The sequence below is a fragment of the Diospyros lotus genome, chromosome 3 (assembly GCF_014633365.1).
Source record: "Diospyros lotus cultivar Yz01 chromosome 3, ASM1463336v1, whole genome shotgun sequence".
NCBI classification, from domain to species: Eukaryota; Viridiplantae; Streptophyta; class Magnoliopsida; order Ericales; family Ebenaceae; genus Diospyros; species Diospyros lotus.
The window spans coordinates 10261990-10334078 of NC_068340.1; the positions used below are offsets into that span (position 1 = coordinate 10261990).

Consider the following 72089-nt stretch of genomic DNA (forward strand, 5'->3'; position numbering starts at 1 on the left):
GTAGCCCTGGTAGGCAAATTGGGAGATGTATAGCTTAGTGATATTAGGAAACTATGGAAATAAGGAGCCTGTTGATATAGGCATTTGTGGTTAATGAAAAAATCATAAGAAAAAATTAGAAAATAGCAGGATATATTCTTGAAAGATTTATTAGGACTATTTCTTAAATGATGAGTCTGAATTTGCCAATAATGGCTTGAGATTATTGGATGATGCACTATGTGTGGACTAAGAGGCTAGAATAGTATGAATAAAGTTGATAGCACTATTAGCAACGCGATTAGACATTAGAGTCAGGGAGCAAGTTTAGAGATTGTGAGTTGGCAAGTGAACTTGTGCTACGGTTGACTAAGAGTCAAAAGAGTCGATGGTCAAATACGAGGAAAGTAATTAGATGATATATTTATGGTAAAATATGATTATAGTCCATTGGCATGAGATGGTGCCTTAAGGATCGAGCATGATTAAAGTTAGTTGGCATGAAACGTTATTACTTGAGGATTAATTTGAGGATCACTTTGAAAAATACGAGAACTTATTTGAGTTATGGGTATGGATGAATAGATATTGGTATTGTTAGATTGGAAGATAACGTTAGGTTTCAATGGATATTAAAAGTTAGATTACGAAATGAAGATTTGGAGACATATATGATCTATTAATTGTAAAGATTACTTGATAAGATAGTTATACGACATGATTAGAAGATGATTATGGTCAATTGTCAAAAACTTGAGGTTATATCGGGTGATGAATACCTACAAGAATGAGGAAACAATAATTTATAAGAAACCTCGAATAGATTAGCACAAGTAAGGATCGAGCAATGATTAAGTAAGATGACTTAAGGTGAGGCATAGCGAGTTTCGAGTAGGATCTTCTCTAGTTATTTAATTAGTTAGGTGTTAATTTCGAGGATGAAAATTTGAGATTTAGGACATGTGGCAAATTTTGAGGACGAAATTTTTGTAAGGAGGGGAGAATGTAAGACCCCGTTTCGACATAAGGTTGCCACGTAATTTAATCAATGTTTGAATATTGAAAAATGGGCTTGACGGTAGTTATAAGTACCGAATCAACTGCAGGGAATGTCTCAGAGTAAAATTATCAAAGAAAAATGATATGGTCTCGATGAGTGTTTCGAGATAAGATTTATGGTATCGAAAGAAATTGGATCAGGAACGATTTTCAGTACAACTAAAATGCAGCTATCATTTAGGCTGCAAAATTGAATTGTCATAGGAGACGTTTGGGAAGTCAACGGAAGCTTGAGGGGGCTCCGATTTTTCGTAATGAGCAACCCTTCAGTGGTTTCAGGATGAAATAATAGCCCGGTGAGGACACTAGGGCAAAATCATCATTATCGAGTAACTTTGAAGTTATTAATTTTGCATTTTTGGTATTATAATGTAAATTAATTCGATGTTTGAGGGTATAATTGTAATTAAGAAATTGCTCAAGTGAAATAAAGATAAAATTTGAGATTAAATGTGTAAATGTCTTTATATTAGAATGTAATATATAGTTATATACATAACATATATGTGTCTATATTCCTGGGCGTGAAGTAGTGGCTGCAAATTGAGTAAATTGGAGGCCAAGCAGTGAGCCAAATTGAAATTAAAAAATGAAATTGGAGAATGAGCGGTAGAATCAGAGCACTAAATCTGGGATAGCTAAGGAAGCAATATTTGGTATTAAATGTGATGTGTATGCGTGTGCGTGGAGGCCATGCCTCTGCAAATCCATGGTAGCAAATGGAGTATTTTGCACGCCAAGAGGGATGGGCAATGCAATGGGGGCGGTGGAGGTTGCCTATAAATAGGTTGGGAGTTTGGCAAATTGAGAAGCAGCAAGGGAGATCGAGAAAGAGTGAGAGCTTGGGCCAAAGTCGGCCATGGCAGCGCGGCTGAACGGTGGCAACAACCAGCAAGCTGACGCGAAGCAAAGCTTCCAACAAGCTCAGGCGGCCAGCAAAGGGAGTAATAGCGCTTGGTGGCTCGCGATCGTGCTTGGAGGCGACAGGGGCCGAAAGCAGTGGCTGGTTGGATCGGCCATGACAACCGGTGCGCGTTGTAGGAAACAGGGAGGAGGCGAGCAGATGCGGCCATGGCGGGTGCAGCACCTGGGAGTCGCGGCAACAGTCGGCGGCATCGTGCGTAGAGGCGCGAGACGACCAATCGACAATGACTGCAAGCAGCTGATGGCGGCGCAAATGAGCAGGTGGCGTGCGGCGGAGTTGCAAGTGTTATGCACGGGTGCAGGGGAGAAAGGTTGAAGATGAAGTGAAAAAAAAAAAAAGAAAAAAAAAGAAAAGGGAAAAAGGAAAAACAAAATGGGAAAAATATCAAAAAATTCTAGAAAAATCCTAAAAAATGGGATTTTGAAATTTATTAATATTCTAGAGATTTTGGGCAAGAAAATGGCTCAGGCACGCGTTTCGAGGATGTGGCACGCATACTGAGGAAAGAAAAAAAAAGAAAAGGGAAAAAGGAAAAATAAAATGGGAAAAATATCGAAAAATTCTAGAAAAATCCTGAAAAATGGGATTTTGAGATTTATTAATATTCCAGAGATTTTGGGTGATAAAATGGTTCAAGTACGAATCTTGAAGATGTGGCACGCGTACCGATGAAGCCGAAGAAGCTAAGTTAAGGTAAGTAAAATTCTCTAAAAAATTTCAGAAATTCAGGAATATTATTTTATGAATTTCCATAGTGAAATATTCGAGGAAATAATTGAGAAATATTTAATTTGGATTTATTGAGGAAAAATAGGAAGAAATAGAGAGAAAAATAAAGAAAATGCAAGAAGTTATGGAAAAATAGGTTTTAATACTTATTTAATCAAATATGGTAATTAGGATGCTTTGAGGCTTAAATTGAAGTGACTTGTGCAAATTTTTAGGTTGGCATGCAAATCGAGGCGGTGCATGTATTTTGAGACAATGTGAGGATATCGAGGTAGCCTGATAAGCTTAAGAATGTAAATGGTACTTCTCAACTGGATTTAGTTTTATAAAAAATGGTTGGTTGTAGGTAATTTATGTTTCAAACCCCGATCCTCGGGGATGTTTTCATTATATTGACATGCTCTGATATGTATCCATCACGTAGACTACATACATGGCATGTTATGAAATGCATATGTACACGTTGATATCATTGATCACGCACATTATGATCGTAGGGAGTACGAACTGGCACCGCTGCTTTACCAAAGGTGCCCCCATACACCCCGACTTCGAAAAAGGTGGCCGTAAAAATGGTGAATAGCATAAAGGGTGCAATTGACCCCTACGATGAGTAAGACATTGCATACACACATGATAAAATATTTTGTACCCTTACTTAGATGGTTCATCATCTAATTTGAGTTTTTTCCTTATAATATTCAAACGTTTCAGATGGAGATTGTAGCAGATACGAGGATGAATGAGGCATGAAATGGTACTTAGTAGAGTGCATGATGAATGGAATGTATGTTATGTAACCCATGTATTTAACTTCTGCTACTTTGAATTTTGGACTTTTTGAAAGCATGAGGATGTATAACCTTAAGGTTAGTGTTAGTTGAGAACTTATGTTTTGTATTAAGTTATGTTGAGGAACGATGATGTAAGATCTGAATTTCGATTAATGTTAAGGTATCATGTTCGATCCTTGCTTCCGCATTTGATGTGTATAATGATTCTCTTTCGAGAAAAATGAATGAGAATTCTGGAACGGATTCGAGGAATAATGTGGTTTAGAATTAGTTTGAAAGAAAAAAAAATTATTATCCTAGAATTGTCCCAAGTTTTAACACGCTCGAGAAAATGGGGCGTTTCAATATATAAATATATATATACATATATGTATATATAATATATTTAATATAAATATATTACATATATATAATATGTTTGTATAGAGTTATAAAAGGGTAAGGGGTGTTTTAGTTTTTTTATTTGTTAAAAATAATCCCAAGTCCATGGGAAACTTGGATTTCCAATCCTTTCGTGGAAATCTTTTTGTAGGAAAGTTGCTTAAAAATCATTTCTATGAATCCTATTTCCCAATATTCTTTTTATAAAAAAATTATACCAAATATAGGAATACAAATTTCCAACCTAACATTCTCAGGAATCTCAAAATTTCTCTTATACCAAATGCCCCTTAAGGGTTTAGTAAATATATGAACCAGTTGATCATTTGTGTTCACATACACTAAATCAATATCTTTCTTTTTTACATGTTTTCTAATAAAATGATTAACACATCTGATAGGGATATGGTTGAAGTTAATAATGTAAAGTATCAATGTAAAGTCAGAATTAAAATTAACTGAAATTTAAAGTTATTGAAATTAAGAGAAAATAGTAATTCAATACAGAAATTAATACAGAAAATAAAAAAACAGAAATTAAATAAACAGAAATTGAAAGAAGAAACGGTGCGTTTGCCTTCCTTGCGTCTCCAGCGCCCGAGTGTATATACATACATCACGCCGCCAGCGCTGCTCACTGTGTTGCTGTGCGAAAAATCTCTAGCGCTCTGTTCCGTCCTCCTTCCAGCTTCTGTTTCCGCGTATTGCCTTGTTGCTGGCCGAAAATTCTAACCCTTATTATGGTTGCTATGCGGCTGGGACTCTCCAGTACACTGTGTTCCAGCGCACATATTACAGCCCAAAGGGACCGCATTTTGGAGGCTGTCGTGCGGTTGCTCCTTGCTTCTGTGGGCTGTGTCTTTAATTCCAAAAATCAGTGGGCCTTCATTGATCAGTGGCTGGGCTTCCAAGCCCCTGCTTCACGCATGCATTCATGTTATATATTATATATATGTTTATATGTTATATTATATGAAATACCCAGTTTAAAAGAAAAGAAAGAATTTTCAAGTATTCCAACCAAAAATAATTAGAAACCCTAGGATAGATTTCAAAGTCACTAAAATCCAATATATGAAAGTAAAATTCATTTGTGTGCCTACACCAAAATAAAATGATGCGCCATAAATATAAATTTAGTTTAATGAGTTTGACATGCTTGATACACTTAAAATCATCAAAATAAAACTATATATATGTTTCTAGTGCATCACATAAAAACATATATAACACCTACAAACATGACATGTCTCACAAATAATGAAGTTTTCAAAACCTATGTTTCAAGGATTTTTTTTTTCTTTGAGCTGCTTCTCTCCTAGAACGATTGAATATTCCAAAGGATGAATCCAAATTAAAACATGAATCTTCTAAATGAGGAACCTCCAAAAATAAAACATGTATATAAAGTGTATGCATAAAAGAGAATGCAAATTTCTACTCCACGACTACAACAATCAAACCACTGTCACATAACAATTACAACAAGCAAGATATCTCTTTTATATAAACATAAATGGAAATCTTCTAACGAGTCTCCAAGCTCGCAATCTCCCCATGAGCATTTGAAAATAATGAAAATGCAATCATGAGCTCTGAAAGCTCAATAAATCCCAATATACAAATTAGGAAATGCAACCCACAATTACATTCTCCACATTTTTAGAGTATCTGTGACCAATAATGTCAAAACTTCCAAAGACAGAAACCCCTAAGCTCGAGTATTCTCCTTTTGAAGTCTTATATATTGATCTCCTATTGATTGTGGGTCCTAACCTTGGACATTCCTGACTCAAAGATCTCACACCAATATTTATTGATGGTGGAACCTAACCTTGGGCATTCTCATCTCAAGATTTCACACACATAGCTCAAAGTGTCTCCCATGACATTTATTCAAAATAAAGAGGCAATAATGCACCCAACAATCAAACCAACAATATGCTATGACAATGAATGCTCCATGCATTATGAAACGGGGGTAGAGGACTTACCCAGGTAAGCTTAGGAGCTAGTTAACCTCAAATCAGTGAGTTTTCCATCTTTAAAACAACATTAGGAACCCAATAATAATAGATTTAGATTTTTCTATTAGCTAAATATCTTGATAGCAAATAAATCATAATGGAGTTTAGTCTCATTACTTCGGTGAGGGATGATCTAATTCCAAATGAAGAACGTACTCTTAAAGAGTATATACCCTCAAGGTTATCGTCTCCAAACTCACTCTTCCTTGCACTGACACTTAACAAAATGAGAGAAAGGGAAGTGGTTCTCTCCTATTTATATTGTACCCTTTTTTTTTTTTTTGGCATTTTCTTAAAAATTTTTAAAAAGCAAGAAAATGGTACACTTGGGAGGGAAGGGACTAAAGTGGTCCCTTCTCTATTTGGCCAGTCGCATGCTTGGCTCTTGTGCCACTCAATTCATTAAAGCACTTAACAAGCTACTTGTTTTCATCATAAGCCTGATTTCAAGATCCTCTACTTTCAAACCACATTTCTTATCTATTATGTATTTATTTCTTTTTAGAAAATAGATAAAAATTACAAGTCGTTACAGGATTTCGCATGGTCCCAAACAATGAAAAGGTGAGATGGGTTCATTGTGTCATTGGTTGATTTCATTGTTTGATAATATTGGTCTTGAAGACTATCATTTTGAATGACTTATTTTTTGCATGTATGATTCATCTTTATTTTCTGTGGTAGTACTTGGAGAACTAGTGTACGTGGGAAGTAGTTTGTAATATTATACCTATGTTTGAGACAAGTATGTTTGGAATGTTTGATAGTGAATTGTCTATAAGTACCTTATACAATGACAATTATGTGTTTCAGATGCTTGAAGATTTGTCCTTTAATAAGTTTTATTTTGTACTTTCATTTTCAATAATTTTTGACTCCATTTTATTCCATTCTCATCTGCATTTTTTTTTTTTTTTTATTTCATTTAAAAATTATTCTGTTCAAACAAACACGACTCTAATACTTCCAATCTAAATCTTTCATACTTCAAAAGATCTTGAGATTAAAAAGTTTTGAGTTTAAATAGGAATGAAAAATCCTTTGTCTAACATAAATATTAATATTATTCTAAAATGATGATAATTAATGTTTGACCATGACCATCCAGTGAAAGATTATTTTATAACTTTTAAAATATCATCTCCATAAACAATTTAAATATTTTACATCAATGAAAGTGGCATTTCCTAGCCACAACATTATCAAATTAATTATTTTGAGCAGCAAGCAGGCAAGCAATGCAATTGCTGCAGCCCATGGTCATGGGTCAACATTGCGCTGCCGCCATTGACTGGATGTCCGCTGCCATCATCAGCACGTACATATATTTGGGATGAAAAAAAAAAATGATTTAACTCCACTTTGTTAAAATTTAGGGTTTGGATAGCGCGAGAAGAGATGACGAACTTGAAAAACCTATAACAGGAGCCGAATTTGTGTATGTTTGTTTGGTGGGGTAGTTGGAGGTGTTGATTGTTGAATTTGAATAGGGAAAGTCAATCCCAAATAATTAGATCCCTGGTTCGTTCATGCACGCTTCGGATCCCGACGTTTAAAATTATCATTAATAATTTCAAAGGGAAGAAAATAAGGAACAAAGTGAAGCAATAAACAATGATTATTAGTTAACTGATTGTTAATTCTTTCATTTTCGTAATCGTTAATGGTTTCGTATTTTACTGTGAAAATTGGTCATTCCTGTTCGATACTCAGCTGTAGCCTGTGACGTGACGTGAGGGACGAAACGAGAAAAAGCGTCTGAAACGAGGATGGTTGCGTTGAACAGACAACAATTGGGTCAATTGGCTTTCTGACTACTCTCTTGCTTCTAGGTTTGCGTTTTCTTCCTCTCAACAAGACCACCGAAGCGCGTCGCGGGAGGAGGAGGAGGAAGATGAGAAATTCTCTGAAGAAGCTGAGGGGATTCGCGCTTCCGCGCCATGGCGAGCGCGGTGCCGGGAGAGACCGTCGTCTTCAGCAATCTCTGGCTCAATTGGACGAGCTTGCCCGTGCATCTCAGGTATTTATGCGTGTATTCACTTCTTTACCACTCCTCCGTTTGGTTGGCAAGAAAATGTAGGACCGGCTAACAAGGAAAGTCGAAAATCAGGAATTCAGATTACATTAATCCTCGTCCTCCCCTGATTTGTACTGAAATGGAACTAGCTTTGGTTTAATCGAGACGCCTTTCTATATGTATGTGTTTATGTAATTGTGTTGCCCTTTTTCTTCCTTCTATTATAGCTTTTTTCATGTAACTGGAAGCTTGACTGAATTGAATTCAGTCTGGACTGAGACGCCCACAAAAAAACAAGCAAAGAAAAAAAAGGATTGAAGAATCTTACTTCGAACGTGTTTTCAGTAACGTAGGCCTCGGTTTGTGGGGTTTTGAGCTTCCTGGGTATGTTGCATTCATGCTGGATGACATGTGTTTGAAGTATTGCTGAATGATAATGGAACTGGATATGTCATCTGTCTGGGGATTGTATTCTCACTATCGGTCTTTAGCATAAAAATGGGTCTTTGTCCTTGCCTGTGATAAAATTTATTGGATTTTGCTTAGTAATTGATTAAACTCAAATAAGGGTTCCTATGGAAAGGTTTTACTACTATTACATGCAGAAGTTAGTCACATTTTCTTTAATGTCTTGGGGCCCATGGAACTTGGGACTACTTAGAGCAGATGCTAGCTCATAACTCATCGTTGATGAGGTAAAAGCAGAGTTTCCAATTGAACAATTTCATTTCTTCGTATGTCATTTTAAAGGATAATCAATGACTAACCTTATGCTTTGTTTAGGAGGGAGTTGGTATAGGAGTGGAATTTTTTTTCTCCTCAATTGAGAGCATAGGGGCAGCAAAGTAATGGAAAATGTTTCTCCTTGTTTTGGAGATCAATGAAAATAGCTGGATGGAAGAATATTAAAAGACAAACAAATTTTAATACTCTTTCAATGAAAAGATTGAGTATTACAAAATGAAAGCAAATTTGAAAGTTAATAAAACTATCAAGGTTAATGTTGTCCAAACACACAATAAATTTTCCATTTTTCTCTCCTAATTTGGTGAAGACAAATCGTAGGGGTTTCAAGGAGAAGGCATTTTCATGGCATTTCATCACTATTGTCTCACTCAAACAAGGGAAACTCTCTTCTATCCATTTCCATTCCATCCACCTCTCCCAAATGCACTGTTAGTCATTTTTCCCATATCATGAACTCATAAATGGGACTTTTGGTTTCAAAAGGACCAAAATTACTACGGTTCTTCTAGTACTTGTGAAATTTGTATGCAGCATTGTATTTCTTGAAAAGAATAAAGGAGATACAGATGAGAAAAAGGGTAAAATAAATTGTTAAAATCCACAGTAATGGATTCTTCACCATCCATAGAATCCTATTATGACCTGGCCATATGCATTTTGAATCTATAAAATTTTCTTATTATTCTATTGAGTAATTGGTTAAATTGGATAGTTAATTTGGGTTGAGGGGTAAGCTTTGATAGCAAAGTTAAGATTGTGTCTTTGTGACAAGAATGTCCTAGATTCATGTTGTGGATACAGTCTCTTTGCAAAGCAAGGGTAAGGCTGTGTACAGAATGACCCTCTCCTGATTCTCATAAAGCAGGGAGTCTTATGCACTAGAGACATTTGATGGTTAATTTGGATTGTCCAGTGAATTTATCATTATATTAACTTTGGGTTTCCCCTTGTTCAAATTATAATTTCTTCCTTGTCATTTAAAGAAGGTCAAATCGTTTGACTGCTCTATGATGTTATCCTATATCATTAGTGACACTTGGTTTTCTCAACTTGGCAATTTTGTTGACTTGTTAACCACCATTGCATTTATAAACCTAAGCTTGTGGATAGAGGGCTTACTTTTATCTTTTTACTGTTATTTTTACTCTCAACATGCCACCTCACACGTGGCCAGGTTTCACCACATAACTGAATCAAATACATGCAACTACTTAAATATTGGTTGGTTGTAAGATTAGAACTCAAAATTTTTGTTTGTTTTGATGCATGCTGAATTGTTAACCACCATTTTTATTTAAAAGTCTAAGCTTGCAGAGAGAGCCTTTTGTATTAGTATTTTTACTCTCAACAAATTAAAAGAGAGGAATTACACAATCTCTCATATAAGGGAAAGGCAAGAGTTATATCTGTTGTTTAAAAGTCCATCTGGCTTAGGACTAAACCATCATCTTTATTGGGCATAGCAAGTGAAGATTTTTCTTGAATTAGCATGCTTATCTGTGGTTAATTTAGATTAACAAAGTATGAAGGTATACGTTAAAAAAAAAAAGTGAATGTTTAACAAGGGTGCCTTGTTAACAAGGTAGGAAACTGGCCCTAGCAGTGGTAGTGAGCCTGAAGTTTCTAAAGTTGTGTTGCTTGCATTGGTGTTAGCTATAGCTTGATTTTGGAACAGCTGAATGGGTTGTTCAAGGGCTAATGATGGGGCTGCACTTGATTTGCGCTAATAACAGGGTCTCAGGGTCTTGTTACTGGTGTGTCAGCAGACATTACTTGGCTGCACAAGTGGAGTTTGCACTGGCATTGGTCAATAGAGGGGCCGAAGGTTTTCATTTTTCATATCTAGTGGGCTATTCAGGTTATCCTAGTTAATTACTACTTTAGGTGTATGGGGTTATGAGTTGCTGAGAGCAAAGTTGATGTTTATGGTGAAGGGTATGGCAGTAGTGTTGTCTCTTGAAAACTTGATTGAGTTGAACTGGAATTGGTCGCTCCTGTTGGGTTTGGTGGATCTATAGGAGGATATACTAGCATGTGTTGATAGTGGCAATGGCTTGGTGTACAGGCTCACAATGCTTCCCAGGTTTTTGACAGCAGAACTGGTGATCCTTGTGGGATGGAAATGCCATTGTGGTTCTGGAGCAAGTTTAGGGCAATTGCTTATAATAGAGGTTGCAATGATGGTACCATGGTGGCGAAAGAATATGGTGGTCCGTGGTTGCAATGAAGGGTTGTTTCAAAATGGCAACATGATGTTGGATCAAATAGTGGTGTTTTAGTTTCTTATAATATGTTATAATATAGTTTGCAACTTGCATCAATTATCATCCCATGCCTTTTGGTCTTGGAATAGGGACAGTTGTTGGTCCCTTGTGGTTAGACTCAAGAGGGAGGTGAATCGAGTCTATTAATTTTGAATTTTTTTTATTTTTTTCTTTTATCAAGTTCTTTTAATGTAACCACAACAAAGGAATGGAAATAGTTTGTATTGATTTGGTGTCTCACACTCCTATGCCCAATCTACAGGGCAATCTCAACTTGGGTTCCACTGTCATACTAAGTTTTTTTTTTTCCTCACAAGTTCACCTTAGAAACTTGGTTTTCAACTCCTAGATTGGTTAGAATTTAGGTAACCAACCAATACCATGAGTGTTTGAGTAGAGGTTACAATCTTTTGTTCACCATTGGACCAAATAAATGAATGAATACAAAAGCCAAATACAATGCAACATCACAAAAATCAAAGGTATGGAGGCTTTTGAATGAATGATCTTGTAGAAAGAACTTTGAATGCATCAATGCGTCTTTAATAGTTTTTACCTCTTTGAGGCTTGTCTTGAGGTTTATTGAACGCATAGCTTTTAGATGCACTCCATCGAATCTTGTTGTTGTGTTTATGAAGGGCATATGTATAGCCCAAGCCTTCATTGAGTCATCCCCAATGACTCAAATGGCATTAAATGCTTGAAAATGATACCTGCAGCAAAATAGAATGTACAGAAAACTAGATGTTATGATTGATGGGTCAACTCTTACAAGAAATTTGAATTTGAATCAAAGATAGAATTTCAAAGAGATCATCACCTTTGATGGTTGACTCTCAGGTTGATTTTCAAAGCTGAAATCCAAAACAAAAATTGTTTGAAGATCAGCTGGCACTATAACAGAGGACTGTAAGTCAGCTACCAATTCTAATTAGCAAAGTGACATCGACTTCCATACTGACAGTCAAGTGCTAGGTCGATTGCAAATTCCAGAATCCAACTTTGATTGGATCGTACTGTCAGACTCGGATCTGACAGTAAGGTTCCTTCCATAAATGGGAAGGAGATATTGTAGGCGGGAAAGATTGAGAGAAAGAGAGAGAGAGAAATTAAGAATGAGAACGGAAGAGAGAGAGAAAGTGAGATCGAATTTGAGAAAAAGGGAGGGAAAGGAATTTGTGGAATAATCCTCACATAATTCCCCATCCTCTACCATCTGGTATTTATAGGCGAATTACAAGTTGGCGCGGCAGTAACTAACTGCCCAGCGCGCGCCCGCTTGAAGGAATTTGAATTATTTCTTTACATAGTTATTACAATACTGCCATATACTGCTCTAATTACCCTTACACCCTTGGTGTATGACAATTCCCCCCCCCCCCCCCCCCCCCCTTAAAATATTTCTTGTCCCCAAGAAATTAAAGGAGGTTGGAACTTCTTGGAAATCGTTGTAGGAGGTCGGGAAGATACTCCCATGTCGTGTTGTTCAGATGGAGGTGTGACCATTGGACTAGGACTTGAGTCAATGGAGCAGTCTCGTTGTATATCACGTGTTTGTCCAACACTGCCAAGGGTTCACCTGTCTCTGCTATGGCTTCCAGTGGGGCTGGCAGCGTACTACTGGCGAGCTCCGTAGGGCCGATCAATTTCTTCAAGAGCGAAACGTGGAAGACGGGGTGCAGACCCACTCCTTCCAGAAGCTGTAGGTGGTAAGCCACTGGTCCCACCTTGGTTAGAATTTTGAATGGCCTGTAGAACTTGGGGCTGAGCTTAGATATTGGCCCTTTGCAAAACAGATGCTGTTGGAACCTTCTGACTTTTAGATAAACCTCCTCTCCTTCTTCAAACTGCCTTTCCGTTCTATGCTTATCCACCAGCTGCTTCATTCTTTGACTAGCTAAGATTAGTTCTTGCTTGATGGTGTGGAGAGCTTCTTGCCGGTCCTTTAAGTACAGGTCAGCAGACGTTTCGGTGGGGGAGTATTGCATTACCGCCGGAATAATGGGGGGTAAATACCCGAACAGAGCTTCAAAAGGGGTTCGGTTGCGTGCGGTATGGTAGTTGGTGTTATACCACCATTGTGCCAAGGCCACCCACCTACTCCAGCTTCTGGGTTTGGAGATACATAGGCATCTTAGATAGGTTTCGAGGCACTGATTAACTCTTTATGTCTGCCCATCCGTTTCGGGATGGTATGCTGAAGAAAGGTGCATCTTGATGCCTAACCCTTGAAATAAGGTCTTCCAGAATTGGCTGGTAAAGACCTTGTCACAATCGGATACAACCGCCTTAGGTAAGCCATGAATCTTAAAGACTGTATCCATCAACTTCCTAGCTACTTCAGTCGCTGTGAATGGATGAGCCAATGTGAGGAAATGGCTGAATTTGGTCAGTTTGTCTACCACCACCAATAGAGTGTCAGCTCCCTCAGATTTCGGTAAGCCTTCCACAAAGTCCATTGAAATCAATTCCCAAGCTTGTGAAGGTATTTCCAACGGTTGTAGGAGGCCCGGGTAGGGTATTTGCTCATGTTTGCACCTTTGACATGTACTGCATGCCAGGACAAACCGGTTCACGTCTCTTTTTAATCCCTTCCAGTAGAAGAGCTGTCTGACCCGCTGGTAAGTGACACTGAGTCCTGAATGACCCCCAATGGGAGAGTCATGCAGGCTCTGTAGAATCTTCTGTTTCAGCTGGTTGTCATCCCCAATAACTACCTTGTTTTGGAACCTTAGTAGTCCCCCTTTTAACTGATAGTTTGGGTCAGAAGTGGTACTTATTGCTATCTTGGTGATTAAATCTCGGATCCAAGGAGTCTGATCATAGCTGTGGGCTATATCCTGCACCCAATCCGGGACTAACGCTGAAATGGCAAGGCAAGATGCTAAGCCATCCCTCTTGGACAGAGCATCAGCTGCTCTGTTCTCTTTTCCTTGTCGATAGAGGATAACGAAGTCAAAGCCCATGAGCTTAGTGATTTCCTTTCTCTGTAATTGATTATGCACTCTTTGGTGGGTTAAGAATTTGAGGCTCTCGTGGTCGGTCCTAATGGTGAATTTCTTGCCCTCTAAGTAGTATCTCCATTTTTCCATCGCCATTAGAACTGCCAATAGCTCTTTGTCATAGATGCTGAGCCCCAGGTGGCGTGGAGCCAGTGATTGGCTTAGATACGCCACAGGGCGCCCTTCTTGGCTGAGCACAACCCCTATTCCAGTATCACATGCATTCGTTTCTAGGACAAACTCCTTGGAGAAATCCGGGAGGGCTAATGTTGGGGCCTGAGTCATGGCTGCCTTGAGAGATTCAAATGATTCCTCTGCTTCTGGACCCCAATTGAAACTATTTTTCTTCAATAGATTAGTCAGCGCCTTGCTTATCAGCCCATAGCCTCTTATAAACCTTCTATAGTATCCAGTTAGGCCTAGGAAACCCGGCATTTCCTTCAGTGTTTTTGGTCATGGCCAATTCTTCATCGCTTCAATTTTGTGTGGATCGGTGCTCACTCCTTGTCCGGATATAATATGGCCCAAGTACTCCACCTTTTCTTCTGCAAATGAACATTTATACCTCTTCACATATAGTTTATGGAATCTAAGGATCTGAAATGCCAGCTTGAGGTGGGTTAGATGTTGGGCTAGGATGGAGCTGTATATGAGGATATCATCAAAGAATACCAAGACAAATTTGCACAAATATGGAGCAAAAATGTGGTTCATCAATGCTTGAAATGTAGTGGGAGCATTGGTTAGGCCAAAGGGCATTACCAAGAATTTGTAATGCCCTTGATGGGTTTTGAAAGCAGTCTTTGGACAGTCAAGGGGGTTCATGCGGATTTGATGGTAACCGGAGGTTAAATCTAGTTTAGAAAAAATGGATGCTTCGGTTAATTCATCTAGCAGGTCTTCAATAATGGGAATAGGGAATTGGTTCTTGATGGTTAGTGAGTTAAGTTGCCTATAATCCACACAAAACCTCCACGATCCATCTTTTTTCTTAACTAGGAGGACTGGTGAAGCATAGGGGCTTTGGCTTGGTTGTACAAGGTTTTTGGTCAGCATTTCTGGTATAAGTTTCTCTATTTTTGCCTTTTGTATGGGAGAGTATTGATAGGCTTTCAAATTAACCGGTTCACTGTTGGGTTTAAGGTGGATGGAGTGATCAAGGATTCGGCGGGGTGGAAGGGACTAGGGAGCGGCAAACAGATCCTTAAATTCCATTAATAAATCGTGAATCGGTCTAAGAGGATGTACCTGGCCGTTCATTGTTAACGACGACTTGTCTCTGTGAGGGACATGTTGTTGATCTCCAACAAGCTTCCCCCCAACCTCCAATGCGTCAATGGAGTGTAGTTGTCCCACGATGGTACTCCCTTGATCCAACAACTTTTGAATTCTCTTGCCAGACACCACCTTACATTCTCCCACTTCTTGACTGCCATGCAGGGTTACTTGCTGGCCTTCCCAATTAAATGTGACCTCCAATGTGTTGAAATCAAACACCAATGGACTTATGGTCTTCATCCAATCTACCCCTAACACCACATGACACCCTCCCAGTTTGAGTATTCTCAGATCAGCCGAGAACTCTTGCCCACTCATTAACCACTTGAATCCCTTGCACCTTAGTTGGCTTACCATCTTAGCTCCATTGGCTATTAGTACTGAGAGGGGAGGTGTTTCTTGAAGATTGCACTGCAGGCTGTGGGCAGTTGTTTCATCAAGGAAGCTATGAGTGCTGCCACTGTCAATCAGCACCACTAAACTTCTTTTGCGGACCACCCCTTTCACCTTAATGACTCTACCAGCTGCCTGACCTTGAAAAGCATGCATGGAGATTTCACCTCCTTCATTCCCTTCAAGCTTCTCATCCTTCTCCTCTGTCCCTGCTTCCTCGTCCTCTCCTTCCTCCTGTCCTTCCATAGTTAGGAGAAGTTTTTTACACTGATGGCCTTGCCCATACTTCTCTCCACAACGAAAACATAGGCCTAATTATCTCTTTTGTTCCATCGACAGATTCTTGGGCTGTAAGATAGGCTGACTGGGCTTTCCCGTGGATCCTCCTCTCTGCCATTGAGAAGTATTACCTCTGGGATACGCCCCAAGGTTGTGCTCCTCTCGGTTGTTTTTGGATGATAGCCTATGCCTCCTAGCAAAGGTTTCCATTGATAGCTCATGCAGGCGAGCTTGTTTAGCTGCTTGGGCCACTGTGGTGGGAAACAACATCTTAACTGTAGGCCTAATTAACTCCTCCAACCCACTGATAAAACTTGAAGTAAAATACTCCTCATCTAGATATGGATGAGACAATGAAAGTAAGGCCCTTAACTCCTCAAATCTAGTTTGATATTCCTCCGTCGTGCCATTTTGTTTCAATTTGTTAAACTCCTCAATGACATCAGATCGGTTTTTCTCCCCAAATCTTCGGCACAATTGGCTAACGAACTCCGGCCAACTCAAATCTCCTCTCCCATGGCTCCAAGTTTGGAACCAAGCATTCGCCACATCATCTAAGTATGATGTAGCCAAACATACCTTATCCCCTTCAGTTACGCGATGCTGGTAGAATACCCGTACACATCTGTGTACCCACCACCTCGGCTTATCCCGATCAAAAACTAGGATCTCCATTCGCGGACCAGGATGGGGTGGATTGGTCCCTCCTTGGTTCCGATAATTCATACCTTCTCCGAATTCAGCTGGATCTCCACCATGTCTTGGATTTGGGGGTCGCGAACGGTATGTCGGTGAAGTCAGGATGGGTGCGGATGGCGGTCTTGGGGGAAAATCCGTTGGCAAACTGACGTTAGGTTGCCTTGCAAACATGCTCAAAGCTGCCGTCAATTGCTGATTGACTCCCGCGAATTCGTCCCGAATGCCATTCACCGCGCGATCCAGCGATTTCGTGTATTTTGATCTACTCCTGTGGATCTCCACCTGCGTGTGCCTCATTCCCAACTCCATCGTCTCCAATCTCTCGTCCACCTGTTCCTGATGGTGTTGCAATCCAATTTCGATTGCATCCAATCTGTTCTCCAACTGTTTACGCGCGTTCCATCAGCCATTACCAACTCCAGGTCTTGGCTCTAATACCAAATGTCAGACTCGGATCTGACAGTAGGGTTCCTTCCGTAAATGGGAAGGAGATATTGTAGGAGGGAAAGATTGAGAGAAAGAGAGAGAGAGAAATTAAGAATGAGAACGGAAGAGAGAGAGAAAGTGAGAGTGAATTTGAGAAAAAGGGAGGGAAAGGAATTTGCGGAATAATCCTCACATAATTCCCCATCCTCTACCATCTGGTATTTATAGGCGAATTACAAGTTGGCGCGGCAATAACTAACTGCCCAGCGCGCGCCCGCTTGAAGGAATTTGAATTATTCCTTTACATAGTTATTACAATACTGCCATATACTGCTCTAATTACCCCTACACCCTTGGTCTATGACACCTCCCAAGCCGACTGTATGCCAGCTAATGGCCAGACAAGGTCAACTGGCATTTGATAGTCGACTGTTGGATCAATCCTGGAACTGGTGTTCAAGTTAGGTTGGCTGCCACAGTTAGTTGGCTCTGGCTTGGTTGTGAAATCAAATAAGCAATTGAGGTTGACTGTACTACTACTGGACAATTAAGTGTGAGGTTGATTGCCAAAAGTAGAATCTAAATATATTGGACTATTACACTGACTGACAACTCTGCAGATCCTTGTTTCTAGGACTTTCAAAGGCTCTGAGATACTTAAGAACGCATTGGGAAAATATTCATTAAGCCTCATAAGTTTTGCTAATCATCAAAATACTAAATTAGGATTCCACAATCATTAATTAATGCATGTTGGCTCAACAGCGGCGACTAACAATTCAGCAGCCAATTTCTCAACATGTACATACACTTGATAATGATGCTAATATCATTGTGTAATTCTTATGTACACCCTGCATGGCATAAATTTTTTAATATCTAGGGCTTTCTGAAAGCTTGTCAATCTGATTCAAATATTCTATTTTTTCTATTTTTGGCAGGACATGCAAGACATGAGAGACTGCTATGATAGCTTACTTTCTGCTGCAGCAGCAACATTAAACAGTGCATATGGTGCTTAACTGATATAATTTTCCTCTTCATTTCCTGATATCTTTTCTCTGCTCTTCAACCCTTAGAAAACAATGTTGATGCTCTTCTATTTGCATATATCAGGAAGAGGTCTATGTTTGATTTGCTATTATATTTTATATTATCCTGATTCTTGGAACAATATACTACAGGAACTGGAAAATTTCATAAAATGGCAGTATACATCTCCTAGTGAGTTCATGCTCTGAAACATGTTTTTGGGTTTTGATAGTTTGCAATACTTCTAGGAAAATCCATGTAATGACCCTGATTGATACTGAATTGACAGGTTGACTAATTTCTACGACTGAACATTATTGTTCAGGTCATACTTACTGCAAGAGTTCCTGCTTAAAGTTTTTTTTCTTTTTTAATTTTTTTTTTCTGTTAGAGGTGGTAAGTAGTTTTAAGAGGCTGAATAATGTAACTCTGACTCATATAGCACTAGGGTGTGTGAATGGGACTTTTACTTCTTTAAGCTTATGACTCTATTTAGTATATGGGGTCTTGAAGAGCACTTTATAATTTCTCTGCTAGATGTTTCTGATCTGCTAGCACTTGCAAAACAGAGTATAATTTTAGAAGGCCACATGAGTAATCTTGCACAAGAGCAATTATTGGGGTTAGGGAGTAGACACCTGTGTGACATCAGAATATGACTTCCCATTTTTTCTCTTCTTTACCGAACGTGATGCTTTATCTATTCCATATAACCTCTTCAGACATGCTTCATGTTAGATAAACGTTGTCAGTGTATATATGTCCAAGTTTCCGATTTGTCCAATTTTCATGATCAAGAATCATTTTATATCTCCTATCTCTTAAATACATATTTATATTCTTAGGGTAAAATGGTATTTATATATAATATAAAGCAATTAGTCATAGAATAGAAGTCTTATGCTTTATAAATCATGTTGTGTGCATATCCAACTAGATCTGTTGGCATATGCCTCATAGATTACAAGGTGCCAAAGTTTCCGATTAAGCACATAACAAAATTATGAATATAACCTAAAGCACATTTTCCATTTTGGTGGCAGTTGCAAAGCTACTAGGTTTTTTAATTTTAGGAATTAACTGTTTTGGATGATTGAGACAGCCAAACTTTGGTAGTTGCACAGTGCTGACAATTCAGGCAGATTCTTGATGAATTGTGTCTCATCAGAACAATCTTATCTTAAAACAAAGTATAAGGACTTGCCCTGTAGCATACTCTGTTAACATCGAGTAATGCCTGATACAGGTCCATATTTCATGATTGTCTAATCATATGCATTGCTGCCAGTGCTGAAGTTAAAATTTTTTCTTTTTGTTTTGTTTTGTTTTTTCAGTTCTTTCAATGAGTTATTAACATTTTACACTAGTAGTTTGCCAAGATTTCTAGAAATAATTGCACAAAGCATCAACTTAGCAAGATGTCCGTACTGTTTTAATGCCTCAAACATTTCTGTCTTTTGGGTTTTTGATTATTGCTTTAGCATTATGATTTTGTAGACTTTCCTTTGGCAAAGTTTTATTAGAGGGGTTTTTTAAGCAAGAAATCTCATGAATCAGTTCCAATTTATTCTCAGAATTCTCAGAGTCATTGAGCGAAATGGGTGCTTGCCTTCTTGAGAAGACTGCTTTATACGATGATGATGAAAGTGGTAAGTGGATGGAAGCAATTTTTATGGCTTTACTCCATTGGGAAACTGATAAAATTTTTATACACTAGACTAATTGCTATGTATGACCTTCCTTGTTTTTTGATTTTTATTGTTTTTTCACCTTCTACTTAGTTCTATTGCCAGCTCCAAAAAATATTGTCTAAGTTGCATGCCATTACTTTGTCCAGCTTTGTTTTTTGTGCAAGTTCTAGTCATGTAGAACTCAAATGTATCTTTGGCTTTTATCTTAGAATAATGCTATTGGTACACCTTTGTGTACACCTTGGGCTACATAAAGGTGTACCAATGACAAAAATGTGCCTCATGAGGCGCATAGAAGCACGTGAGGCGCATGAAGACGAAGGGTATTTTGGTCATAATACTCCTGTGTGTAGCTCAAGATGTGCAAAATGGATGTACATCTAGCATGATTCTTTATTTTACTTCACAGTTTTTCTCTAGGAAAACTCAGGTTTTGGTTCTTCTAGATAATGGAAAAGAGGTCAAGAAATTTGCAATTTTCCATTTAGATTCATTTTAGGATTTTGGCTATTAGAGATTATATTGAAGTGCCGTAATTGGTATTGCTATTTCTCTTAAATGATACTAGTATGCAAATTTATATGTGACCTTAACTAGGCCTTTTTACTTGGTTATATCTAATTCCCTAGTGGTTTGTTTAATATTTGTTTTCTTCAATTGTTTGTCAGGTCCGGTGGATCTGACTAAGGGATTCTCGATCAATAGGCTGATCGAGATAGGGTTGAGAGAGGGAATCAGAGAGAAATGAGGGAGAAAGAGAGAAATGAGAGAAGATTTCAGAGAATTAAGTTGTAGTATTGCTTGGATAATTCCGAGAGAGAGAGAGAGAGAGTACCCATATATAGCTGGGATACTAGCCCCCCACATGCTGTAACCGTTTACATCATTAGGGAATGTACAAGCTGCCACAGTGGCAACAAATTCTATACCATCCCCTACAGTCGCTAACTAACTCGCACCTATATTCTTTTCTTATTACATTTAGCTCCTACATTACATTTAATTGCTATACTACCCCTTATATCGCGCGGTACATGACAATTATCCCGCCCTGCAAAACTTTTCTTGTCCTCAAGAAATGTGGAGGAGGCTGGCCACGCGAGGGAGCTGGCTAAGGATGCCCGGAAGGTACTCCCATGTGTTATTGTTCGAGTGTAGATTAGACCACTTAATTAGAACATGGGTAATTGGGGCTCCTTGTCTGTAGACCACCCTTCTGTCAAGTATAGCTATAGGCTCCCGAATAGGAGCTTCAGCCTGGGGAAGAGTTGGTAGGATGGAGCTTGCTGGTTGTGCCCCTATTGCCTTCTTGAGGAGTGAAACATGGAACACCGAATACATATTAAAACCCTCTGGCAATTTTAATTGATATTCCACTGTTCCCACCCTTGCAGTAATTGGAAAGGGACCATAGAACCTTGGATGCAGTTTGGAGCCGGGGTGAGGAAGTACAGTTCTTAGGTGTCCTGGCTTTAGCTTTAGATACACGACGTTTCCTAACTGAAATTCCCTCTCACTCCTTGTTTGCAAATTGTTTCATCTGATTTTGGGAGTTAACTAGCTCCTCTTTAATCACCTACAAAGCCTGTTGCCTCTGCTATAGATATGTATTGAGGGCTGCCGCAATTGAGTTGTCCCCCAGTGTTGGCAGTAGGGGGGTTTGTAACCGTAAAAGGCTTCAAAGGGGGACCTTTTTATAGCTAAATGGTGGCTGGAATTGTACCACCATTGAGCCATCGGAAGCCATTTGTGTGATGTCTTCGGTTAAAGGAAACAAGTACACCTGAGATACTTCTCCAAGCACTGATTAACCCTTTTGGTTTGCCCGTCTAATTCAAGGTGATAAGCACTGGACATCTTCAGTTTCACCCCCAATAATCCCATCAACTCCTTCCACAGTAGGCTAGTAAAGATCTTGTCTTTGTCAGATACTATAGCCTTCGGTGTCCCATGTAGTTTAACCACTTGGTCTAAGAACATTTTGGTCACCTCCTGGGCAGTGTATGGATGAACCAAACCTATAAAATGCCCATACTTAGTGAAGCGGTCCACTACTACCAAAATGCAGTCTCTACCTTCTAATTTGGGCAGACCCTTTATAAAGTCCATTGATATGTCCTCCCATGGATCCTTGGGAATGTTCAGGGGTTGGAGTAGCCCACGTGTTGCTACATTCTCTGACTTGCACTGCCTGCAAGTCACATTTCATCACAAATTCCATAACATCCTTTTTAAGTTCTGGCCATTTGAAGAGCTGTTGGACTCGATGGTACGTGTTTACAATACTCGAGTGTCCTCCGATGGGAGAGGCATGCAGTGCCTCTACTATCCTCTGTTTGAATGCCTCATCCTCCCCAATCACTAGCTTCCCTTGGTATTTAATCATCCCATTTGTTAGAGTATAACCTAGTTTAGATGAGGGGTCAACCACCAACTGCTGTAGGAGCTCTTGGGTCTTCTCACTTGATGTATAATTAGCAGCCACCTCTTAGCACCAATCTGGGACAATGGTTGTGATTGCAGCTACATTCCCCTCTTCACCACACCTGGATAGAGCATCCGCTGCTAGGTTTTCTTTACCCTTCCTATATTGAATCACATAGTCCAAACCCATTAATTTAGTCGTACCTTTTCGTTGTAATTGTGTATGCAACTTCTGTTGTAGTAAAAATTTAAGGCTCTCGTGGTTTGTCTTGATCGCAAACCTTCCCCCTTCAAGATAATAACGCCATTTCTCCACTGCCAATGTATTGCCAGCAACTCCTTTTCATAGATGCTCAACCCTAGGTGTCTAGGGGCAAGGGCTTGGCTAAGAAACGCTATGGGTTTGCCTTCTTGCACCAGGATTGCCCCAATTCCATTGGCACTCGCATATGTTTCTAAGATGAACTGCTTATTAAAATTCGGCAGACTTAAAGTTGGTACTTCACTCATGGCCTGTTTGGGATTGCAAAAGGCTTCCTCTGCCTTAGAATCCCACTGAAATCCATCTTTCTTCAGTAAGTTAGTAAGGGGTCAACTGATAATACCATAGCCCTTAACAAACCGACGATAGTATCTGGTTAATCCTAAAAATCCCCTCAATCCTTCCACATTGTGAGGCCTTGGCTAGGCCACCATTGCGGCCACCTTACTAGGGTCAGTGCTCACCTCTGAACTGGATATGATATTGTAACACCCGGTGTTAAGGGAATTAGAAAGGAAGTGTGAAACTTCCAAAAATACCCTTAAGGAGGTGATGAATCCTTGAGATTGAGGGTGCCCTATGAGAGGGGTATTTTGGTAATTTGGATAGTGAAGTCCAATAAAGGGTATTTTGATAAATTAAAAATAATTCCTACGTGGAATTAGGTGTGTAAGTGAATAAAATCCGAATTTGGTATTTATGTGGAAATATGGGATTAATAATTCATGAAAGGGTATTTTGGTAATTTGGAGTGATTCCATAGAGGAAATTAATTGTGGAAAATAGGGAAATTGGAGAATATAAAATTATTGGAGGAAATAATTATTTTTTCCTAAATTGGTGAATTAATGTGGTAATGCCACATGGATGACCAAGATAAAGAATTGGAAGCCAAGTTTGTGTCTTAAAATGACACTTGGCATAATCTTGGAAATTTGAGAGAGAAAAATTATATATTAGAAATGTGGGAGCATATATATATATGTGGATTTATGAGTTGGAGAAGGATTTAATTAAATGCAAAAAGAAATTATTTTAGTCTTTCAAGCATTTAATGAGAGGCATGATGGTGTTGGATTAAAAGAAAAATCCAAAAGAAAAAGAATTATTCATGCATTAATGGTGGAAAATGGTCCCATTAAATTAAATGGGAAAGAAATTATTTATGTCTCTCAAGTGTGATGGTTGTGAAAATGGTCTCATTTAAGTAAATGAGAAATAAATGGAAATTTCAAGAATCCAATGGATGAGATGTATTCTTGAGAAAAAGAATTAATCCAAGGGTGGGGATTTAAAGAGAAGTAATGGCATGGATTGTCAACATATTAAAAGTGTGCTTTCTTTTAATGGTGGAGATGAAGTCTTGTAAAGGCAAAGGTAATCCAATGGGTGAGATTTAAAGGAAGGAAATGGCATGGATTGTGTTTTTTCCAAGAGAGATGTATTTAATCCAAAGAGATGGATGGTTGGGATTTTCTCTCAAAAAGCAATTGGAAATCAAAGGCTAAGATGAAGTCTTGAAATGGAGATTTCAAGACAAGAGTAGTATTTAAAGGGAAAGTAAGCCCTTGTCTCAAGTTTTGCCATTTCAAAGAGAGAAAGAAAGTGAGAGGAAGGAAAGAGTTGTCTTCCAAGGAGAAGAAAAGAGAAGAAAAGAGAGAAGAAGATGAAGGAATCAAAATAAGTTTATTTCTTCCTTCTCTTTACTTTAATATGTTAGTATTTAAAGTAAGTGGCATGTTGGAATGTCATCCTAGATGGGAGAAGAGGATGGGGGAGCTCTCTTGAGAAGAGGATTTAAAGCTTCAAAGAGAAGAATGTTAAGGTAAGGGATGGCCCCATGTGGTGGAGGCCTTGCATTGCATTGTAAGTAGGTTGCATAAATTTTTTATGTATCTCTTTGCATGCTTTATTTGTACATGAGACCTATGGCCATGGGGGTGGGAAAGAAGTGGTAGGTTGATGCCTCAAACCATGTTGGGTTGTGAGGATGGAATAACCTAACCATGCTTGCATGCATTTGCCATTACATAGATTTGTTATGCTTGTATTTACTTTGCATATGCACCCTTACTGAGCTTTTGAGCTCATGAGGTTTTATCCTCCCCTTGTAGGTTGTTCTTATGTCAAAAGAAAAAAGGAAAGTGGCAAGCTTGTGGTGGGAAGCTCTTGGTGAATATTTCTTTGTTTGTTGTAAAGTTAGGTTTGTGGTATTTAATTTGTGGCTTGATGGCTTAGGGAAGCTTATTTATTGTAAGTGCTTCATGTGATGTAATTTAATGGTTTGCAATGGCTTGTGAAGGCCTAGAACCATGGATGTAATTTATTTGGAATAAATCATGAGATTGGAGAAAATGAATTTGTTGTGAAAAGAGGCTTGGGAGTTGAAAATGTGGAGATTTTCAATGCATTTATTGGGGGTATTATTTCTGGAAAGTATGGGTTTAAAGGCCCAAGAGAAAAAAAAAAAAAAAAAAAAAATTCGGAAGCAGCAGCAAGCAGGCAGCAGCCTGCTTGCGGGCCCCCGGGCGAGCCAGCAGGCCCCGCCGGCCAAAAGTTTTTTAAAATTCTGAAATTTGGGGATTTTTGAGGCAATTCTAAATTGATTTTGGGACCCAGAGGAATTTTCAAAATAAATGGATTTTTCGAGCATTTTTTGAGAAAATGCCGAAATTTTGGAAAATTGAAAATGATGAGTTTTTCCTCCAAAAATTGGTAATAAATCAATGAATTGATTTAAATGGCGATTTTTATGGAGTCCGGTAAAATTCTTGAATGGAAAAAGAATTAAATATATAAGAAAATTTAAATTGGGCATCTTAAAGAGATTTTCTTTATAGCCGAATGCAGTGTGGTTGAAGCCCAATTCTGTTAGTGAATCCCGGGGTTGAGGGAAGGGAAGGACGAGCCTAGTTCCCACCTAGGGCGTTTCGTCTTGAAACATGGTCCACCCTTCACTAAAGGCTGGGCAGGTGGACAATTCGGGTAATTGTTCACGAGTAACACCCGTAAGTGGGAGCGGGGCGTTACAGATATGCCCCAGATATTCAGCCTGCTGCCTGGAAAAAGTACACTTTGACTCCTTAACGTACAGTTTATTAATTCTAAGGACCTCAAAGGTAATTTTCAAGTGGTTTAGGTGCTGTACAAAGGTAGGACTGTAAATTAAGATGTCATCAAAGAATTCTAGGATGAATTTACGTAGGTATGGTTCAAAGATTTTGTTCGTTAACGCCTGAAAGGTTGCAGGGGCGTTAGTGAGGCCAAATGGCATTAGGCATTATGAGGAACTCATAATGCCCTTGGTGAGTCATAAAAGCTATTTTAGGGATATCTTTAGACTTCATTCTGATTTGATGATAGCCTAATTGGAGGTCTAATTTGGTAAAGATAAGAGGCATTTTTGAGCTCATCAAGTAGATCTTCCACAATTGGAATGGGAAACTTGTTTTTGATGGCCATGGCATTGAGTTGATGGTAGTCAAAGCAAAACCTCCATGATCCATCATTTTTCTTAACAAGTAATATTGGTGATGCAAAGGGGCTATGGCTAGGTTGAATAATGGATTTTTGCAACATATCTTTGATGAGTTTCTCTATCTCTGTTTTCTCTCTAGGAGGGTATCGGTAGGCTCTTAGGTTAATAGGCTTTGCATTAGGCTTAAGATTGATAGTATGGTTGTAAGGTCTCTTTGGTGGAACGGATCTTGGCTAGGAAAATAGGTCCTTAAATTCAATTAATAGCATGTTAAGAGAGTCAAATTCTTATACTTGCCATGGCGTATGAGAACTATTGCCCACTGCCTCTGCCAGCTGACCCTCTTCTCCTTGCTCCCTGAGGGTGGATTCCATGATATGGATAGAAAATAATTGAGCCACTTGTGATAATTTGTTCTTGAACATCCTGTGCAACCTCTTTCTCGAAATCATTTTACACATCCTTACTTCATGGCTACCTAGTAGGGTCTTCCTCCTCCCCTCCTTCTCAAACGTGACCTCCATTTTATTGAAGTCAAAACTAATAGCATTGACCTCTTTCATCCAGTCCACCCCCAACACGACGTCACAACCTCCCAATTTCAACAGTCTTAAATCAGCCACAAACTCTTCCCCATTCATCTCCCAGCAAAACCCCAAGCAAGATGACTGACTCACCACCTTGTTTCCATTTGCTACGGTCACCGATAGTGGATGTGAATTAGAGACTTCACACTGCAACTTCTTAGCCATGGTTTCATCCAAAAAATTGTGGGTACTCCCATTGTCAATGAGTACCAATATTGGGGCATCTCGAACTCTCCCTTCAACCTTAATAATCTTGCTATTTGCCAACCCTTTTAGTTCCTGCAGGGATATCTCCCCTCTATCTTCTTCCTCCTTTTCCATACTCTCGTCCCCTTCTTCTTCTCCTTCCTCTTCAGCTTCTAACAGTAATAATTGCCGTTTACATTTATGCCCCACAAAGTACTTATCCCCGCACCTATAGCAAAGCCCAGCCAAGCATCTCTATTCCATCATCCTTCCCCCATTTGTAGCTGGAGTCATTGTGGAAGGTAGGGCGAGGACATTCTTGCTATCTTGCCCTGTATCCCTACCCATAGCCCTGTTTCTGGGTTGCCACCCTCCGGCACTTAGCCCTCTCATCTGACTCCTTTGTTTCTTCTACATGGCCTCGATAGTCATCTCCTGCAACCTTGCACTATCGGCAACCTGCTTAACTGTCCGGGGTTGCGTCACCTTTACCATGGGTCTCACATCTTCTCCTAATCTACTTATGAAACTTGATACAAAGTACTCTTTAGTTAGGTGGGGTTGGTGCATTACCATTAGCGATCTCAACTGCTCAAACTTTAGTTGATAGGTCTGCACTGTCCCATCCTGCCTTAGCTTATTGAACTCCTCGATCACATCCCTCAAGTCTCTTGTCTCCAAATCTCGCACAAAGGTCCTCTGCAAATACATGCCAGGGACTCCTCTCCTTTGATGTGAGCCAACCCTGAAACCATGCATCTCCCATATCGTTCAAGTAAGCCGCAACCAAAGTTAGCTTCTGTTGTTCTTGAACTTGATACAATGAGAACACCCTCACATCTCCTTATCCACCATCTCGAATTTTCACCCTCAAATGGTGGAATCTCCAATTTCGACTTTGGAAAATTTGGTTGGATTTGATTCGCCTGTACTCCATGCCTCCTATTCTCACCTAGGGTCTCTGTATCAAACTCAAAGTTCGAAGCACCCCCTTGACGTTGCTCCGCTCCTACTCCAGGGAATATGGGCTCCGTCCTTTCCTTGGGCGGAAATTCTGGCGACATCCTTCTCGGCTGTTGTGATGCAAACATCCATATGAACATTTGCATCTGCTCCATCACCTGCTCATGCAACAGGGTACTCTGCTCCTGGTTTTCTTCATGCCACCTCCCCATTGCATGATCAATACGGGTATCCACCCTAGTACCAATCGACAACTCCAAGGATCCCAGCCTCGATTGCATCTCTGCCATGGCTGTCGTCACTTGTTGTAATTGGGACTTCATCTGCTTCATTCTCGTCCCATCAACCATTGCGTTGATATTGTAGTATCCGCCCGTCGCCCAAGAGCGAGCTCTGATACCAAATTGTAAGGTCCGGTGGATCTGACCAAGGGATTCTTGATCAGTAGACTGATTGAGATAGGGTTGAGAGAGGGAATCAGAGAGAAATGAGGGAGGAAGAGAGAAATGAGAGAAGATTTCAAAGAATTAAGTTGTAGTATTGCTTGGATAATTCCAAGAGAGAGAGAGTACCCATATATAGCTGGGATACTAGCCCCTCATATGCTGTAACCGTTTACATCATTGGGGAATGTATAAGCTGCATAGCAGAAACAAATTCTGTACCATCCCCTACAGTTGCTAACTAACCCGCACTTAGATTCCTTTCTTATTACATTTAGCTCCTCCATTACATTTAATTGCTATACTATCCCTTATATCGTGCGGTACATGACATTGTTTTACATGAAGCAAAAGAATTTCATATTTACGTTGATTTGTCATTTCGTAATATGTATCTGTATGCAATAAGATTCAAAGTGTTATGATCCAAGTAATATGGTGAAGACTTCCCTAATTGACTACTGATGTGAGATTGAATCATGACAAACTCCCTGCGATTAGGTCATTCCATGCTCACCTGTTCTAAATATTCCCCAACCATTATTCTGATTTGTGGTCAGTCTTGATCAATATTATCTTGGCTTACATCCACATGATGGTGCTACTAGGTTGATTCTGATTTCATTTGTAATCCTATCAGTTCTCACCAAAAAATTTTAGCTGAAGTTAATTTTGAGTCATATAAGATCATGAAATACACTCAAAACATCTTAGCAGACTACTAATGTTGGACCATTTGAAGATTTTTTTTTAACACTCGTCCATCATCATAAACTGGTAGATGAATTAAATTTTGGGCTTCTAAGATGAAGTAATATACCATGGCTTTCCTAATAAACTGCCAATGTTGGATTTTGTTATCGCAACTAACCATCCTTCAAGCCCTAACGTCCTCACCAGGCCATAAATCTCACTTGATCATGCCTGTAGTCACTCTCAATCAAATTATCTTGATATGCACTAACATTATAATGGTCTTGGGTTGATTTTTGATTCCACTTGAAGCTTTAGAGAGCTTCACCTAAAACTGCTAATTGAAACTAATTTTTTGATTTCTAGGACTGAATAATATGTCCAAGACCTCCCAATAGACTGCCATAAGTCATGATAGAAAGGCTAAATATTTGTTGCTAATCCTTTTTCTGGAAGAGACATGGTTGCACTTTAATTTGGATATAACAACATATCAAGCTTTTATCCCAGTATATGGGGTCAGCTACATGAATTCTAGCTCACTAGTCATTAAAATCTATGGCCTTATTTTCTATAAAGCCCTTATATACCTAAGCGCCTCCCACAAAATTTTCCTGGTCTTCCTCTACTGCCTTTGCTAGATACTTGTTCTATTGCATTCACTCACCTCACAAGATCCTCTATTGATCTTCTTCTCACATGAAACACATGGTTGTTAATTTTTATTTGTATATTTATTTATTATTCTTTTGCATGCTTTTTCTATCCTTATGCAGGTAAAGTTTTGCTAATGCTGGGAAAGCTGCAATTTGAGCTTCAGAAACTTCTTGACAAATATGTGGGTTTATAATTATATGTAAAATAGTTTCCAAATCATTGTTTTTGTCTTTTCTTGATAACAGTTGTTGAATTCTTTATTACAGCGGGCACATATTATCAAAACAATCACAGTCCCATCAGAGTCCCTTCTCAATGAACTTCAAATAGTAGAGGTTTGTTCTCGTGAGCTGTTTGAAGTAATCAGTGCATTTCAAGTATTATTTGTGTGCTTTTTACTTGGCATGAATTCTCAACTTTGTTGCCTGACTGTTCTCTGTTATCCTATTCTGGATGTTTTATATTTGCATGCCGTCCCAAATTTTTGGTCTTTTTGATTTTGAAATGCACACAATAAAAAAAAAAAAAAAATTATAGAGATCCAGAGCTTTCCAAAATTATATTTCTTAAATGGGCTTGAACGCATGCAAAAACAGCGAAAGGTAGTTTCAGAGATTATTATTCAAGCAGCATTAATAACTTGTTTAGTTGCACTAATAAAATAATATCATTTTCAAATTAGGTAATTTAAAATTTGTTGGTTCATGAATGAACCAATTAAGCTTTTGGTAGGGGTGAGCAATTAATTTTTAAATGTCTTTACTTTTTTCATTATTTTATCTTTGTTTTGAATGTCTCAACTTTTAGTTATCATCTATGCTTTAAAACAAACGAGCAAAGGTCAGTTTTCATTACAAGTTTTATGCACTTTGCAGCTTCTATATATGTGTATATGTATACAACCAAGTCTAATTTGCATTCACTTGTCATATTTCATAATTTTTTAAACAATTCAAAGGTACCTAAATGATGGATAAACTGTAACAGGAATCTCTCCTCTCTCTCTCTCTCTCTCTCTCTCTCTCTCTCTTGTCTTTTTCTTCTGAATTTTACACTGAGATTGATCAACCTTGAAAGCGAATGACAAAGAAGGGTATTAAAATTATTTAAAAAAAAATTGCTACTCGGATATCATTTACGTATTGCGAGATATTCAACCATGCAGAGTAGAACTCAAGTACTTCTTTTCTTTTTTTTTTTTTGCCAGAAAAAATTATATGTTTCATTTTTCTTAATAATAGTCTAAATTGAAGTGGTTTTCCTTCTCTGTTGGTGCAGGAGATGAAGAGACAGTGTGATGAAAAAAGGTCCATTTTTATTTTTCTATTTGTATCTTTTTTAGTTTGAAAATTGTAATGGATGTAATCTGACCTTGGATTCATTCTGATCAGAAGTGTATATGATGACATGATAATGAGACAAAAAGAAAAGGGGAAGTTGAGAGGCAGTAAAGGAGAGAGTTTTCATTCTAAAGAGTTACTAGCAGCTCATGAAGATTTTGAAGCGGAGGCCACTTTATTTGTGTTCCGCTTGAAATCTTTGAAGCAAGGACAGTCCCGGAGTCTTCTAACACAAGCAGCTCGGCATCATGCTGCTCAGGTTTTCTTCTTTTCCAAAAGTTGGTGCCAGAACAGTTTGTTATGTTGGATGATCAATGATATGCTTTCTGTCATGCTTGAAAACAGTTGTGCTTCTTCAGGAAGGCTGTCAAATCTCTTGAGATAGTTGAACCACATGTGAAATTGGTTACTGAGCAGCAACGTATTGATTACCATTTTGCTGGACTTAAAGATGGTGATAGTGATGATAGCAATGATGAGGACGATAGTGATGACTATGATGAAGATGGTGATTATAATGTTCGCAATGATGGTGAATTGAGTTTTGACTATGGACAAAATGACAAGGTGCCAAATGTTGTTTCTGCGCTGAGAAGCTCCATGGAGGTGAGAATTTAGTGTGTCCTTGTACTAACTGATGATGATTAAATTTTGTCCTGTTAATTTAACAAACCAAGAACTTAACCACTGCTATTGAATCCCCCAGCTGCCAAGTTAAACTGGCACTTTTTGTTACACGAGGTGCCAAAGTTTGTTGACCAATGCATGAGCAAGTATAACCAAATTGGAACATGGAGCTTTTTGGCCAGTAAAACATATAGAGAGAGAAACAGCTTAGGGGTTGAATCCTGCAAAGAAGGCACCTTAAGGGGGCTGAACCCTATATGAAAGAATGAGTAGGAAATCAAGGGTTCTTGCTATGAAGATCATCCAGAAATTGTACAATGAAGGACAAGCAGAGTGTCTATCCTCAACCAAGAATGTAAAGTAGAAATTATGTTGCTCTTTGCACCCAAAACTGAGCTTTGCAAGTCATCGAAGGCCCTCTTTTTCTCTCTTGCTAGATACACCACCAAATTAACATTGAAATTAACATAGGAATAGCGTCATCCAATTGGCGTTCTCTATCATAGGCTGTGATGGAGGACACTCTGAGCAACCTCTAAAGACATATAAGAAGTGTCGTAAAATTTGTTCTAAGGCCCAAGCATTAGTTTGGGATGTTTTGGATGAAGGACCTTCCTAGAAGCTTTGTTAAGCTTAATTTTTAGCATTTTCCCTAGTCTTTTTTGGTAACTCTAATTATGTGTTAGGGTTTTATTTCTAGTCTTCTCCTAATCTTATTATTAGTAGTTTTTTATTTTGTTTAGTTTCCTAATAGGGAAAGGATTTCCTAATCGTAGTAAGAAAACGGTTACTAGAACTCTATAAATTCTATTGTATTCTGCTTCTCTCTCTTCTCTCTAATCTTCAATTTTTTACTCTTATTTTGTTCTTGGCTCCTACCTCTATTATTAAAAAGTGTTGCCCGCCCCCGCGCGCGCGCGCGGGGGGGGGGGGGGGTGTGTGGTGTGGTGTTGAAAATATTGGGCTGTGGTTGTAACATTTGTACTGAATCATACTAATTTCTGTTTATAATTCTTCTGCAGTTGGATCATCCTATTACTCATTGATCATAAGCTGGGTGTCCCTTTTATATATTGCATTCCATATTCAGATTATTTAAATTTTTTAGCTGGATGTAATGTACGTGAAACCCTATTTGCACACTGAAAATAATCAGGGTGTCCTATTTATATTTATCAATCCACATTTGGATTTTCTGAACTTTTGGCTGGATTTAGATGAGACCAAGGACCAAAATTTTGTTTCATTGTACTGTTTTGTTTAGATCTGAAGCGGAAATGTTTTGGAAACACAAGGGATAAACAACAACATCATATCAAGACTTAATAGCTTGCCAATCATTTCTATCTATGGCCTTATAGCAATCATTTCTATTTATGGCCTTATCTTCTATAAGGCCCATATAACTCATATCATGCCTATGTCTCCCATCACATTTTTTTAGTCTTCGACTACCTATTTTACTAAGATTTCTTCCATTTCATCTACTCTCCTCACAAGAGCCTTTATTCGTGTTCTTCTCTCATGTCCAAACAATTTTAATTGTCTCTTACTCATCTCATCTTCAATAGGAGCCATTCCAGCCTTAGCATGGATAACCTCTTTTGTAATTTTATCTTTTCTTGTATGGCTGCACATTTGTTTTAATATCTTCATCTCCATAACACTCATTTTTCATATGTTGGTGCTTTACAGCCTAGTGTTATGTTCCATACAACAAAAGCTGGTTTTATAGCTGTGTTATAAATTTTTCCTTTTAGCTGTAATGGACTCTTACTATCAAATCAAATGCGATGCACTTTTCTATTCTAACCATCATGCCTGAATTCTATGGATAACATCCTCATTAATCTTACCATCTTTTTGGATGACTGATCTAAGATTTTTGAATTGATATTTTCTTGAGATGACTTAGTCATCAAGTTTTATCATATCATCCACACTTGTACTTATACTAAATTTTCTTCCCATATATTTGGTTTTCAATAAACTTAACTTGAAACCTCTAAATTTTAAAGTGTTTCTCCATATCTTGAGCTTAGTATTCATACCTTGTTTTGACTCATCCACCAAAATAATGTCATCTACAAATAGCATATACCAAAGCACCGTTGCTTAAATATGTTTAGTGAGTTCTTCCATTACTAGGGCAAAGAGATAAGTGCTTAATGCTGAGTGTGTTTATCCATTACTAGGGCAAAGAGGTTAGGGCTTAATGCTGATTGTTAATGTAATGCAATTGTAGTTGGAAAAGTCTCATTATCTCCTTCACATGTTCTGACACCCATTTTTGTTTCATGATATGTATCTTTAATAACTTTTATATAAGCAAGTCAAACTCCTTTCTTCCCTAAGATCCTTTGTAAGACTTCTCTAGAAACATTTTCAATAAGTTTTTTTTTTCTAAATTTATAGGAAAAAATCAAGCCTAAAATCAAGAACTGAAGATCAGCAAGATTGCAAAGGCTAGGAACTAGTTTTCCTCAGGTAACTCCTAAAAGTAAAAACATGATAAATATGGGAACAAATAAAACTGTATAAGGGAATTTCTCGACACTCCTCCTCAAGTTGGAGCATGAAAGTCACAAATGCCCAACTCACCCAACAAGTGATGGAATTGGGCTTTTCGAAGTGCCTTAGTGAAGAGGTCACCAATCTGATTATTGGAACTGATATGAGATGTACAAAGCTCATTCCTAAGTATGGAATCACGAATGAAATAACAAATCAATCTCAATGTGCTTTGGGGGCCCATGGAAAACTAGATTAGCAGCAATGTAGAGTGTTGCTTGATTATCACATATGCGTAACGTGGGAGATTGCATAGCAACTTTAAGGTTTGCAAATACCAAACACAACCTCAACAATTCACTTGCGGCATTTGCCATGGCCCTGCACTCTGCTTTAGCTGAAGATTGAGAGACTGTAGTATGCTTTTTTGGACTTCGAAGAAATCGAACTATGGCACAGGAAAACTACGTAACTAGTGGTTGAATGCCTGGTTGTGGGACAACTTACCCAATTGGAATCACAATATGCAATTCAAGGCAAGGAGCTTGCAGATGGAAGAAAAATACCTTGGCTAGGATGGAGAACTCTATAGGCAGCAATAAGATGAGGTACACAGGGTTCTTGCAAGAATTGGCTTAAAATGTGCACCAGATATATCTATCTGGTCAGGTGATTGTCAAATAAAATAATCTACCAATGAGACAACGATATTAGCTTGCATCTATAACTAGGTCACCAATCCCCGCAGCCATATTGTGCTTTTGTTCCATTGGGAAAAGAGCAGGGTGTGCATCCAGAAGGCCTGCCTCTTCAAGAAGATCAAGTGTGTATTTCTGTTGGCTAAGTACAATGCTCTTTTTATTGTGAATTATCTCAATACCAATGAAATACTTGAGATGCTCGAGGTTTTTGATCTGAAAAGTAGAGTCAAGATGATGTTTCACCCATTGTATAATGTGAAAGAACAAGAATTAATCTTTCATATTAGAAAACTAATGAATACAATCTTACTTATAACCATAGTTACCTGGTTCGTGGAACGTCCGGTACGCGGAACGCGGTACGGGAACGTGGTACGCCACTTTTCCTAGAACGCGGTACGTGGGGGGTAGGCTTCTTCAGTTCGCCAGTTCGTCACTTAGTTTTTTAAATATATTAATAATAATAAAAATATTAAATAAATAAATATTAATATAATAATTATAAAATCATAAAATTTAAAGAAATAGAATGAGACGTGGAGTACAATTGAAAGCTTTAGCCAAAGAATGAAATCACAACTCACGATAGAGGTAGCAACTGGGAGTGATGCGACGGAGTGAGAGAGTCAGAGAGGTAGCAAGCGAGAGACCGAGCGGAGAGCCGACGGCCGGCGAGGGAGAGTGACGATCGAGGGCGAGGGGCGAGGGCAAGGCGGCGCAGGCGAGTGACGGAGCTAGAGAGAGGCAGCAAGGAAGAGCGATTGAGCAAGGCGAGCGACCGAGGAGGGCGAGCGAGTCAGCGACGGTCCGAGTCGTCCGACGAAGGCACGGAGGCCAGAGCGAGAGACAGCAGCCCGCAGCTGGCAACGAGAGAAGCGAGAGAGGGAGAAGGGCAGAGGGGGTGGGTGGCAGGCACTTGAGCGAGAGAGGGTCTAAGGAAGGGTTAATGGCGGGCCTGAGTGTAGGCCAAAATTAATGGCATCAAAGATCCGGGTCTTCATTACAGGGGAACTGGGACGTGTCCCCAAGCGTTCCAAGACACAAACGCACCGCGTTCCAATGCGCGCGTACTGGAATGTGGTTCCCGGGGGGGAGGGACGTATTAGGTAACTATGCTTATAACACACACTCCTAATCTTTGAAGAATTCTAAGACTATTCAACTTCCTAACAATTCTCCTAATATATAGGAGTTGATTACTCTCCTATAAATTAGGACCCCTACTAGATTACAACACAAGTCAAAATAAATCCAATTGCTAACACTCTCCCTCAAGCTGGAGAATGGATGCCCCACGTTCCTAGCTTGCTTACTAGATCTTCAAATCTTTTTACTGGTAACCCTTTTGTCAATATATCAGCAACTTGTTCCTCTGATGGAACATATGCAGGTGAATGAGTCCAGCTTCCAACTTCTCTTTTATGAAATGTGTTTATCTAAACATGCTTAGTCCAGTCATGTTGGATCAGATTACGTGCTATATTGATTGCTGACTGGTTATCACACCACAACTTAACTGTGTATTGGATTGAAATTCTTAGATCATCAAGAACAATTCGTAGCCATAGAATTTCACATAGAGTAAGGGCCATAGCCCTAAATTCTGCCTCTGCACTTGATCTTGCCACAACACTTTGCTTCTTGCTTCTCCAGGACACTAGATTCCCTCATAGGAATACATAGTAGCCACTTGTAGATCTTCTATCAGTTATGGACCCTGCATAATCTGCATCTGAAAAACCTTGAATGTTCAATTTATTTCCTGCTTTAAATAGGATCCCTTTATCTAGAGTAGCCTTGAGATAACACAAGATTTTTCTAACCGCTAGCATATGCTCCTTAGTTGGGTTGTGCATGAATTGACTTACCAAGCTGATAGGAAAGACAATATTTGGTCTTGTGTGAGAGAGATATATCAATCTTCCAACTAGTCGCTGATATCTTTCTTTGTCTATAGATTTGCTAGTATGGTTGTTCCATAGCTTGCAGTTAGGTTCAATAGGAATTTTTGCCCCTGTTTCAGCCAATAAATCAAGCACATATTTCCTTTGAGAGAGAAAAATACCTGCCTTAGAATAAGTTACTTCAATTCCCAAAAAATACTTGAGCACACCCAGGTCTTTGATTTCAAATTCCTTAGCTAGCCTTTCTTTAAGCTTTGCCTGTTCTCCTTCATCATTGCCAGTTACTATCATGTCATCCACATATACCAGTAGCACAGTAACCTTTCCTTCTGTTGAGTGTTTGATGAATAAAATATGGTCCCCCTTACTTTGACTGTAACCGATAGTGTGCATGGCTTTAGATAACCGTCCAAACCAAGCCCTAGGGGATTATTTGAACCCATATAAGGCCTTATTTAGTCGACATACATTCCCATTGAGTCCCTCATGAAATCCTGGTGGTAAATCCATAAACACTTCATCTTCTAAATCTCCATGGAGAAACGCATTTTTAACATTTAGTTGTTGTAGATTCCATCCAAATGAGGTTGCCAATGACAGGAGAATACGAACTGTGGTCATTTTTGTCACTGGTGCAAACGTCTCTAGGTAGTCAATCTCATATGATTGAGTGTAGCCTTTAGCTACAAGTCTTGCCTTATACCTCTCAAGTGTCCCATCGGCCTTATACTTGACATTAAAAACCCATCTACACCTCAATGGATTAACTCCCTTAGTTCTATCCACAATATCCCATGTATGGTTCCTTTTTAAAGCTCTCATTTCCTCAAGCATAGCAAGCTTTCAATTCTGATTTTTCAGAGCCTCAGTTACTGATTTTGGAATGATAATTGAATCTAGAGATGTTAGGAAGCTTTTATGGTTTTGGGAGAGGTGATGATAGGATAGGTAATTGGTCATTGGGTGTTGGGTGGTGCAACTTCTAACTCCCTTCCTAAGAGCTATGGAAAAGTCGATATCATCAAGGATTTGATCGATAGAGGCTGGAGGTATTGTTTGCATGTGATCTCAACTTTGAATGGGAGAGGAGTTTGGAGCTTGCTGGTCTTCTAAGCTTGGCTGTTTTCGTTTATATACATAGGGAGATCCCTTGTATCTTCCTTGCAGCTGCTGGCAGGCTTTTTGCTCATCTTGCTCATCAAATTTGGCCTGATCATTACCATAGTTAAGGCTGTTTGAGTGCTGGGGAGATGGACTGGCTGTAAGGTCAGGATTAGAGGCATGACTAGGCTGATTGGAGACCGAATGAGGATCAACATTAAGCTGAAGAGTGGATTGGGAAGATGGTAGAGGAAAGAAGATGTCACTCGGGTCACCATAGGAAGTCTCCCCCTGGTGACCAGCTTGGGTAGAACCAAAGAATGGAGTAGTCTTGACAAATGTGACATCCTTAGAGACATAGAGCTTGCGAGTGGGTGGATGATAGCATTTATATCCTTTTTGTCTAGGGGAATACCCAAGAAAGACACACTTCACAGCTCTTGGATCAAGCTTATCTCGAGAGGATTTGGAAATATGAACGAAGGAAACACACCCAAATACTCTAAGAGGAAGAGTGGTGTGGAAATTAGAATCAGGAAAGTGAGTAGTGAGGCAAGAAAGAGGACTTTGTTGGTTTAGAACTTTGGTAGGCATGCGGTTGATAAGAAATGTGGCCGTAAGGACGGCCTCCCCCCAAAAGAAGGAACGGTATGATGGTGAAGCAATGCTCGAGCTACATTAAAGAGATGTTTCATCTTCCTTTTAGTTACTCCATTTTATTGTGGAGTATCCACACAGGAAGATTCATGGACAATCATTTCTTGTAGAAAAAAGTGGTTCATATAAGAGTTAAAATAATCTCGAACATTGTCGATTCGAAATTTCTTTATTGGAGTTCCAAATTGAGTCGTTATCATTTTACAAAAGCTTGGTAAGACTGTTTGGATGGCTGCTTTGTCTTTTAACAAAAAAAACCCATGTCATCCGAGTGCAATCATCAATAAATGAGATAAACCAACGTGCCCCAGAATAGGTGGGAATTTTGCAAGGACCCCATACGTCAGAATGAATTAATGCAAATGGAATAGAATGCAGTTTATTGCTAATTGGGTAAAACACACGATGTTGTTTGGATATAACACATACATCACAATGAAGAAATGAAGAGTACTAGGATCTAAAGAAAAAATAAAGTAGGAAACATAGATTTCAATAAAGAAAATGGTGGGTGACCCAACCGGTAGTGATGCAGCCAGATTTGGTGATAGTTGGCTGTAATTTGAGATGAGCAAGCCACTGGTTGCTAATTCTTTGCTGCTTTCCTTGTCAAGCAATACAACCCATTTGTTTCCCTAGCAGCCCCAATCCTCCTCCCGGTTTTCATTGCCTGAAACTCACACACATTAGTAGAAAAAACAGCATAGCAGTGTAGGTTTCTTGTGAGTTGAGAGATAGAGAGGAGGTTGGCTGATAATTGGGGCACATGGAGAACATGGTTAAGGGTTATGTTTGGGCTTAGATAAACACTGCCATGTCCGATTATAGGGACTGTTTTTCCATTAGCAATGCAGATTTGTTTCGTCGTCTTAAGGGGTTGATAAGTAGTAAACACATGGGAGTTAGGTGTCATATGGTCTGTAGCTCCGGAATCCAAGATCCAAGTATCATTCCTATCGGTGTTTGATGCTGGAAAAATTACAGAATAAGCAAACTTACCTGAGGGCTTACTGGAAGAGTCTTGATGAGCCAAGGAGCAGCTGCCATCATCTTGTATGGTCTTCAAAAAAGATTTCAATTTATTGATTTCCTCACTGTTGAGAAGAGTGAGATCTGAACTAACATTTTCCTCCAGCTTTTCCATAGTTCCATCCCCTTCTTGTCCCTTGTGTGATAGATAGGATTGAGTGCTAGGCCGAGTAGCTGTGCTTGGGAAACCTCCCATTTTGTTTAGGACTGCTTCCTTTTTGTGGAGCTTGAAGCAATTATCTCAGGTATGTCGAGGTTTCTTGCAATATGTACACCAAAGTCCCTCTCTGTTGTTAGGCTGCCCTTGTGCCCCTGATTTTCCACCTCTTTGTCTTGATCCTTCTCCTTTGTTTGACACTAAAGCTGATCCATCAGTGAATGCCCCCTGCAGCATCACTGCCCGCCTGTTTTCCTCACTTCTTACCATTGCAAATACCTCATTGAGTGAGGGCAATTTCTCTCGGCCAAGAATCTGCACCCTTGATTAAAAATCGAGTTAAGGCCAGCCAAAAATTCAATGATTCTATCCCTTTTCATGATCTTATTAAGGGTTGCAGCATCAGCACTGCACACCATCTTAATTTTTTGGTATTGATCCAATTCTAACCACAGGCCATTCATGCTATTGTAGTACTCCGTAACAGTCATTCCCCCTTGTTTAGTACTGCTTATCTTGGTTTTAACTTGATATATAATCGATGCATCTTGCACTTAAGAGTAGGTTTGCTTAGCTACTTCCCAGACTTCCCTAGCAGTACTTAGAAACATATAATTCCTACTTATATCAGGTTGCATGACATTCCATAGCCACGACATAATAAGAGAATCCTCTATATCCCATACTTGGAAATTGGGATCCGTTGCTGTCGGAGGAAGAGACGTAAGATGTTTGAGTTTTCCTCTACCTTTGAGAAAAGTTTGAACCAGCTGCGCCCATTGGAGGTAGTTTTTACCATCCAATCGATAGGGTAGTAGCATTCCAGGAAGCTCACTTACTCCTGCCCCAAAACTGATACCAACACTCGAACTAACACTTGTTACATAATTTTCAGTGGCTGCTTCTCCACTGTTCATGCTGGAATCTGAGTTTTCTGCCATTCCTTTGCTAGAGACAACTTGCAGCGATCAAGGCTGAAGATAGGGGCGGCAATTAAGGCCGAGTGGATGAACAAGGAAGCAGCAATCAAGGCTGAAGGTAGGGTTGGCTGGAGGCAGCAGTTGCTGCTTCAGATCTGGTGGTAGCGGAAGAGAACGGCGCGATTGTGGTGGAAACAGAGAGAGGAGAAGAAGGCGGCAGGAGACACGATGGCATTGGGTGGCGCGCGGTGGTCAGAATGAGCAATTGAGGAATTGATTTTGGAATTGGATGGAGAAGGCGCACGCAGCCAAGGACACAACAAGCCAAGGCGCACGTAGCAGCAGCCAAGGAAGGACAGCAGCGCAGCGGCCGATCTGCTCACAAGAGGAGGTGCAGTAGATGCGGCTATGGCTGGGCGGCTGAAGGCCAAACAGCGATGAAGGCCAAATAGGGTATAAACAAAACCCTAGACAACTGGCTCTAATACCATATGAAAGAACAAGAATTAATCTTTCATATTAGAAAACTAATGAATACAATCTTACTTATAACACACACTCCTAATCCTTGAAGAATTATAAGACTATTCAACCTCCTAACAATTCTCTTAATATATAGGAGTTGATTACTCTCCTATAAATTAGGACCCTTACTAGATTACAACACAAGTCAAAATAAATCCAACTGCCAACATATAATGATTGGATCATTTCCTACAAGTACCACGACATCAACAGATTAGCAAAGCTGTAAAATGATTTCCTGTACAAATGTAAATAGAGTTATCTGCAACAGATTGTTTGAACCCAAGTTGTAGCAATGAGTTGGAGAATTTCTGGAATCAATTTTTAGATCCATGTTTCAAGCAATAGAGGGACATTTTCAGTTGGCGAGGATGATCATCACCTGGTTCACCCAAGCCCTGCAGTATCTTCATATACATTTCTTCATAAAGGTCTTCGTGGAGGAAGGCATTATTCACATCCAACTGATGCAATTCCCAGTGGTGTATAGTAGCAACAACCAGTAAACAGTGCAACATGGTTATCTTTGCCACTAGGACAAAGGTATCATGATAATCTAACCCTTCAATCTATGTAAAACCTTTAGCAACTAGCTGTGCCTTAAAGCGCTCCATAGTACCATCAGACTTATATTTAATCTTGTAGACCAACTTGGAATCAATTGCATGCTTACCCAATGGTAAAGGCATTAAAATCCAGGTTTGGTTTCCTCTAATGCAAGAATTTCCTGGTTCATTGCACGTCTCCGTCCGGGATCCTTGACACTTGGTGAAAAAATTTGGGCTTTTTTAATGAATAAATAGAGGCCAAGAAATCTTTTTGGGTGTTACTGTGTAGGAAAATTTTTTATTCTTTCTCATTCACAGAATAACTTTACAATGGGATTTTAAGGTTAATCCCAGAACCTCCATAAGGAAATTAACTACAAAGTCAACAAATTTCTAAGGAAATTATACAAAAAGAAACTGACAAAAAAGGAAACATTATCTCTACAATTAATATCTCTGCAATAGGAAACTGGAATCTAGAGGCTGCAGAAATTCCTTTATTCAAACAACCTAATTGAGTAAGTCTGCCAGTTATTGGAATGAGCTGTCAGATTATTTGAGTAGGCCATTCTTTATTTATGAAACTTACTCAAGTAAGCTGTCAAATCTTCAGTTTTTCACTTCAACATGCTGAGACACGAATAAACTAAGTTATGAGATAGGTGGTGAACCTTACTAGAGTTCACTGATGGAGGTAAGTTTTGAGATGGCACTAATGAAGGTAATAGTTTATGGTCAAAACCAGATAGTTTAGTGGACTGCCTTGGCCTCTGGGGTCGCTACAAAGGGGATGAAGCAATCTCTATGGATGGAACCAGAATTGTGTCAATTGGGTCTTGTGGTGCAAGAAGTAAAGGCTGATGTGGCCTAGATGTGTTGACATTAAGTCCAATATTTATGTTGTGTGGAGATCCAAACCCATTTGGTGAGTTTCAGGTGGAGTACCCATGTTTCTCTCTAGTTCAGCTTGTCATGAATGATAGTGGTAGTGAGTTTGGGTACGAATGGGAATGGTGTTAACTGATTGGTCTACGAAGGATGGTATGATGCTAAGTGATGATTAGGTTAAGCTATTTTGTGGTCTTTGAAGATGATGTTGAAGATGTAGGTGGACTATTTGGTGTAAAACAAAAACTCTCATAAAATACCGCATCTCTCAACCCAAATAATTTTAGCCTCTCCAAGTCATAAACCTTGTATCCCTTCTGTCTGTGAGGGTAGCCAAGAAAAATGCATCGATGAGCCCTAGAAGAGAATTTATCCCATGTTCTTTCATGGCTACGAACATAGCAAAGGCACCCAAAAGCCCTCAAGTGGTCATAACTAGGCTCTGTGTACAGCACTTTGTATGGGCTCTTGTTTCCAAGAATTAAGGTTGGCATCAAATTAATAAGGTGAACTGCAGTCATTACACACTCCTCCCAACATTTCAAAGGTAAATGGGCCTGAAAGCATAAGGATCACACTACGTTGAGGACGTGTCATTGTTTGCATTTTACTCGCCCATTCTATTTTTTCTATTTTGGAGTATCAACATAGGAGGTTTGATGGGTAATTCCATGGCTAGAAAAGAACTCTCTCATGGGTTTGGAGAAAATTTCACTTCTACTGTCACTCCTTACTATACGTATTGAAGAATCAAATTGGTTTTGGTAAGGTGTCAAAAACTGGTTGAGTGATCATATTTTTGTGATTTATTTCTCATGAGGAAAACCCAAGTGCATCTAGAAAAATCATCCACTATGGTCAGGAAGAACCGAGCACCACTAAGAGAAGGACTAGAATATGGATCCCAGATATCAACATGAATTAGTGCAAAACATTTAGTACTTTGTTTATTGCTTAAAGGAAAAGGTAATTAGGTTTGTTTGGCTTTATGAGAAGCATCACAAATGTTGTGAAAATCACTAGGAAAATAAATATTAGAAATCATTTTCAGTCTACTGAACAAAAGGTGGCCTAAGCACATGTGCCACAAAACTGCATCTGGTTCAAGGATACTTATACTAGCTATTTTTTGCTTCCTTCCAGTTGGTACACTCCATCTGAAGGCTCACCCACTCTAATCAAGTGTCCCCAAATATCCACATGAATCTGTTCAAAACATTTAGCACTTTGTTTATTGCTAAACGGCAAAGGTAAATGAGTTTGTTTAGCTTTATGACAAGCATCACAAATGTTGTGAAAATCACTAGGAAAAGAAATATTAGAATTCATTTTCAGTCTGCCAAACGAAAGGTGGCCTAAGCACATGTGCCAAAAAGCTACATCTGATTCAAGGACACTTAGAATTGCTATTTTTTTGCTTCCTTACAGTTGGTACACCCCATCTCGAACCCTACCCGCTTCAATTAGCGTCCTCTTATGTAGGTCTTGAAAAATTCAGAAATCAAGGAAGAAGGTTACTGAGCAATTCAAGTTTTTTGTTTCTTTGGCAATTGAAAGGAGATTACATTTAAAGCCAGACACACAAATGACGTCTCTCAATTCAATGTTTGGTGCAATTTTAGCATTACCAATGTGAGACACAAAAAGAGTGGAGCTATAGGGTGTTTTTACATGTGGATATGAGAAAATATGTTTAACATCATGAAGTAGCTCTTTATTTCTGACCATATGATAGGACACACCATTGTCTACTATCCAAGAATCACCCAATAAGCTTGGAGTATTGGGTTTAGGGTTTATGTTTAACATCATTGGGTTTTGGAGTATTGGTTACGGACCTGAGAAACGCCATAAGCTTGGAGTACTGATTTGCATTTGTTGGAATTAGGATTGACACAATGTATGGCACCACACACCCGGGGGGGGGGGGGGGGGGGGGAATTGGGTGATTGAGAAATTGGAAAACTTTTCAGGAGGTTTTCAAAAATGATTCACCAAAAGTGAAATGAAAACATAAACAATGAAAATAAATGCAAGAGGGACACAAAGATTTATAGTGGTTCGACTCAACCAAATCTAATCCACTCTCTTAGCTTCCCACTAAAGATTTCCAAATTCACTAATCCTCCTACCAAAACTGGTAGGCCATCTAGCATTAACCGCTAGGTATTACAACCTCCTACCAAAACTTGGTAGGCCTACTAGGAAAATACAATGAGATTACAACACGAGAGGATCTGAGAGTGAACACTCTTAGTTACAAGATCTCTCAAAGAAACACAATGCTTGAACAAAAATAGATATAAATGAAGATCAAATCCTTTGAGAGAAAATATTGAAAGCACAAATACAATTGAGAAGTATGAAAAATAATTTGTAAGTTCACTTCACTTCATTCCCATCCATTAGTCTCCTCAAGCTCTTCCTAGAATGGTATTTATAGGCATCCTAAGAATTTCAAAAGAAACTAGCCGTTAGAGAGACCTGTGATAAGAACGGTTGACAAGTTCTAATAAACGATCAACCGGTTAGATCAAAACCAAACAACGGTCGACAAGAAGAATAAAATGATTGACAAGTACTGATACAAATATTCTGTCAGTCGACAGTTTATGAAGAACAGTCAACAGTTTGACAAAACAACCCAAATGATTGACAGTTCATGAAAAATAGTTGACATCTTAGTTTGACATTAAAAACATAGCTCTGAATTTTCAAGCTCTTCAAAACCATTTTTGATAAAACATTTTACTTTGATTTCCAAATGCCATCAAGATATTTGAGAACAAGATTTTTGTCATTGGATTGCATAATGAAATTGATCTTCATTTTGGTGCTAACAGAACATATAAAAGTAGTTTGGGGCACCAAGATTATAACCATTAATAAAATAATTTTATCATCAAAATACAATTGTTTTTCATCATCAAAACTATATCAAAAGAAAAACATCAGCATTCAGTCTAACGGGCTGTTGGATCTGTTGCTTCTGTGCACTATTGGACTCTCCGCTGCTGGGTTTGTGTTCATGCTATTGTTGATTATTTGTATTCGGAAACAATGATCAGCTGCTTCCATATTGCCATAACTTGATCGCTGGCTTGAGTTGTTTCTGCCATTGTTCCCACAGCTTAGTTGATTATTTCTCCCATTAGGTGGGTACCCTATGATCCCAAAACAATCTTCCTTGGTGTGCCCATTTTTGCTGCAGTGTTCACACTTTTTGCAGGTTCGATTGCCTGAAGCATGTTTTTTGTTTGCACGTCCTCTTTCATTGCTGGCATGGTCTGATCTTGCCACAAAGGCTGTTGCCTCCAAATAAGATGTTGGTTGTCCATTCCTTCCCATGGGAAGTTCTTGTTCTTCTTGTAAGGGCAAGGAGAATATTTTTCTTAGAGAAGGTCTTGGCACCATAGATAGCACGTGAGACCTCAATCAATCAAAGTTATTGCTCAATCCCAATAGGAACTGGGGGGCCTTTTCCCTTTCCTGGCACTACTGATGCTCCTTTGCCGCTTGACACTTGCAATTAGGCAATGGATTGCAGATTCGTAGTCCCTGCTGCAAAGTTTTGAACTTTGTGAAGTATTATGTTAGGGGTTGACCTGCCTCTTGAATGAGATTGGAAAATTCCCTTTTGATATCTTACAATTGAAGTGCATTCCTCTACCCATACCTCTTGCAGAGCTCAATCCAGATTTCCCTTCTTGTTTCAACATAGACCACACTCTCCTGTATGCCCTTAGCTGCGGAATTTCTGAACCAAGCTTTCACCATTTGCATCATTCTTCTTCTAATGGTTAAAGTCTGGTGAGGTTGAATCTGGCAATGGCAAACTGCTGTCAATGAGGCCACCCTTACTTTTCACTTGTAGGGTCATTTCTATGGAGCTTTTCCATCCTGCAAAGTTTTCTCAAGTGAATGGTATAGTGACAAACACCAACCCTCAGTGATCTGAAGGGTGGAGGGCATATTGCAACTCCTAGCCAGTGACCATGGTGATGTCTCCCCCTACTGCTGAACCTGCTGGAGTTGATCCCGTGTTTTCTATTGATGAAGGGATAAACAATTGACAAGAGACCAGTGGTAGGATTTAATTTGCTGGTGCTCTGATACCATATGACAAAATTGATGTTGGGAAATCATCCAACTTCTATTGGTCTGTGAGTGTCCTCTATATATACGAAGGACAAAGGCAAAAATCAAGCCTAAAATCAAAAACTGAAGATCATGAAGATTGCAGACTTGGAACTAGTTTTCCTAGTGTAATGTAACTCCAAAAAATACAACATGATAAACATGGAAACAAATAAAGCTATACAAAGGAATATCATTGTTCAAGGGAATATAGTTGTACAAGGGTGTCTCAACAGCTTCCATTGTTGAGGTTGAAGACGACTTTGTTTGGCAAAGGAGGGGTCTAGGGTGTTGAGTTGCTCAAAAAGGCATTAAGGGAAGACGATGATGAAGAAAGTGTAGAGGGTTTATATTGGAGGGGCTAAATTGTCCAATCAGATAGAAAATTAATTCCACAAAAGTGGGATTATTAAGATTGGCGGGAGATGGGATAGATTTATTCCCCCCCCCAGTGGGGTTATTTAATACTCAACTTAGTTTATCCCACCTCTTTTTTGATACCAAACATGGTATTACCTTGTCAGGTGGTGATATCATTCCCAATCTGTATTCAAAACAGCCTATAAAAGCATTAAGGGGATTGCTCAACCCCAGGCAGAGTTGTATTGCTTTCTTAGGAAATGGGAACATTTTTGGTTGTTCCAACGGAAACAAAAACGAAATTTTGTCCCTCGGACAATATTGGTGATGGAGGATGTGGGAAACATACATGAATTTTAAGAAGTGTCCTAAAATTGTTTCCAAGGCCCAAGCATAGACAATGAGACATGCTTTTATGAAGGGAGGCCCTCTTAGAAGCTTTCCTTAATTTTGATATTGTTTCCTAAATTCTTTTTTTGGCAACTCTAATTATGTTACAAGTTTTATTTAGTCTTTACGTAATCTTATTATTAATAGTTTTAGATTTTATTTAGTTTCCTAGTAGGAAAAGGAAGTATTTTCTTTTGTTTAGTTTCCTAGTAGGAATAGATTTCCTAATCTTATTTAGAATAGGGTTACTAGAACTTTATAAATACTACTGTAATCTTTCTTTTTTATTAGTGAATGAATGAATTTCAGTTTCCTCCATTTGCTACTTTCTTTGAATTGTGTGATGCAATTCTAACCCTATGTGTGATGCCTTTGGAACTCTAGGTGTGATGCCTAGAAAATCTCCTCTCTCTAATCTTTCAATTTTGAATTCTGATTTTCGTAACCCTACTTCCAGCTCTGTTTGCAACCCCCAAATCTCATCTTTCAAGCCATATTTTGCCTCTAAATTGCTTACCAACCTGTTACATGCCTAAACCCTAGCTTCATCAACAATTTTCCCTAGCCTTCTAACCCTCATAAGCCTCTGATCAGTCGGTATTAGTAGGGTTCCAGATCTGTCCTACATCAATTGGTGATTAATCAACATGAAATCCTATATGCACATTGCCAATCAGCATGATGTCCTTTTTATATGTTGTATAAAGATTGAACAACTATAAATTGTTTTTGCTAGATTTAGACAGGAGTGGTGATTAACCTCAAGGATTGGATCAACTGGCAGCTGCCAGCCTTCCAAACTTGAGACTTATGGTTTCAAATTTGCATCCTTGGAGTTTGCACCTGAAGAAATATATGCATTCTCTGATGCATTTATGGATGCCTGGTTTGTCCTCTCAGCTATGATTGTAAAACCTCATAGCCTCACCTAAAATTTATGTTTGATATTGACTTTTGGACAGTGCCAAATAATGCACCAAGGAACTCTCTACATACTGCAATTATGGGAATGGCACAAATGATAAGTTCTCCTGTTGACACCCTAGCATTCTTCCCTGGCTGCAAATCATGCATTGACATGTTTCTTGCCTATCATTGGTCCAAAATACAATTATGACTAAGACCATGCAATAGTTGATTTGGATAAAGCTCTTATACTATTTATGCAATAGAGATCTTACACAAAAATATTTAAAAAAAGGTACCCCTAGTCAACTAGGCTCCCTACTTCGTGAGGGCCGAGGGAGGGTCATTTTGATACAAATTACCTTTACTTTGCAATGAGGTTGTTTTCACAATTCACACAAATACTAGTTGAAGTTAAATTTTTGACTTACAGATTCAAGAAATATACTAGGGATTTCTCAAGAACAATACCAACACAATAGCAAGAATCACGAGCTGTCTCTATCCATGGTTTTATCCTCTGTAAGACCACTAAAACCTATTCATGTTTAAATCCTATTCTATATCCTCTTGTACTACTTATAACAATAAGAGGTCTTACACAAATATACTTAAAAAATGGGTGTCCCTAGTGCACTAGACTCCCTAATTTGCAAGGGTCGAGAGAGGGCTATTTTTATATAGCCTTACCCTTACTTTGCAAAGATTTTGTTTTAACAATTCCAAATAATAATAATAATAATAATAAATAAAATACTAGTTGAAGTAAAATTTTATATTCACATATTCAAGTAATATACTAATTATTTCTTTATAACATTATCAACGTAATAACACCAAGAATCACGGAACTTAATCCTGCTAGGTGCAGCCAGCTACATGAATTCTAGGTCTCTAACCATCTTGATCCATAGCTGTGTTTTTTGTAAGACTACCAGATACTATTTCATGTTTAAGGGTTTCCCACAAAGTTTCCTTTGGGTCTGCCTCTCTCTCTTGCTACAAACATTCTCCATTTCATCTCCCTTTGCCTCACAGGCTCTAGAACACTACTAATGTGTGAATAATTTATGAGAGTGACAGGATAAGAATAACCAGTCTGTTTATGGTCCTTACCTCCATGTTCAATAGCTAATAAGTGATGCATTCAGGTATAGGCACTTTTTTACTGAACCACATAGCTAACATACTTGTGTTGGATAAATGCATTTTCTTTAGTTTTTCTGTTTTCTGAGTTTTTGTTAGGAAAAGAGGAGGTGTTTTGAATTTTTTATCTCCCTATATATTCTATTTCTCTTATTCTAGCTTTAAGCTTATTGCCTCCTAATACTTTAGCTGCACTTTTTTTTTTTTTCTTTTTGTCCCGTTTACTGAATGCAGTTAGCATGGAGTTATATGCCTCTTCTTTTGCATATTTGCAGGAAAAGCTAGATAAAAACCGTGGGAGGGATTCTGTGACCTCTGACAGAAAACTTAGGGCTAGCAGCCAGTCAGAACCGCTGTTTGCCGACCAGAAATTTGATCGTCCTGAAAAATTTAGACAACTGAAGCCATTGTCCTCTCGGAAGTTTACCTCATATGTACTTCCCACACCAGTTCAAACAAAGAACTCAATTTTTGCTGGACCAGATTCTCAAGTTTCTGGAACAAAACGGCCAACTCTGAGTGGGGATGCATTTAGTTACAGGCATTCATCTCCTTTAGAACTGAACAAGTATGAGAAAATGTTGAGAAATGAGAAATTATCAGGACCTATTATCCTTGGTCACCTGTCTGGGCTCAAAGAGAACAATAATAATATTTCATCAACTAGCTTACCTCCTCCACTGGCTGAGGAGCTCAAATCACGGCGGCATGATAAAAATGCTGCTTCTGATACTAAAAAAATCAAGAGACATGCTTTTTCTGGCCCATTGACAGGTAAATCATGGTCAAACAAACCAGGCTTGTCTGCCGGCAGTCCTATTGTCTCAACAGGACCACACCTTTTTTCTGGACCCCTATTGCATACACCAATGCGTCAATCATCACCTCCGAAGCTATCCCCAAGTTCTTCCCCCACTTTTGTATCATCACCTAAAATAAGTGAGCTTCACGAGCTTCCTAGACCACCAGCCAATTTAGCATCTAAGCCTTCTGCAAAACTTCCACCTCAGATTGGTTATTCAGCCCCCTTGGTTTCCAAAAGCCAAGACAATTATGCTGCAAATAAAATGACATCCAATGCAGCATCTCCGCTGCCAATGCCACCCTCTATATCATCCAGGGAGCAAAAAGAGACCAAGTCACCTGTGTCTGAGCCATTCAGAATTCCACAAACCTTGAAGATGACTGAAGGCATTGCTTCACCACCTCTAACACCAATCTCTTTACCAAACTTACAGTCTCCGTCAACTGCATAGAAAGTAGAGGTAATTGAGAATGCCTTTTCTCATTGTAGTTTATTTGTTCTTTCTAGAGTTTGAACAATTTTCGTGAAATCATGTGCTTCAGATGCTCTTGTAGTTTGTATTGGATTCTGCCATCTGTCAAATATTTAGAGGCTGAACCTTTTTAGTGCAATGCTTAAGTGATCTCAATTTGAGAAGTTGGTTGGGGAACCACATTGGTCACTTTATCATGCAGCACAAGTCATAAGTTCTCTTCTAGCCTGGGTTTTCATTTTCTGGATGTACTTTTGACTCCATACACTGCTTCAGGATTGCATGCTATGTGTCAGAACTGTGTTATTTCAGTGTCCCACTGAAGTTGAGTAATTTATCTTGAGGATTGAAAATTGTCCATGTATGCCTGACAAAAAAATTTAAAAAAGAAAGGAAAGAAAGAGAATTGTCCTAGTGGACATCCTTGATTGATGAAGCTATAATGCAATAGAACAATGACCTATTAGCATTTGCAATTCTAACTAAATGGAGTTTATGGTACACGTGCATGGATTCTTAAATACAAGACTTGCACCTAGAACTGATTCAAAAGTTGTTACTTCCAAGTGCATGTGCATCAATCTGTTTATTTGTTTTCATTAGGGTCTTTAAAGCAGAAAACACTAGCAAAATACAGAATGGAAGATAAGTAGTACTTTAATTATGGAATAAGCATGTTATGAATCTAATTTGTATGCATTACTTTGTTTGAGACCTGGCATGTGTTTTAGAATATAATATATCCTACTTTGTTAGCAAATCCAACCAGTTGAATTCTCATCGTTTAAGGTCATAAGAATTATCAATAGATAATAAAGATGATGTAATAATTGATAATTTCTGTGAACTTCTGCTGCTCTAGGTACTTTTGCGTCAGAGCTGGTGTCCAGTAATATTTGTTATTTCGATGTCAGTGAAATGTGTGAAGATTATTATCTCGCATCCATTTGAGTGCTCAAACGGTTTCTTCAGCTGATTTACTCTTATTTTTGTGCTTTTAGTTCTTAATGCTAGTTCTTATTTCCCCAATGGAACTGCAGGAACAGGTTCTTGTGCAAATGGTAACGGCCTATATACACAACACATATATAAATGTTATGTGACGGGCAAATATGTCTCTCATGATCATGCACAAGTGCAAATCTGTAAATATATTGTTTGTCTACCGTTTAGTTCTTTGTTGATTCAGTTAATTTTTCATGGTGGGTGAATGCCATGTAAAAAGTGGTGAATACTACCATATATACACCATGGGTTCCATGGATAATGAATTTTGTATCTGCTGGATGCTGACAAATCAATAGGTTTCATTATCCGTTTATGGCTTTGTTCTTACAGCTGGCAATGCTAAGCGTGTCGTGTAACCTATATGCTGGCATAAAATTTATTCTCTCAATCATAATGTTTGCTACAACATTACTTGGGGTTGGGGTTAGGGTCTTTCAGCACATAAGATTTCTCGCTTTATGAGGGTCGTTTTTCGGTTGCTGGCATTTTCCGATAAATATATAACATTAGCTGTGTTTTCATCTTCAATTATCCTTTTGCTGGCTTGATCGTTAAAGGGGAATTAAACTGAGGGCACCATTCTAGCTACGTACCTTTATTTGATCAGCAATGGCCTAGTTGACTCGACCAATTTGCAGCAGCTTTCTTCAGGTTCTTAACCAGGATTTGATATTCAATGAAGATGATCTATTTTGTAGGTTAATTATCAATTCTTTATTTGGTATCTAATTCCATGTGGTAATGAGCCAACATTGATGGACCCAAAATTCATAAATTCCACTCCCAAATCATACAATAAATAAATAAAGGCAACCATACCATATTACAGCCAAAAGCAAAACGTGGAGTTGAGAACCTACTAACTTATGGTTGCATATTTCTTTTAGCAAATCTACAACCAACCCTCCATTAATATTTGTTTAGTGCGTATGTATATGTAGCGTAGCCTCAAAAGTTGCAACCCCCAACATCGTATCTCACGAATCCCATGAGTTCTGGTCACTCTCTAGTCTGTTTTTTTTTTTTAAAAGAAAAAGAACAAGAACAAGAACGTACAATATCTGTTACCCAGATAGGCAATTCTCTGGGTATTCATCCCGTTAGTCAAATACCATTCAAACGCCTGGATTTAAATTACGTGAGCCAAACCAGCAACAACTATAATATGCGCCCATCATGAAAGTGACCGCAGAGAGGGTACACCACTTAATGAGCCGAATTCATGTTACAATTGAAGGTTCTGTCCAGATTTTTGTTGACAACGTTTTTACAATCAACTTGGCCAAGAACCCACACATAGATGAAAGAAGCAAACACATCAACACGCTCTTTCTTGTATTGAGGGATTAAGTTGACAAAAAGGAGATTGAGTTGCCATATTGCAAGTTTGAAGACTAGCGAAGTCAGGATATTTAAGTAGCGGGAGCAAATAAAGATGATGTAGAACTTTTAAATAAATAGCAAATGGTATGTAAAATACTTGGATCGCAGCGGAATAATCGAAACTGATTTGCCTAATAATCTCCGTGAAAGAAAACTATAAAAGCTTTCTTATACGTCTACCCCTTGTTCGTCCAAGGCTCAAATGATGATGCCGAAGACAGTATATGAGCGATTAGAAACTGATTCTGATTGTCGTTATTTTTTTATTAGACTCCGTGTCTATTTATAAGTATCACAAAGATACAGATAGATATATCTTTATAGGAATTTGAATCTAATTCAAATTCCAATTACTTATCTCATTATATTGTTAAAATTTAAATGTTAATGAATTTGAAACAAATTCAAATTCATAACATTTATCTTTATTACTAGGGAACTTATCCTAATGTAACTGTAATTCTAACAATCTCCCACTCGGGTACATGGGATAATGCTCAACTCATCTCCTAATACAGGATATCAAGGGGTGCGACCTTGATGACAATTATAAGAGTACTATATCAAACAATCATCAATGCCAACATAGTACTGTTGCAAAAAAGAAATAAATGAGGCAATGTCATCTATGACTTAGATAATAAATAACATATCTATCAAATGCTTCCAATCTCTCAAGAGTAACTCTGAACAACATTTGATTATCAATCGAAGTTCTTGCACTCATGATCATCACACAGATGATCGTTCGGACTATGAGTTGCAAAACTTACATGATGTGGTATAAATTATCTTTCCTAAAATTCGAAACAATCCATCTTTTGGTTCAACCACTTGCCCAGACATGGCCGCCTAGTTGTTTTCTTGCTGGCCAATTGGGTGACATGCTAAAGCAGTGTAATTGAACCTTAACTTCATGAAACAATTTTAGGTCATAAGGCATATGTGAATAGGGTCCCACACAGTGACAGAGAGAACAATCTTGTCACTTCCCTATAGCGGTTGTACAAGCACATAAGATTTCTTGCTTTATGATTTTTGGAGAAAAAGAATTTGTGTATTCATGACATCCATCGATTGTTATTTGTGGTATGCAGTGGAAAAGGGTTTTGTTTTAAAACCAAAGATGGAATGGGATGATCGTGATAAAATGATTTTTTCTTTAAATATTAGAGCTATGCATATTTTACAGCATGCCCTGAGTGATGATATTTATGTTAAAGTTTCTAAGTGCTCTAGTGCTAAAAAGATATTGAGTACTTTTGATTTATTATATCTCTCTAACAAATCTTATGAGCATGTTGATGAAAATTCACAGGTTGAAAATTCATTGAATCATCAACAAATAGAGGAGAAAGGAAGTTCCTGTGCCTCTAGTGAAGAAAGCTCAAACATGTGTTTCATGGTAAATGAAAAAGAGGAGGTAACCTCTACTTCTACTCTTGTTATTGATATTGATCATGAGTCTAGTTCTTCGTATGCTTATAATGATAACAGTGAGAATGATTTTTCAAATGAAGAGTTATTGAATGCTTTGAATGATTTATATGAAAATTTTGAAAAGATATGTTTGAAAAATAAAATTGTTCAAAAGAAATTAAACTTATTGTCAAAAGAATTGGAAGTTTTAAAATCTAAGAATGAATATTTGATTACTTCTAATAAAGAATTGTTAAAGGAAAATGTTTTGGAAGAATTTGAATTGAAATCCTCAAATAGTGCATTGAATGAGAAATTCAGTTTAAAAAAGGAGATTACAAATTCATGTGATCATGAACTGGGTGTTCAAAATTTTAATAGTCAAAGAGCAAAAGTCAAGAGCTCATATTTACACACCTATCATGAAATTAAATGCTTTTATTGTGGTAAATTAGGTCACATTGCATACAAATGTCCTTTAAAAAGGAAATCATATTATGGACCTAAAATGAAATGGATTCCTAGGGAAACCAAGCCTTTAAATGTTTCTCATGCAAATCCTCAAGAATCCAAGCATGTTTTGATACCTAAAAACTCTCATTTTAAGAGGAATGTGCATAAGGATAAGAAGCAAACAATTTTCATAAAGAGGAAACGTAAGTCCTTTGCTTCACATCCTAACTATTGGTATCATGTTTTTAACAAAGATTTTATAAGGAACTATCCCAAGGTTCTTAAACAAGTATGGGTTCCAAAGGGAACCTTCTATGCTAACAGTGGTGATCCCAAAGGTGGTTTGGGCACCAAAGGCTTGTGGATAGTTATTTTTCTAGAGTTGTTTGGCATCCAAATGAACTTTAAAGAGAAATTTTTATGGATAAGTCAAGCATGAAGGAAAAAGGGATGAAAAGATATTCAACCCCAAAAGATGTATTGTCATCAAAGAGTAAGATTTTATTAAACAAAATCTTGGTGGTATGTTTCTATCCCTAACCTCCCTATGCTTATTAGTTTTTGGTGATAATGATTTATGAGTTTTCCCTTTATGATATTGTTGAAAACTTGTATTTATTTCTAAAAATTAAGGGAGAAGTATAATGTGTTGATATATGCTTATGAGTAAAGGGAAAATAAAGTTTATTGATATATGCTAGAAATGCTTTCTTGATAAATGTTCCTAACTAGCACAAGTCAATTATGTAATAAGAGATATAAGTATGCTTTAATGCTAATTCATGTGAAGTATCTTGTCACAAAGCAAATGAAATGAAGATCATAGAAAATAGGATAGAAATTGTGCATAGACTTATTCTCATCTAGTATAAGAGAAATGCCTAGTATCATTCATCTCCCATCTATTTATCTATGGTATAATGAACTAAGTCATGCAAATATGAATATGCTTCTATAATCTATCCAAATATGATCTTGTTGAGAAATTGCCTAAACCTTAAATATGAAAAATATTTGAGGCATCCATGAAAGGCTAACAAATAAGTATATCATTTAAGCCTTCAAAACTTGGCTATGTCATAAAAGACTAGGTCATGTGAGCATGAATGTTGTTGACTATCTATCCAACGTGATTTTGTTGAGAGATTGCCTAAAAACAAATATGAAAGAAACCACATTTGTGGTGTATGAATGAAAGGCAAATAAATAAGTTTATGCTTAAAAATGAGGGTTCAACCCTTAGGCCTCTAAGTTTACTTCATTTAGATCTTTTTGGACCTATGAGTATCAATAGCCTTGATGGAAAACATTTTACTCTTGTCGGTTTAGATGACTACTCTTGATTCAATAGGTAATGTTTCTTGCTTAAAATAAGTCAAATGTTTAGTCAAATTTGAAATCTTCTAATAAATGAATATATATATATATATTTCAAAAATTTCAAGTGATCATGGGGAGAATTTTGAAATAAACAATTCAAGCACTATTGTGAGGAAAATGGTAATGATCATAATTTTCTAAGTGCTAGAACAAAATGAGGTAGTTGAAAAGAAAAATAGATCTTTACAATAAATGGCTAAAGTTGTGCTATGTGACAAAATTCCTTTTTAGTCTAAGCCATTAACACCTCATGATATATGTTGAATATGATTTCTATAAAGCCTATCTTAAAGAAAACCCTTATGAGTTATAAACCAAATATTCCATATTTTCATATTTTTGGTAGTACATGTTTTATCCTTAACAGTGGTAAAAACTCTTTAGGAAAGATTTGATGTTTAGAGTGATGAAAGAATTTTCTTAAGATATTCTACTCAAAGTAAAGCATATAGAGTATTTAATAATAAGACTCTAATAATAGAAGAATCTATTCTAGTTATAGTTAATTATGTGACGGTTGAAGTTCCAAAACCCAAGGAAGGTGGTGATAAAGAATTAGGATAAAAATTTGAAAAATTTCTCATTAGATCAAAAGAATCAAATCTATCAAATGATATTATGTTTAAATGCTTAAGGAAGAAAATGTAACTCATTAAAAGAGAGAATCATCATTTTCAAGAGAGAAAATATGTAGCTTGTCCTTTCTCAAATTGAACCCAAAAATATTAAGAAAGCTCTAATGGATGAAAATTGGTTTATGGCTATGCAAGAAGGGCTAAATAAATTTGAAAGAAGTGGTGTATGTGATTGGTTCCAAGACCTAAAGATCACCCAACCATATGAACCAAATGATTGTTTAGAATCAAAATGGATAAAAGAGGAATAAAGCTAGATTAGTAGCTTAAAGGTATAGTCAAGAAAAAGGAAAAGATCATGATGAAACCTAGGCTCCTGTAGCAAGTCTAGAAACCATAAGAATGTTGTTGGCATTAGCATGCCACAAATCCTTTAAGCTCATCAAGAGAATGTCAAGAGTGTCTTTAAGTGGTTATAAATGAGGAAGTGTATGCGGAACAAACTCCCAATCTTAAGAATCCTCAATATGAGAATTATGTGCTCAAACTCTCCAAGGCACTATATTGTTGAAAACAAACCCCTAAGTCATGACATGAAAGTCCTAGCAAGTTTATTTTAGAAGAAGAATCTAAAAGAGGTCAAATAGATATAACATTACTCTAAGCCTCATAGCAAGGACATTTTATGAATCTACAAATAATCTATGAAGATAACATTTTATTCAAATCCTCAAATAAATCCCTATGGAATCAAATTGTTAATATAATGCCAAGGGAAATTTGAAATGAGCATAGTAGGAAAGTTAAAAACTCTTCTAAAGATTGCAATCTAGGCAAGAAGATAAAGGAATTTATATATTTCTTCAAAAATACATCTTCTTAAGAAGTCTAATTTTCTTCAAAAACAAATTAGTAGCCACTCAAAAGAGTAGTACATCAAGCCTAGACAATTATGAGAAATGCCAAATGGTGGAAAATGAGCTATATAGACTTATGATTGGACCATTGCTATATTTGATAGCTAGTAGGATATGAGCATCATGTTTAGTATTTGCCTATATGCTAGATTTTAATCCAATCCTAAGAAATCCCATCTTGGAGGCAAAATAGCTAAAAAGAACACTAGTGATCCACGACAAGTTATAAGAAATTTTATAGTGTCTTTGTTTAGAAGGAAGTGAATTTCCATTCCATTATCTTTCACTAAAAGTGATTATATAGTTGCTCGAATCCTATGGATGGAACAAAAAGACTATGGCATAAATCCCCACAATATTCCAAATCAAATGTGCCAATACAAATGCTATAGCCCTAGCAAAAATTCAAGGAATCTTGCTCAAAAAGAAAATATCAATTGGTATCATGTCCAAATCTATTCGAAATCAAACTCTAGATAAATCCCTATCAATCTTTGAGTTCAAGTGATTTTATCTGAAGAAGTTTTGATCCTTCATGTCTCTCAAATCTATCATTGGTTAAATATGAGTGATTACTTTGAAAGATATAGATTGGCTCTGATATGATCATGAGTTTGCAATATGGTATGAAATTTTTTTTTGGCATCTCATGAAAAAAAAAGTTTTTTTTGATATATATATGACATGTGCTCAAAAATTATATTTGATATTAATAATGTCATCTTAAGGAGGAGCTATCTCTAGTTTTTAAAATTATCTTTACTTGATTATGTTTATCTTCAATTCATTTCTATTGAAAAGATTTTGGTTTAAGGGGGAGATTATCTATTTTAAGATTTGTGAAATCGTTTGAAATGTTTTTATTTCAAAATGAAGTTTTTCAAACTATCGTTGGGGAGAGTTTAAAATGGGGAGAAAGATTATCTTTTGGTTTAAGGAAGAGTCTATTTTTTCAAAAGCCTTACCTTTTTGATTTATGACAAAAAGGGGGAAGAGATTTGTGAAATTGATTTTAAGTTTTGTCATCTTCAAAAGGGGGGAGATTGATGTTCTACCCTTGTGTTTAGTTTTGATGATGAAAAATAATACCTTGTTTTATCCCTAAGTCATGAGTCAAGTCTATGGTTTTCAACAAAAATCAATTTCAAGTACTTTGTTAAAATGAAAACCAAAAAGATTTATGATTTCCTATATTAGTTGGAGATTAGCAAAGTCAAGTATTTAGTCTTAAAAGAATCTCCTAAAATATTTTTCAAATTAGCTTTAAAGTCGTTGGTCAACATAGAGCTAAAATTGTTCTAAGGCAAAAGACCAACTTGAACATAAATGTGTTTGATGAAAATCTAATTTTAAGTATGAAAAATCATTTATGTTAATCTCATACTTCAGAATAAGCTTTCATATTTTGAAATGTGCATAAAAGGTTTTGGCTTAAAACTTAATCGTATGAAAAATCCTTTAGTTCATGCATCATATCTTGAAACTCGTTTTGATAACGTTTCAATATTTTTTTCTAAGTTTCGAAGACTAGCACCTTATAAGGAGACATATATGAAAATGTTTCCTTTTTAGAAAACTAACTCCTGGTAATTCAATAGCTAACATTCATTAGTGGTAAAATAATTTTTAACGAATTTTTCAAGAAATAGAAAGTGTATATTTTGGAGGTGGTAAAATCGCAAAATCCTAAGTTCCTACTAAAATCCAAATTCTACTTTTTTATTCTTATGGATTTTGATTTTTTTGATATTTTTATTGAATCCAAATGGGGGGTACTTTCTTATTTACATTTATGTATTAAAGTAAATGGAAGGTAAAATATAAATTAAACAAAATGAGGACATTTACTTAAATGTAAATATTTCATTCCTCATCTGTCGACTATGTGCTTCAATCTGTCGACTATGCATAAGAATAGTCGACTATGCTTGTTTAGTCTGTCGACTATATCTTGCATCTGTCGACTATTATTGCATCTGTCGACTATCATGTAAGGATAGTCGACTATGGCTTTTCATCTGTCGACTATTTTTGTTCATGAATTTCAAAATTTTTCTTGTATTTTTGATCTGTCGACTATGTAAAAGGATCTGTCGACTATGAGAAGTTTTGGTTGAGAAATAGTCGACTATGCCTAGTTTTATTTGAAGAAATAGTTGACTAACCCATTTGATTTGTCGACTATGTGTTTCACAGAAATTTACAACGGCTAGTTTTTCAATCTCCAGCGGCTAATTTCTCATTCTCCAACGGCTCAATAACGACTAGTTTTGTGCAAGACTCTTGGGATGCTTATATATACATATCAAGGAGATCAAGAGAAGGCTAATGGATGAGAATGAAATAATTTGAGCTTACTGTTACTCTCGTTTGTATTTATAGTGATTGGGCTTTAATTTTTTCTCTCTTCAAGGCTTTGATTTTAACTTGCATTAATTCATTCAAGCCTTGTTTTCTTTGTGAGAGAACTTGTAACTAAGAGTGCCAACTCTTAGCATCTCGTTTACATTTGTATCACTTTTATTTTCCTAGCTTTGTGCTAGAGGACTTGCTCGTTAAAGCAAGGGGCTGTAATTCCTAGCTAGGTGCTAGAGGGCTTGCTTGTATAAGCAAGAGTTTGTAATTCTTAGTCTTGGACTAGAGGACTTACTTGGTTTAAGTAGGGGGTTTTAGTGGATTGTTTGCAAAATCCTTAGTGAGGAGCTAAGGTAGTGGATTAGGCTTGGATTAAGTCGAACCACTATAAATCCTTGTGTTTCTTGTGCTTGTGCTTCTTGATTTATTTATCTTTCCAAGCATTTCATTTTTCCTCACTTGGTTCACATATTTTTCTTTGTAAACTTACATCTATCATTTTATATGCTTCACGTTTTTAAGTCCTAAAACCTCAATTTGTATCAAAAGGTTTTTCAAGTTCAAATAAAATTTTAAAATAACCAATTCACCCCCCTCTTGGTGTGTGCCATAGCACCTACCCGTTCTAACACAAGCTACGGTGGAGCTCTCACTAATCAAGGATGTCACACTCAAAACACCTTATAGATGTCGGCCCAGTCACCACATAGGCACCAGCCTGAGTCACTCAACTTATGAGTACTCACATCTTGCTTTTATCAGGCTTAATATGGAATTCAGAATATATCCATATTTGACTTCTTCAAATAAGTCTCATCTTAGCCGTACTAAGGCCACAATAACAACCTTGGATACCCCTCATGTATCAAGCCACTTACACTTACCACATAAGTCCAAGAGTAAGTTGTCTCATCCTGCACACCACACAAGTGTCAGGGCAATTATCCTCGTGAGTGGACCGATCCAGACCTGGTGACATTCACGAATGTGTGCGACTATTTTCATGTTTTCCATATCAATAACACAATGTCATATAATGAAAATAGAAAGAAGATAACAAATATCCATCAACATAAATCAAAATGAATTTCGTAATAGTGATCAAATGTAGAACTCAAATTCTACGTAATCCCATATGCCTCACATGGGATTCAAATACATTCCTACTAAGTGGCTTTGTCAATGGGTCAGCCAACATTTCAGCGCTAGGAATATAACTTAAAATCACTTCGTTGTTCCTGATCAATCCTCTAATGTAGTGATATCTTCTTCTTATGTGCTTTCCTCTATCATGGAATTTGGGGTCATGTGCGAACTGCATCGCAGTCGTATTGTCAATACGAATTTTGACTGGTTCATCAGCCTGAGCTGTTACCCCGAGCTCTCGAAGGAAAGCAATAAGCCAAGATGCATGTCTTCCAGCTTCTGAGCTAGCCATATACTCTACTTCCATGGTTGACTGAGCAACACAATCTTGCTTCTTGCATCGCTAAGAAATAGAGCCTCCACCAAGAGTGAAAACATATGCTGATGTGGAGACACTATCATCTTTATCTCCGCCAAAATCAGCATCAGTGTAACCATGTACTTTCATATCTCCACCTTGGAAAGCTAGGGTATAATCATAAGTATCACGTAGATACCTCATGATTCTCTTAACAACTTTCCAATGTTTCTCACCAGGATTACTTTGGTATCTACTTACTAGCCCAACGGCGAAACAGATATCAGGACGAGTACACTTCATAAGGTACATGAGACTCCCAACAACACTGGCTTATGGTTTCTTTTCCATTAGTTTCCTTTCTTCCTCTATTTTAGGGCACTGACTAGTACTCAAGGTGAAACCCTTATCAACTGGAGTATCAGCAGGCTTTGAGTTATCCATATTAAACCGTTCAAGGATCTTACGAAGGTAAGTCTCTTGAGACAAACTCAAAAGCTTCCTTGAGCGATCCCTCGAGATCTTAACTCCGAGGATATAACTCGCTTCCCCTAAATCCTTCATCTCAAAGAAAGAGGATAGCCATTCCTTAATGGTGTTAATCATCTCCAAGTTGTTTCCAACCAATAAGATGTCATCTACATATAAGGAAAAAATCAAGAACCCATCTTTTGTCCGTTGGATATACACACAATGGTCTTCCTCCATCATGGTCAAACCAATAGAGGTGACGGCTTCATGAAACCGTAGATACCATTGTCTAGACGAATGCTTGAGACCATATATGGATCGTTTGAGACGGCACACTTTGCCCTCTTGCCCTTCAGCAACAAAACCGATAGGTTGATCCATATATATCTCCTCATCTAATTCTCCATTGAGAAATGCTGTCTTAACATCCATCTGGTGTAGCTCAAGATCTAAATGAGCGACGATGGCTAGAATCAGGTGAATATAGTCAAATCTCACCACAGGAGAAAATGTTTCTAAGAAATCTACACCCTCCATTTGGGTGTAGCCTTTCGCGACCAATCGGGCTTTATACTTGTCAATCGATCCATCAGCTCGGCGTTTGATTTTCAAGACCCACTTGTTACCAATCGCCTTCCTATTTGGTGGAAGATCAACAAGTTCCCACACCTTGTTCTTATCCATTGAGTCCATTTCCTCTTTCATAACGATCAACCGTTGATCTCGGCCATTTCTTCTTCAAAAGAAGTCGCCTCACTGTCATCTGACATGGCACACATAAGTACCCTTCCCTCAATATCATTGAAATGACAACGAGGGATAAGCTCACGCTGGCTACGTCGAATTACTTGAGTCTCCGAAGTGCTGTTTATGGGTTCACTCCTACTAACTATAGGAATTCTCCCACTGACAAAAGGAACTCCCTCTTGTAACTCATACAATTGGGAGTCCTTATCAACCTCACCAATTCTTGGGAACTCATCCTCAAGAAACTCTACATCCTGAGATTCTGTCTCAGTCAAACCCCTACTAGGATGTTCACCATACATGACGTATCCTTTTGAACCCGTAGGATACCTAATGAACACCTTCTTGTTGGCTCTTGATCCAAGTTTTCCATACTTGTGGGACGTGCTATGAACATATCCAGCTGATCCCCAAGGCCGCAAGTGATCCAAATTTGGACTTCTATCAGTCCATAACTCATAAAGGGTAGAAGGCACGGACTTGCTTGGAACACGGTTAAGAATGTAGGCAGCAATCAACAATGCATCTCCCCAGAAACTAATCGGGAGATCCGCCTGCGCCAACATCGATCTACCCATTTCCAACAAAGTCCTATTTTGACATTCTGCAACATCATTTTGTTGCGGAGTGCCAGGAATTGTTAGGTGTTGAACTATACCTTTTTCCTCACATAGACTTTTAAACTGATTAGAAATATATTTACGGCCTCTGTCGGTTCGAAGAGTTTTTAAGCTCTTATCCATCTGATTTTCAACCTCATGCACAAAGTGTCTGAAGCAATCTAAAGCTTCTGAGTTGTGAGAAATCAGACACATGTAACTGAAACGTGAATAATCGTCTATGAAGGTAATAAAGTATGATGCACCATGACGTGCCCTCACATTCATAGGACCGCATATGTCGGAGTGAACTAACTCCAAAGGACAAGATGCACGGGAAGCCTTACCAAAAGGTTTCCTCTTGGCCTTACCGGCTAAGCAAGGCTCACACACAGTGAGTCTCACTTTACTGAGAGATCCCAATAGACCTTCTCTCGCTAGCCTTGCCATCCTTTCTTGACCCACATGGCCAAGTCTCTTGTGCCATAAATCACAATCAACATTTATGTTAGAAGAAGTAGAAGAAACTAAAGTAATAGAATGGTTATTAAAAACATGATCCAAATTAAGTTTAAAAAAACTATCCACTAAGAAACCACCACCAAAGAATGTATCATCCAAATAGATGTTCACGCCAGTATCACGGAAAAGAAAAGAATAGCCTTGTCCTAATAAACATGCTACTGATAATAGATTACACTGGACTCCAAGAGCATACATAACGTCCTTTAGGAGTAGAATCTTGCCATTCTTCATCTTGAGCTGGAACGAACCAACTCTAAGAACTTCTTCTTGTGTGCCATTCCCAAGCGTGACGTACTGAGTTCCCGCTGGCACTCGGTGGTAATCCACAAACCCTTCTTTCTCAACACTTATGTGTCATGTTGCTTCTGTATCCACAATCCACTCAGGACGTGAGTATGCAACTAATGCATGCGAGTAACGTGAATCAAAGGGGAATAAGAAGAGAAATATACCTTCTTTGGCTCTAGACAATCCTGAGCGAAGTGACCCTTCTTCTTACAATTATAGCATTTCAATTTGGACAAGTCTTTCTTTCCACGTGTCCCTCTTTTGGCCTTTTTGCTCTTGCCAATATTAGGTGTAGGCCTTGATGCCTTCGATCCTTGTCTCTTGCGTTTAGGCCCGAAGCCCTCACATCTATCGACCTTCGCTACAAAAGTCGTCGCACAGTTTGCTTCAACGCACTCCGCCTCAAGCTTTAAGTGACATGAAATATCATCAAAAGTTTTGATATTTTCACTATGTGTTATAAGGAGCTTCATCTGACACCACTCAGGGTCAGGAAAGGATCTGATCACCCCTAGGAGTTGCTGCTCATCAGTAAGCGCTACTCCCGCACTCTGAAGATATCTGATAAGTGAACCCATCACTCTCAAATGCTCAGCCATACTGTGCCTCAGGTCTTTGACATAATGTTGAAATTTTAATTATAAAGCACGAAGCTTTGTTGTAGATGTCTCACTAAAAGTGATCTTAAACTTTTAACACATTTCCATGGCAGTCTGGCAAGACTCAAACTGGCCCATGAGATCGGCCCACATGCTAACAGGCATCGCAAGACGAGCATAACGGTCCCTCTCAAGCCATTTGTCATAGGCCCATTGTGTCGCCAAGGAAACTGTAACACCCCAAATTTCTTGAGCGTGTTATAACTTAGGATTTTGGGAATATAAAATTTTTCATATCTCAATAGCTGTCATACATCACACAACATCCCAAAAACCCTAATTTTCATATTCTCAGCTTAACAAACCCAATTATTGAATAGCTAAGACAGGCATTGAAATTTCAAATGCGGAAGCTAGATCAAACCTGATATGGTTCACAACCATAATGCTTTATTTATCATAAAAAATTACATGGACATCATCTCTCGCAAGATGTAATTGAACGTCTTAAACATATCCAAGACATACATAGGTTCGCATATAAATGAAAATATTCTAAACATGCGATAGATAGCAAATTAAACTTATTCTTCAACTACCCCCTTTCCCTTAGAGCCGCTCATTGAATCTGGAATGTTTGAATATTCCAAGGACATAGTCCAATTAGAACATGAATCTTCTAGTGAGAAACTCCAAAAACAGTTTATATCGATGCATGATCAGGTATAAAATGTATGAGAAGACAACGAGAACTACTCCGAAGTGCCTCGTGAACACGTTAGCCTCCTCCGACGAGAGCTTTCTCAATGGCGCACGCATAGCGCCTCTCGGGAGGTCCCTAACCATGTCACTTTGGCCCGACTTCATAGCACTCATGCAAGCACCACATCTGTTGTTCCTTAGGCTCACGATTTTCCCTACGAGAGTTTTCTTGATGGTGCACGCATAGCGCCTCTCGGGGGATATCCGACTTTTGTCCTCTGCCAACAACAAATAGGTACAACAGTATGGCCACACCAATTTTATAAATGCAACAGTTAAAAAACCAATAGCATATATTTTTCAGAAAAATACATTTCATATATGCAACATGATTTCACGTAAGAGAATAACAAATGTTTATGTATAAGAACTTCACGAAACATGTCTCATGCAATAGAAATCTCTCATAAGAGAATAAAAAATAGGATTTGAAGTATAGGAGTCTCACTTTGTTGGTTTATCTCTTCGACGGTATAATTTCACAACAAACGGCCTAGGTTTCTACAGAAAATACACATTTTGGTAAACCTAAACCCAAATATTTTTATATAGGATTTAAGGGTATTAAATTAGGGGCATAACTGGAAAATTTCATGGAAAAATGACCTCTCACGCGCCCTCACGCTCCCCAAGAATTCTAGCCACGCGCCCTCACGCGCAGCTATTATCCGGTGTGTGTATCTCATGCACTGCACAGCAGTCTCAGACTGCTTTGCCTTGGGTTGGTATTTCGGCCATAACTTCCTCATTTTAACTCTGATTCGACCCCCGTTTGAACCTACGCGACCTTCTCTTCCCCCTCTACAAGGTTATCAAAAAAATTGGACTTACCTCACTTTTTTTCTGACTGATTTTGGCAAATTCCGAAGAAGAATCGTAACTCCGACGAGGCTCGTTCTCCGTCTCTTCTCCGCCGCTTTCTTCCCCCCTCCTTGCCGAACTTTCTTTTCTCTCTCTAGAGAAAGCTCCTCCTCTTAGAGTGCCTCAACTCTCAAAGTTGTTTGGAATGATTTGAGAACAACCCATGGTGCCTTTTTATAGATTTCTCCAACCAATCACATTATGCCACTTGTCACAATCTTAGCCATGGACTCCAAAGACTCAAACCTATAATTGAATGGCTTTTGAAATCCAAAGCTAGAATGAATTCAACTTTTGAAATCCAAGCTAAAACTCCAAACTTCTTTCAAATAACACTTTGGCCCTTATTTCAAGTCCTCAACTTCAATATTTTACCACATAAGCTCTTAATTTTATTCTTATTTCGTTTAAATAATTCTCTAATTACAATTACACCCTCAAATATCAAATTTATCGAGATACTTAAAATCCCAAAATTAATAACTCAAAATTACTCAATATATACGATTTTTTGGAAGCCCCTTACCATCATTCGGTCTTTTTAGGCTACAACTTAGCTTAATCGAAAACCATTTCTGATTTGATTTCTTTCAGCGTCATAAATCTCGTCTCGAGACGCTCATCAAAAATATACCTTTAACCTTAGGAATCTAAGCTCGAGGGTACTCCCTACGACTGATTTGGTCACTCGTTACCAATTCAAACATATTTTCAGTATTTTAAACTCACTTAAAATACGTGGCATCTTCACAAAAATATGGGGTATTATAGAAACATTTTCCCCTTGCGGCACGGGATGTGAAGTCTCCAAAACGTCCCATACTTTCTCCATCTGAAGTAGATACTGAATCTGCTTCTCCCATGTGGAGTAGTTAGACTCATCCAACTTATCTATCCTGGTTATGTTTCCAGCAACTGAACTGGTGGCCATTGATCACTAAATCAGGGATAACAAAAGACATTCAATGCACATGTTCAAAGCAAACAATTAAATTAAACATTTAGCTATGCACTTCGGGATCAACAGATCGCCAGGCTTCAAAGTCATCACTCTTAATGCACAACTAAAATATTATGACTTAATTGTTTATGTAGAACTAATCCACAATATCCAACAATATTTTAGGACCCACAGAAGGCCCATGATCGGTACTAAACTGAAATTAATTATCAATAAGCAAATAAAACTAAATATTTGCAGGCAATAGATAATTAATTAAGTTAACAAAAATGCCACATCACATCTATTTATAAATTTAGACTCAAAATTAAACTTATTAATTTATGGGAATAGTTATACAAAAATTATCCACATTGATAAAAAAAAAAATATTGTAATATAACGTCAAAATATCATATCAAATATCATTATGGTGTTTTTACATAAACTCCAACACATGTTTTTCAAAAAAATTCTTTAGTTTCAAAAGAAAAAAATATTATATTTACATTTAGGTCTTCAAAAAATCATAATTGCTCTCGTCAAGTCTTCATATTCTGAAATTGCTGCATGATTTTTTCATTATCAATTGTATCAATTGTTTTTTTCTCAATATAAGTAACCAAACAATCATTCATCAATTGTTCACCCATTCAACTGCACAAACGATTCTTTCATAGTTGAGAAGGCTCTTTCAACGGTTGCAATAGCAATAAAAAGAATTAAAGTCAATTTCACAAGTATATACACCAATGGATATACAACATTCTTTTTTGTTTGAACTATTTTTTTTGCAAAACCACCAATCCCATTAACTTTCAAAAATTCATTAGCAGACCACACATCAATTATATAAGTCTCAAACTGATTATTAGGTGCCATAAGATCAACTTTAGAAAATTCTAATGAATAAAATTGAGCAAGATGAACCAACTTACCTTTGTCAAAAGTATTAAAAGAATTATTTGGATTCAAACATGCCACACAAAGAAGTAACTCAGTATTTGTCTCTATAAAATGATTGTTGAGCTCATGAAGTTGTTTGTCTATCACCCAATAAAAAAGTTCAACTCTATAATGATGCATATTAGTATGATGTTCAGCATTATGCTTTGAGCGCCCCAGAACAACATAAACATCATCTATGTTAGGAATTACAATCTTATGTTTTTCACAAAAAGAGGAAAACTCATCAAGTAACAATTCTCATCCATCATCCCTCATTGTTTGTAAACATTATTTGAATAATTTAACCAATGTCATGGTATTCACAATATGTTGATCTTTTCTTTGCAATACTTGTGACAACTCACTTGTAATGCCCAAGACATTTTTCATCAAATGCAAGTTGAATACAAACTTAAAAGATTTAATTAAACTCAATAAAGCACAAGCTTCACCTTTTTGCTTTGAACTTGTACCATCTTTTTCAACAATTTCTAGTATATCAATAACAGAGGAATATAAAACAATCAAGTTCATCAATGTACCATAATGTGATCCCCACCATATATCACCAAGTCTTTGGAGACTACTTTCTTGATTTAAACAACTTTTACTTGTAATTTCCCCATTACTCACTGCTTTAATAACTATTTGCTTGTTTTTCTCTTAAAATATCTTAATGCTTGCATGAACCTCCAACAACATTCACAACATTATTAAGAAAATTGAAAAGAAGAGCAATTTGACTATGACTTTTTGCAACTATTACAAGAGCCAATTAAAGTTGATGAGCAAAACAATGAATATAGAAAACAAATTGATTATCTTTTAAGATAAGACTTTTAAGACCATTGAATTCTCTCGTCATGTTACTAGCTCCATGATAGCCTTGACCACATAATTTTGACAAACTCAACCCATACTTTGAGAACAATAATTGTATTGCTGCTTTAAGTGATAATGAAATTGTATTGATGCTTTAACATGAACTATACCAAGAAACCATTCAATGACACTTCCTTCTTTATTCACATAACGCAATAGAATGACCATTTGTTATTTGATTTCCATATTACGAGACTCATTAATTAACTAAGATGGAAAATAAATCATCTCCAAGATCATGAATTATTGCATTAGTAGTTTCAATTGCAATTTCTTTTTGGATATCATGAATTGTTACTTTAAGAAATTTTGGAGCATTATTCAATGCAACATTGTGGATACTTTCATTGTGATCAGTAAGAAATTTCAGAAGTTCCAAAAAGTTAACCTTGATTTAATGAACTTTTGGATTCATTGTGGCTACGAAATGCCAATCCCTGACGCAAAAGAAATTGGATACCAACTATTGTTGCAGTCAAATAGATTTGGCACTCCTTTCTAGCTTGTTCGGATTGTCTAGAATAAAGAGTTTCAATATGTTGCCTTTGATTAATTAAAGCTTAACATTTGCTCCAAGCATGATTGTGAGCACTTTGGGGCCTCTGCATGCTTCTGAACTCTGTATTTTTTCTTCCAAATTTTGAACCCCCCTGAAACAAAAGATTCACCTCCAATACGGTGCTCACCAATATGCTCTCTCATAAGATAGCAACACAAACAAAATGCAACATCTTTTTCAATGCTATACTCTAACCAATTGTTGAACTCATCAAACCATTCTGGCTAGAAATGACGCTTTCCATTTCCTTGTTTTTCTTTTTTTCTTTTTTTTTTGTGTGTGGAAGGTGTTGCCCTCGTGGTTGACATGGACCTTTCAAAAAATAAGCTCATCAAATTTTATCTCTCTCATTAGGATGATAATAAAAAATACTCTTTTGCAATCTTGGATCTACTTCAAGATTGTCTAAATCAACACGCTTATACTTAGAATGTTCTTAATCTCCACTTGTTTCAGAAATTGAATTTTTCTCTGACCTTCTTCTTTTTATGAGAAATTTCTACATATCTAAATAAAAAATAAATTATTAGAATTCATGTAAAGAAATACTAAAGCTATTATTTAGTTCCTATAAATAATAGTTATAAAGAAACTTGAAATATTTTAGATTTTATTTCTTCTTCTTAGTGATTAATATTTTCTAACATATTTGTAGTTACAATAGTACATAGTTGAATAAAAGTTGCAACATAAGATTATTTTTTGCATTTTTTCCCAAAAACCTTCTCTCCCATTTCACACATAGTCTTGATTTCATAAATTTGAATGATATCTATACCTTTTCCTTTCTTTCTTATTAAACTCAAAAATTGGAATATCTAATGATATTGAAAGAATAATGGAGTAGCATCAATTTTTGAAATTAATGAACACAACTTCAATAAAGTCAGAAGGTGAATAATCAAGAAGTGGTGACTTCAATAGATCATCTTCAACATTGAATGATTTAGTTTAGTTTGTTTAATTGAACTCCACTAATTGTTTTTGAAAAAAAAACCTAAGAGGGGGTGAATTGAGTGTTTTGGACATTTTTTACAAAAAAGTGAAAAGATCTTGAAAATTATGGTGTAGTAAAGTTATTTGATGAAAATACTTTTCATAAACTACAAACAAGTGCATCAGCAGATAAAATAAACATGAATGCATGCACAACATAAAGAGTTTTTCATAAAGTGTAATTTGAAAAAGCTTTTGATACTAAATAACTTTATATATGAAAACACTCATATAAGAATGTAGATATTTTAGAATGATGGAAATCTGTTTGAAATACATGAAGTAAATGAATATAATGAAAGTTTACATGAGTAGGAAATAAAAACTCTTGTATATGCAATGAAACATTTTTTGAAAAGGTTTTTAAGTTGATAATGAAAATTGGAACAACAATCAATGTTGATGGCAATTTCATGAAAGAGCATAGAAGAGATTGAAAGAGATGTTTTATGAAAACTAAATGTGAAATAGATTTTATACATATAATTCTTATGTAAAGATAAAGCAGTATATTTAAAATGAGAATATTTTGAAACAATATTGAAAATGTAGAAGAGTATGATATTTAAAATAATTCGGATCATAAAAATGTTTTAATGACTATTTTAAAAATAATCTAATTTGCTAAATTTATGTATGAAAGATATATGCATAACAAATAAAGAAATGTGCTACTAGAAAGAATATAGAAAACGATTATCATGTACACAATAGTTTTTTGAGTGATTTAGCTAACTGGTTTAATCCATTACCTTAGCTTTTTACTAAGGATTTTGAAAACATTTACTAAGGATAGTAGTTTTTACAAGTTCAACTATAATCTCTACTTTTAATAGGTTAAGTAGGAACCCTTGCTTGTCACAGGCTAAGTAGTAATCTCTACTTTTCACGGACTAAGTAGGAACCCTTGCATGAGACTTTTTCATAAGAGGCTCAGCCACAACCAGTACATTACTTTTCAAAGGTGAAAGCATTAGCTTTTACAAGTTTACACAAAACCTGTGTAAGGATCTCTCAAGAGAAAAATATAAAATGATACGAAAATATCACTTTCTATAAAAATTTTGAGGAGAAACTTAATAATCTCATTGCACTAATAATCTCATTGCTCTAACTATGAACACAATCAGCTCTCTTATAGAGAGGAAATACAACAACAAAGGAAACAACCAGAAAGGAAAGATATAAGAAAGAAAAGATAATCAACAATAAGGAAAAATGAAAGATATATATAAGATCCTAATTCTAGTTTAGGAATTATTCCTAACCAAATCTCCATTGTCTTAGTCTTGGATATCATTATGATCCAACACTCCCCGTCAAGCCGGAGAATGTATGTCAATCATTCCCAGCTTGCATACTAAATCCTTGAACCTCTTAGCTGCAAGCCCTTTAGTTAACACATCCGCTACTTGGTCTTTAGATGAAACATAGGGTAT

The 72089-nt window shown here is 37.5% G+C and overlaps 1 protein-coding gene across 3 annotated transcripts; it reads left to right on the forward strand.

Annotated features, from left to right (window-relative positions):
* The first annotated feature begins 7260 nt into the window (after nt 1–7260).
* On the forward strand, nt 7261–60011 carry LOC127797160 (uncharacterized protein At2g33490). 3 transcript variants are annotated; one of them, XR_008022137.1, is made up of 11 exons: nt 7261–7914; nt 17941–18013; nt 19606–19680; nt 29535–29596; nt 29682–29750; nt 30694–30722; nt 30807–31014; nt 31101–31361; nt 49538–50527; nt 54249–54353; nt 59871–60011. XR_008022137.1 is itself a non-coding variant. In XM_052329770.1 (10 exons), exons 1-9 carry the CDS (start codon nt 7789–7791, stop codon nt 50516–50518), a joined length of 1884 nt encoding a protein of 627 aa, XP_052185730.1. In that variant the 5' UTR covers nt 7261–7788; the 3' UTR covers nt 50519–50527; nt 51402–51562. The 3 variants fall into 3 exon arrangements, 2 of the variants coding, with proteins under 2 accessions (XP_052185730.1, XP_052185728.1); XM_052329770.1 differs by lacking the exons at nt 54249–54353; nt 59871–60011 and adding an exon at nt 51402–51562; XM_052329768.1 differs by lacking the exons at nt 54249–54353; nt 59871–60011 and adding an exon at nt 51580–51860 and having other exon boundaries at nt 7262–7914.
* Nucleotides 60012–72089: the final 12078 nt, after the last annotated feature.

Bases quoted from the DNA above. Each gene is read 5' to 3' on its own strand.
- LOC127797160 (XM_052329770.1), top strand. From the start codon at position 7,789: ATGAGAAATTCTCTGAAGAAGCTGAGGGGATTCGCGCTTCCGCGCCAT. The intron at 18,014-19,605 runs GTGCTTAACTGA...ATTTATTCTCAG, and splicing joins AACATTAAACAGTGCATATG to AATTCTCAGAGTCATTGAGC. The intron at 29,751-30,693 runs GTTTGTTCTCGT...CTGTTGGTGCAG, and splicing joins ATGAACTTCAAATAGTAGAG to GAGATGAAGAGACAGTGTGA.